The sequence below is a fragment of the Lagenorhynchus albirostris genome, chromosome 14, assembly GCF_949774975.1.
Source record: "Lagenorhynchus albirostris chromosome 14, mLagAlb1.1, whole genome shotgun sequence".
Taxonomy (NCBI): domain Eukaryota; kingdom Metazoa; phylum Chordata; class Mammalia; order Artiodactyla; family Delphinidae; genus Lagenorhynchus; species Lagenorhynchus albirostris.
The window spans coordinates 70,251,967-70,320,779 of record NC_083108.1 but is presented as its reverse complement, the minus strand read 5'-3'; the positions used below and the strand labels follow the sequence as shown (position 1 = coordinate 70,320,779).

Sequence of the window (68,813 nt, the reverse complement as noted above, 5' to 3'; positions counted from 1 at the left end):
CTCCTGGTGATGTGTGGTAGGGTTGGGGGTTGCTGAAGAGCCCTCTTTCCCATGTCCTGCGCTGCTCTGATCGCTCGACAGGCCGGGCATAATCTGGCTGAGGTCATGTCCGGGATGTGGGCAGGAGGGGCAGAACCCACACTTCCCAGGCCGTTGTGTGCTGAGCACATCATCCTTAACCTTCTGGGGTGCTCTGAGTGGTTTGGGCTCTGGGGTGAGACCACTTGGGTCAATGCCAGCTCCACGCTTTCCTGGCTGTGTGACCTTGGGTGAATCACCTCACCTCTCTGGGCCTCTGTTTCCATGTGTGTAAAGAGAGGATGATCCTACCCCACATGGCAGGGCTCTCCACCTGCACAGTGGGATTACCTGGGAGCTTTTAAAAATCCTGACTCCTGGACCCCACCCAGACCAATGAAATCATCGTGTCTGAGGGTGCGGCCAGGCAGTTGTCACAGGCAACATTCACAGTCCACGAGGAGAGGGGCCTGGGGGTCTGTCCACCGCTGTCTCCCTAGCACTCAGCACGGTGCCTGGCACATAGCAAGTGCTCCGTGTGTGTGCGCGTGTGTGTAAGGCTGAAGGAAGGCATCGTGCCCACACATCCATAACCACATTTAACCCTCCCCACACTCTACAGAGGGAGGAGCAATATCATTACCCCCATTTTACAGATGAGAAAACTGAGGCTCAGAGGATGTAGTGACTTGCCTGAGGTCACACAGCCGGGCATAGCTGGTATTTGGACCCAGGTCTGTGGCTCCTCAGCCTGGACTCTTCAGCGCTGAGGCTCCTGCCTCATTTTAGAACTTTGTGGTCCAAAAGTAGAGCCCCTCCGCTGATGGTAGGGTGGGCACGTGCGTTTTGTATCCATTGCATTTCATCTTGGGTCCCCCTTCTTTGTTCCAACCCCACCCTGCCTCCCGGGGTGATGACAGTGACTGCCCAGTGCCTGTCTCTGTTTTCATTCATAGACACTTGGAATCATCCTGTTTTCCTTCGTTGGGATTAATTAAAACTCTGGATTCCAAGGTGGCCCAGGAGCGAGTAGCAGGGTCCTAGATCTTTTGTTTTCCGACCATAATTCTTTAATGAGCACCTACTCTGTGCCAGGTATTGGGGAGAAACTGTTAACAAAACAGATCTGAGGCTATATTCTCGTGGAGGAGATGAAACTTCATAAAAGAATCATCCAGATGCAGCCACAATGATTAATAACAGGCAGAGCCTCCATTTAAAAATGGACAGTTATTCACTTCTGGCGCTTTACCCATATTACTTTTTACAGCTTTACCGAGGTATAATTGACACACAATAAATGCACCTATTCAAGTGTACAGTTTGATAATTTTGACATATGTGTATAAAGCCATCACCACAATTAAGATAATGGACATATCCGTCACCCTTTGTAATCTCTCCTTACTGTTCCTCTGCATCCCCCACCCCAGTCCCCAGGCAACTATTGATCTGCTTCCTGTCACTATGAATCATTTTTATTTTCTGGAGTTTTGTATAAATGAACCATACAGTGCAGTGTGTACTCTTTTTTTTTTTTTCTTTTCTTTTTGGTCTGGCTTCTTTAACTCAGCATAAATATTTTGAGATTCATTCATGTTGTTGTATCTATCAATAGTTCCCTCTTTTTTATTGCTGAGTAGTATTCCCTTGTGTGAATGTATGAAAACTTATCTGTTCACCAGTTGAAGGATGTTCGGGTGGTTTCCAGCTTTTGGCTATTACAAATAATGCTATGAACTACTGATATTATTTTCTCTCTTCCTCCCAACCTTCTTAATGAGATGATGGTTAGTTCTCCCCATTTTACAGATGAAAAAATGGAGACTCAGAAAGGTCAAGTAATTTATCCAAGGTCACACAGCCAGTAGTTGGAGCATAGAATCTTAAATAGTGAGAATGTTTGAGCTACATGACTTTAGGGAACCGCTAAAGTTCAGAGAGCCTCAGACCAGCCCCTCATTTTATACTCGGGCATCTGAGGCTGGGTCTCGTCCAGAGCCGGGTGAGAATTTGGGGCTCCAGTGGGCAGTCTTGTGCTGTGTCTGGCTCTGCTCTGCCTTCTCCTGGCTCTTCATCTGGTTTGGGGGAAGGATCTGTCTGGAGTGGGATAGGGATTTGACATTTTTTCAGGAGGTTTTAATTTCAGGATTCCTCCGGCTGCTCAGAAATAGCAGGAAGGATTTGGTGCTGGCCCCAGGGCCCGGGAGGTTCCCCCGCAGCTGCTCCCCCTCCCCAGGCGGGTGCAGGGTTTATGGCAGCAGCTGCAAAGTATAAAATAGTCCTGCTCGTAAATCTGCTCTTGCCAGGGTCCCTGATGCCAGAGGCCTCTGCGATGCTCAGCATGGAGTCCCACCAGCCGCTGGGGACCTGCAGGGACACTGAGGGTGCCCTGGCAGGCCGGAGGGTCCAGGTTTAGGGTGTCTACCTGCGGCCTCTCCCTTAGGGTTTGTGGAGCCCGACTCAGCTGGAGGGGCTGGAGAGGGGAAAAGACTGGGGTTGCATACGGGGGATTGGGAACAGCGACGGAAGGGGGAGGTAGTGGATACGGAAATAAGGAACCAGGAGACCCAATTAAGGGTCCTCCTAGCTGTGTGACTTGGGCATGTCACCTTTTTGAACTATGGGTTCCTCACTTGTAAAGCTGGGGCCACGGCCCTTGCCCTGTCTCCCCACAATACTGTGAGGTTAATAGATGTGAATGCACTTTACAAGGTGCAGGGCAGGGTAGCCTGGTGGTTAGGGGTTCAGATGACCCGGGATGGAATCTCAACTCTGCCACCTCCCAGCTGTGTGACCTTGGGCAAGTCACTTAACCTCTCTGGGCCTGAGTTTCCTCATCTGTGAAACGGGACCTTGGAGGGTTGGTGGGAGTTGAGTTCATTCCCTTAAAGGGCTTAGAACAGGCCCCCACGAGTGCTCAGTGAATGTGAGCTTTTGTTAGCTGTAAACTGTGAAGTGCGGTGTCCCACGAAGAGAAAAGAGGGAAACTTCTGTGTCTAAAGGTCTGGCTGTTCTGCAAGTTACCTCTTCTTTCCAGGTCTAGGTTTAGAAGCTTCAGAAGCAAGAGATCAGCGATTCTAGATGCTTGGATCTTTAGAGTCTAAACATCTATTCTTGGGGGGCAGGGCAGAGGGTCCTAGAAGGGTTGGTGAAATCTGAGCACTTCCAGCAGCCAGGGAAGTCCCGTGAACTCCACGGAGGGGATGACGGACGTGGCCAGAGACAGAGACAGGCTGCTGTGGCCCTTTGGGTGGAGAAAAGTCACCCTCACCCTGTGGGCCCCTCTGCAGGGGGTTGGCGACCAGTGGGGGCTCGAGGTCATGCTGCAGCTGTTCCCCCATCCCTCTGGGGTGCAGTGACCCCAGCCAGGGCTTGAAAGTTGTCTGGCAGGCACGGCTGGAGGCGTGGCCGGCAACACGGGCTGGGGAGCCCAGGGACTGGGGCCCATCTGGGGCAGGCACTGGGGCTATTTCTAGGTTGGAAAGGGGAGGGGGACCCAGTGGGATTAATTGCCTGATGACCTGGAACATCTCTCCTCCCCTCTCTGCTGTGTTTCCCTCTATAAAACAAACCAAATGCTTAGACTGGCCAGAAGCTCCTTCAGGCACCGTGGGGGAAGGGCAGAAGGTGTCTACATCTCCGAAAGGCTGGGGTTCGAATCCCAGCATTCATGTCCCACCTCCAGACTGCGTGACCTTGGGCAACTTCTGCCCTCTCGGAGCCTCAGTGTTTCCCTGTGAAACCACAGGTCCTGCCCTGCTGTGAGAATCAGATAAGAAAATGCTGCTTGAGCACGTGAGAGACCCCCTGAGCCCCCAAATCTCCCACCTGTGCCCTTCCTCAGGGTTTAAATCCCACCACCAGGGCCCGTTTCCATCACTGCTTCAGCATGCACTGTGTGGCAAGTGTGGCACTGAGCACTTCCTACACACTGTGTCCTCACAAAGCTGAGGGCGGTGTAGATATTATCCACCTTCTACAGAGGGAGGCACGGAAGCTCGGACAGGCCAAGTGACTCGCCCAAGGTCACGCAGCCAGAAAGACCCTGAGCCAGGCTTTGAACATCCTGCGCTTGTTGTATCCTATAGGAAGTGCTCTAACCACAGCTCCACAAGGCCTACAAGCCTATTCATGAATGAATGAGTGCATGAATGCAGAATAATGGGGTTGGAGTAGGGGGCCCAAAGCCAACGTGTCCAGACTTCCATGTGACCCCACAGCTCAGCGGGTGGCAGGGGCGTCACCACAGCTGCCGGGGGCTGCATCCACTGTGGTCTGCGAGAAGGAAAGGCAGGAAAGAGGGCTTTGACCACCGCTGGCAGCAGAGTCTGGCCCCTCTTGTTCACAAACTGCGCCTGCGCGCGCCTTGCGTGGGGCGGGCACTCCGGTGGGGGGGGAGGGTGGCACCCCAGCCCCTTGCGCCACCACCCAGCAGGCGGCCTGTCTCCCATCACTACCGAGTGTGCTGAAGGGGTCTGCGAGGCCACGTGGCCCGGGAATGACCAAGGTATTCTGTCGAACGCCAGCCAACGCTTTGCTCCCGCCCCAGACGCTGCATGGGGACGCCGCCGAGAGTCCACCGGGTCCAGGGTCAAGCTGACAGCCCTGAGCTCTCTGGAGGCGTGAACTTGGAGGTGGGGACCCAGGCAGGCACTGGCCCTGGGTCTGGAGCCCCGGGGTGGAGGTCTGGCTCTGCCCAGTCCTGGCTGTGCCGCCTGAGGAAAGTTGGTCACCCTCTCTGGACCTCAGCTGCCTCTCCCACAAAGGAAAGAAGGAGGCTTGATCTGGATTAAAGATTCCACCCAGTGGCGGGCCTCGAACTCTGTTCCCGTGTGAGCCATTATTGTCAGCAGCTGGGGGAGGGGCTGCAGGACGCCATTTTTCCGGAAGTAAAAAGAAACAATTCTTGGACGAGAAGATCTTGGAAGGACCTGGCTTTTTTACCCTCTCGAATCCATCCCCAGGGAGATCAACCTCCCCCCACGTTAAGAGACCCCTGGACGAGTTCTCCCAGTTCCTTTGACGGTCTCTCCAGCATCTGAGCAAACCCTCAGTCTCAGGAAGCCCTTTTCCATCTAAGGTAAGTTGAGCCGGTTGGGCCCGAGGGCCGATTTCCCTGCAGCCTGGCCCGTAGCACGAGCTCTGGCTGGAAGGACCGGGCCAGCCACTGGGGAGCCAGTTAGAGACACTTCTGAATTTTTCCCCTGGCCTCTCACAAGAGAAGAACACCTCATCTTTGTACGGATCTGATCTCCGCACTGTCTGGTTTTGAGTAGACTGCGGGGAGAGAGGGGGGCCTTTTGGAGGTTCGTACTGCAACGTCTACCAAGGTTGTCTGTGTCCTGGTCCTTTGCCCCAGAGATTCTCTTCTGGAATCTGCCTACAGAAATACCTGTGTGTGGGCCCTGAGATGGGATGTTGGTGCCAGTGTTGTTTAGAATAAGTGACAAAAAGGGAAACCCCTTATGTGCCCATTGCTGCGGGAGGCTTAAGGAGATGGTAGTCCTGTTGAGTGGGAGGATATTCAGAGAGGATTCGCTTCTGGGGAAAGGGTCTGGACATAAAAACTATCGTCAACATTTCCCAGTTTGCTTTTCACATAAATGATTTCATGTGAAAAATCACTACGAAGTCGGTTTGATCAGCTTCCTTGAACCAATGAGGGAGCGTCCCTGCGCAGTAAATTGTTGACGGATGCGGTACCCCAGGGGCGAAGGGACTTGTCACACGGCGGGTGAGTTGGGAGAGGGCTCAGGTCCTGGGTCTGGCCTGGCAGCTCATCCTCCTTGCGGTTCTATCTTACGTCAGGGGAAAGGGCGGCCCTGGCGTAGGGGACTCACACCTGGGAGTCACCTGTTTGAAGTGTGAGCCCAGACTTGTGCTACCCGGGCTCCAGGTATCCCTAGAACAGAGCCAGTTGAGGGTGCCTCTGGGTCAGGTGTCGGGCAGAGTGGGACCTGGGCGAGCTTGAGAACGGGAATCACAGGCGGCAGAGCTGGACAGCCCTCGAGTCATCAAGGGTTCCCAGGCCATCCTGCACGTGGGTGTCTTTGCAGACGCCAGGTGCTACTGGGGGGCTTGCCGAGGCAAAGGGTACCAGCATCGCGTTTGCAGAGTTGTTGCCAAATGACTTTTCCAAAATGCGTCACCAATTTCCATCCCTGTCTTGGTCTAAGGGTGGTTCCGTTTCCCCATACCCTTGACGACACTGTGAGTTTCCAGTCAAAGAGATGAGAAGTGGTATTCCATTGTTGTTTTCGTTACGGTTCTCTGATTACAGGTAAGAGAGGAGCTTTTAACCTCACGGAGTTCCTCTCCTATGAATTACCTGTTTCTCTCCTTAGTTTCCACGTGTATTGGTGGGGTACCCACTGATTTTCAGCTTTTTGAGCTGCAGAATCCTGTGTTTGAACAAACTCTTCCCAGGAATCCTAAGTTAAATGAAAGCAGAGCTGCATCCTGGAAGGGGGGTTGGGATACCCAGAGGGCACCTGTTTGCCCCCTTTTCCGCCTCTGCAGGGGCCCCTAGGGCTCAGTGGAGCAGAGTTTGCAAACAATTGGTATAGTCCTACCACTCCAGCTACAAATGGGGAAACAGACCCAAAGCCACCCAGAAAGGTAACGGCCGAGTCTGGTCTCCAGCGCAGATCACCTGACTCTGTCAGTGTTCATTCAAGAATGATCTCTAGGTAGATGATCCAGCCATGAGTGACAGTTTCCTCACTTCCTGTCTATGCCCTTCACTTGTTTTTTGTGTGATGCTGGTGGTAGATGTGGAGATGATGGCGGTGGGGATGGGGTGGTGGAGGTGATGGTGATAAGGTGGTCATGATGTTGGTGGGCATGGGTGGAGATGGCGGTGGTGGAGGTGGTGGAGGTGCTGGTGGAGGTGATGGCGGTGGGGATGGGGTGGTGGAGGTGATGGTGATAAGGTGGTCATGATGTTGGTGGGCATGGGTGGAGATGGCGGTGGTGGAGGTGGTGGAGGTGCTGGTGGAGGTGATGGCGGTGGGGATGGGGTGGTGGAGGTGATGGTGATAAGGTGGTCACGATGTTGGTGGGCGTGGATGGAGATGTCGGTGGTGGAGGTGGCGGAGATGCTGGTGGAGGTGATGGTGGAGGTGGCGGAGGTGATGGTGGAGGTGATGGTGGAGGTGGCGGAGGTGATGGTGGAGGTGATGGTGGTGGTGAACATCCTTGCCTTGTCCCTGTCTTCATGGGAGTGCTTCCAAAGTTTTCCCGTGAGCATGATGTTTGCTGTAGTTTTCTGGTAAATGTCCTCTTTTCAAGTTAGGGAAATTCCTTTCTATTCTTAGATTGCCAGGATTTTTGAGTTGCAGATGGGTATTGAAGTTTATCAAATGCTTTCCAGTCTCTACAAAGATGAGGCAGTTCTTTTCTCTCGCCGTGGGGCACTGGATGGAGGCACCCCTGGGACAATCTGGGTGAACTGATTTTGCCTCAAGCCCGGAACCTCGCTCTCCCTCGTCCACTTTCCCTGTCCCTTCTTTCTCTCTCCCTAAACACAGACACTTTTCCAGGCCCGAGGAGCCTGACGGTAGAGGAGGGTGAGGCATCAGAATAGAAATGATCTCCCCGTGCTGGGTCAGCGCTTTCCGCCTGCCTGACTTCTGCTGCCGTTTCCTGTGCTAATCCCAGGGGGGACCAGCCCCCCTCCCCATCTGGTTCCAGACATAGCTCGAGACATTCTGAGGGTGCATTAAAATGCTGGTGGCAGACAGACAGGGGAGGATCTTGAAGCCCCGCATTCCTCTCTGGGGTGCCGGAGGAGGGGTGGGCGCGGGGCGGGTGTGTGGTGAGGCAGGAATTTGTCTTGGTTGGGGGCGGGGTTGGTCCGGGGTGTGGGGAGAAGGGCTGGGTTGCTAGGCAAAGCGGCAGAGATGAATCATGTTCTGGCGTGAGCTGGTTATGGGCTAAAATGAGAAGTTATCCAAGGATGTGGAATCTTTTTGTTTGAGCTGGAAGGGAATATGGAGGCATTGGGTTCAGCCCCCTGGTTTTGCAGACAGAGGAACCGCAGATATAGAGAGGGAGAAAGGTTTGCCCAGAGAGTAAGGAACGGGCGTCTTGCCTCCTAGCTTTTTCCAGGGACTGTAGCCAGAATAAGGCTTTGGCACCAACTCCTGTATTGTACGCGTTACCGTTCTAGGCATCCGAGATTTCATGAATCCTCAGGCATGCTTTCCCTGAGGAAGAGAAATCCAGAGCGATACGCTCTGGGACGGCTATGAACGGTGTGATGCCAGGGTGGGTGGGGGAGGCCTGTCTGGGGAGGTGGCATTTGAAGTGAGACCTGGATGCAGGCGGCAGCCCTGGGAAGCTCTGGGAAGAGGGCTGCAGGCAGAGGGACCAGCCAGTGCAAAGGCCCTGCGGTGGGAATGAGTTTGGTGAGTTTGAGGGACAGCAGGGAGGCCAGTGGGCTGAGGGAGGCAAAAGCGGGGACAGGCAGGGCCTTGGAGGCCAAAGAGAGGCTTGATGGGAAGCTGTTGCCTGACATTAATCAGGGGGCGAGATCCCCCTCGTGGTTCCTTCTCCTGCCCTGTGTTGCCTGCTAAGGGCCTGTCCTGTGGATTAATGAGCATTTAATAAGCACCTACTGTGTGCCCGGCTGTCCTGGCACTTCGCCTGTATGGTCTCATTTCACCCTGCAACGGCCCCTCCCAGGCTGACGGTCGGAGGGGGACAAATGGGAGAGGCCCACACTTGCCCATAGCTGCTCTGCGCAGGCCTCGCGGACCCAGGCTCTGTCCCTTGAGGCCCTCTGCTCAGCCAGAAAAGGACTGGCCTGCACGAGCAGCTTGTCCTTTGGTTCAGCTTCTTAGGAAAAAGAGTGGGAAAGGTCGAGAGGAGACTCAGATCCCGGCAGCCGCCCCAGAAGACTTGCCAGGAAGCAGGGCCACGCTGGCCCGAGCCTTCGGGGTTGGAAGGGATGAGCACCCACTTGAAGGGAGATGGTCCCCAGGGGCCTGCTCTGGTGGGAAAGTGAGTGAGAATCCGGGGCTGAAGGGCAAATGAGACAGTGTGAGAAACTCCCCCAAAGCTCCTTTGCCGCCAGATGGTAAGCCCAGCAGATGCCTGGGATTCCTCCATTAATGATTTACACTAAGCCTGGCTTTTCGCTGTCTTCTTGTAAGATGCAAATCTCCTTTGGAAGAAAGAGTGAGAAGATGAAGTCTCAAACCCAATATTGTGATAAAATTCAGAGATTGTAAGTGGTAGGGGCCTGGACGACTCCGAGGGGCCATCAGATTTAGAGCTCCCCACGGGGTCAGCGGAGACTTTTGGTGGGGCTGCCCTGCTGCCCACCTTCTCTCTCTGCCCACTCCTGCTTTCCAAACCAGGCTTCCATAAGTGTTGATCCCAGGAACACTCCTGGATAAACACCCTGCACGTTAACTCCATCTAAAAGTCAACTTTCTGGGGAATCTGAAGGTGATGGTGGTGTTTATAAAGTTGATACTGATGATAATGACCGTGATAACGATGGTGTTGATGACGTGGGTGATAATGTTGATACTGATGAGGATGACGATGGTGATGATGATGGTGATGGTGGATGAATCAGCCCGCTCGGGCTGCCATAACAAGATACCACAGGTGGCGCGGCTTAAACAGTAGGAATTTCTTTTCTCACAGTTCTAGAGGCTGGAAAGTCCAAGGTCGAGGTTCTGACAGGGCTCAGTTTCTGGTGCGAGCTCTCTTCCTGGCCCGTAGATGGCCGCTTTGTCCTCACGTGGCCTCTGAGCGCGTGTGGAGAGACCTCTGCTTTTAAGGTCTCACCCTTATGACCTCATTTAACCTTAATTACCTCCTACAGACCCTGTCTTCAAATATAGTCACAGTGAGGTTTGAGCTTCAATATATGAATCTGGGGGAGGGGGGTGCAATGGAGTCCATAGAAGTGATGTTGGTGACAATGATGATGCAGTGACCGCGATGGTGACTGTTGCCGCCGCTGATGTTGGTGATGATGATGTTGCTAATTATGATGGCGATGGTGGTGGTGATGATAATGACAGTGACAACTGTGATAGTATTGAGGATGGTTATGGTGACGATGATGGGGGTGGTGTTGATGATGGGGGTGATGGTGGTGATGACGGGGACGATGATGATGGTGATGATAGCTAACATTTATTGAGTGCTTATTGCATGCCTGGCACGGTGCTTTTTTTACTTTACATGGGATCATTCTTTCAATCCTTACAACAAACCTCTGACTTAGGAGCTAGTATCCTGCTGATTTTTCAGGAAGGGAAATCAAGGCTCAAAGAGGTTAGGTACCTGCCTACAGGCCCATAGAGAGCTCATGGCAGAGCTGGGATTAGAACCCATGTCCCTAGGTCCCCATCCAAGGTTGTACCTTCATATCCTGTGGTTCGGTTCAAAGGGGCCGTGTGTGATGGGAGGTGTTTGGAGGGGTCCAGCCTGATTTCCCCACTGGGGCTCCCTCTGATCCATCAGCCTGAGGCCCTGGGGGGCAAGATGGAGGCCCCTGGAACCTCTTTTGCACCAGCAGCTCTGGGGCATTAAGGGTTGTCCTCAGCTGTGGGGCCTGGGCCTTCTGGAGTTATTCCGGGATCTGGGCTTCTCTGAGATGAGGCCAGGGGCTGGAGTGTCTAACACGACATTTCCAAAGATAGCTGGGCGGGGAGGGTGCTGGTGGTATTTGAGGCTGTGCCCTGTGTCTGACCAAGCACTGTGGAGTGAGCTTGCCCATCAAGCCACGTGTGACAGAAGTCACGTCTGTGTGTCCCCTGCACAGGGGCAGCCAGACGACGACTTTCTGTACTTTTGGAGGCCTTGCTGGGAGGGTGCGTCTCAAGGCAAAGACATCATAGATTGGAAGCCTGGAAGTTATAGTATTTTACTTTACATTTATTTTATTGTATTGTGTTAATTTCATTTAATTTTGTCATGCTGCGTGACTTGCGGAATCTCAGTTCCTGACCAGGGATTGAACCTGGGCCCCGGCAGTGAAAGTACCGAGTCCTAACCACCGAATCGCCAGGGAATTCCCAATAGTATTTTAAAAACAGTAATAGTAGCAGTAGTAGTGACAATAGTAGTAATAGTAACAGTTGCTATGAGGAATAATAAGACCAATGCTAACAATAATAACAATAACAGCAGTAGAGAGAATAGACCCGTCGCAAGCTGAGAGCTTGGGCTGGAATCCTGCTGCAGCCACTTCCTGGCTCTGTGATCTTGGACACATCGCTCTACCTTTTAGTTTCCTCATCTGTAAAATGGGATAATCATAGAATTTTAGGATTTTTGTGCAGAATAAATGAGCTAATCTATATAAAACACCCAGCAACTGTGTCTGGTATGTAGCTGGGGCTGAAGAGTCATGCGTAATCATGACAATCACAGTAACGTCTATGAACTCTGTTTTTTAAATTTGTTTATTTATTTTGTTTGTGGCTGCATTGGGTCTTTGTTGCGGTGCGCGGGCTTCTCATTGCGGTGGCTTCTCTTGTTGCGGAGCACAGGCTCTAGGCGCCTGGGCTTCAGTAGTTGCGGCACATGGGCTCAGTAGTTGTGGCTTGCGGGCTCTAGAGCGCAGGCTCGGTAGTTGTGGCACATGGGCTTAGTTGCTCCGCGGCATGTGGGATCTTGCCGGACCAGGGCTCAAACCCGTGTCCCCTGCATTGGCAGGTGGATTAACCACTGCACCACCAGGGAAGCCCTGCACTCTTATTTATTTACTTTTCAATTTTTTTTTTTTTTTTTTGCAGTACACGGGGCTTTCACTGTTGTGGCCTCTCCCGTTGTGGAGCACAGACTCCGGACGCGCAGGCTCAGCGGCCATGGCTCACGGGCCCAGCCGCTCTGGGGCATGTGGGATCCTCCCGGACCGGGGCACGAACCCGTGTCCCCTGCATCGGCAGGCGGACTCTCAACCACTGTGCCACCAGGGAAGCCCTGCACTCTTTTTTGTATGCCACATGCTTTACATGCTTCATCTCATCTAATGGTCATGTCAACCAGACCAGGTAGGTACTATTATCATCCCATTTTGCAGATGAATACACGGAGATTTGGGGTGGTTGAAGTCTCTTGTTCAAGGTCACACGGGGTAGGCGGCGTTTGAACCCACCGGCTCTGACACCAGCGCGCCGAGCTCACTCTGCTGTGCCCTGCTGCTGGGCAGAGACGGTCTTCTCTGGGGAGGTTGGCTGATATCATCTTGAGGGATGGAGGAAACAAGTGGACAGGCCCCAAAGCCACCAATGAGAGATGTGCTCCACATCCATCTTCCGGTTGGGGCTGGGGCTCATCTGCAGAGTCCCCCTAACTCTGCCAAGACTCAGTGGGACCCGAAAGTCTTCTGTCCCATCACGAGGATGGACACAGAGTCTACTCTCTTGTCTCAAGTTCAAGGGGCCTTAGTCATCAAAAGTCACCCCTCATTTGCTTGGCCTTTTAAGAAGATGCCATGATAGAGACAGCTAGTTTTGACAGGACAGTTCTTAATGGGAAGCTGTGAAAGTGCATTTTGATGTGGTCCCAAGTGGCCAGAATCCAGGAATAACATCTAGGAAAGGTTAAATTAGAGATGTGGTCATAGCCATGGTGGGGGTGGGAGGTGGGCAGAGGACCTCAGCTGGAGCTCTAACCTACCACTTCCTTGCTGTGTCATCTGAGGCAAGCCGTTTCACCTCTCTGAGCCTCTGCTTCTCCATCCAGCCGTCCTCCCACCCACTCACCCATCCATCTACCCACCCATCCATCCACTCACATACCCTCCATCCATCCATCCATCATCCATCCACTCAGTAAGCATTCATGGAGCCCCTAGTAAGTCAAGAGCTGTACCAGAAGCTGGGTCCCATAATTGAATTGCTGTCATCAGTAGAAGACTAAATTATGAACCGTCATACATGGAATGCTGGGTAGCTATTAATAAGAATGAGGCAGGTCTACAGGAACTGATATGGAGAAATACAGCTAAGAGGAAAACAGAAAGATATAGAAGTATATGTAGTGTGCTACCATTTGTGTAAAAAACAGGGTCTATTTAAACACATGTATAGTTGGATATGCCTAGAAAATTTCCAGAAGGACACCTAAGAAACAAGTACCAGAGATTGCCTCTGAGGAGGGAGATTGGGGAATTAGTAGGGGTGGCAAGGAAACTTATGTATCATCCTGTTCCCTTTCAGGCTGTTTGAATTTTTGAAAATAGTATATTATCTGTTTAAAATTGAAAAAAAATTATTAAAAAAAAAAGAGTCTCTGAGTAATGATATAGAAAGATAAGAAAAGAGCAAAGTACAAAACCCATCCATGATATTTACGGGCTCAGGGAAGGACAAGAGACTGTAGGAACAGAGAGGGCACCTAGCTCAGCCTGGGGGAATCAGGGGAGACTTCCCGGGGGAGGTGGGATCTGAGATGAGGCTCCTAGGCTGAGTGGAGGTTAAGGGAAGATGCCTGGCGAGGGCATTCGGGCGGGGGGTGCGCAGAGGGCCTGAAGGGAAGGTTCAGTGTGGCTGGAGCTAAGTGATCGATGTGGTAGGAGGTTTGGAATTTGTCGGAAGGACAACGGGCAGCCATGGACAGGTTTCAGAAAGAGGAGGGACAGGGTCAGAGTGGGGAATGGATCGCAGCAGTGAGGCTGGAGGCAGGGAGGCCAATGCGGAGGCTAGGAGAGAGACGATGGAGGCCCAGACTAAGGCAGATGTGTGGGGTAGGAGGGGCAGAGAGGGAGGTTGGAGATGGGAAGTGACACCTTCTCCCAGGACCTTGAGTCCCCACGGAAATCATTTCAGCAAACTGCTTTGCAGAGTGCAGAGCACTTCACAGTGGTTCTCACTCAAGGCTGCACCCTGGAAACTCCTGGGGAGCTTTGAAAAGATGCCAGTGCCCAAGCCCCACCCACACAGCGTCAGATTTAATCAGGCGTTGGAGTTAAACTGGGCTCCTGGATGACTGAGGCGCAGGGCCGTGGCGCGTGGGGGTGGGTTGGCCAAATGAATGGATCCGGGCTCACCCGGCGTGGGCGTTCACCTTCCCGCCAATGCTCAAGGCACAGGTGAGCCTCGGACGGTGTTGAGTTCTGCCAGAAGGAAATGAGGCAGAAGCATGGCCTTTGGGTCACCCAGCCCAAGCCCAACCTCGGGGCTTGGGAGTTGCTGACCTCCTGAACCAGTTTCCTTGTTTGAAATAATGCCCACCCCAGGGGGCCATCCCGAGAATGGACGGGATTACAAATATAAGAGTCTGGCTCAGAGCACGGGTGTGTGAGCCTGCTGTGAGTTACACGGCGGGGTCCCCCGTTGGAGAGTTTATGTGGAGGTGCTGAGGTCCACAGGATGCCAAGGTCTCTAGACCTGAGCTCACCCAGGGAAGGGGCACGGTGCCCTCGCGTGGCTGAAGCTAGCTGTGTTCTTAATGGAACTTCAAACAGAATATTCATTGCTTTTAGCTGCACGACCACGTATTTTGAGGTTTGGGCTATTCTGGTGATATTGCCGTGGCTGTTTACAGGCAGCTTCTGATGTGTAGAGTTTAGCCTCAGCTCTCAGAGGATGTAACCGGGACAAAAATGTCTCATTTAAAAAAGTCACAAAGAACAGCGGTGGGGAATTGCAGGGCGGCCACATATAATAAAGAGAGAAGCGCAGCCTTAGAGGGACTGTGAATTAAACAGTAGAACACGCCACATGGGACAATGTGACATGGCTCCACCCAGCAGCTCTAATTTGAGATTCTGATGAAGGCCCTGCTCTGTGGGCTTCCCCGCAGGCTGGGGGGTGGGGTGGGGGAAGGGCCTTTGAAGTTCAGTGTCCTTCCCCAGAACCCAGAGGAGTTTTTTTTTTCTGCTTTTTTTTTTTAAACAAAGAAGGTATATTTAAGAGAAGAGGCAGCCAGCCTATGCCTGAACATCGGGAAAAACAAAAGCATCTTACTTTTGAAGTTGGAGATTTGAGCCTTAGCTGGCATTTTGAGATCATGTTTCACTAGAAAATTGGGCCTTTAGTGGGGCTTTTAGCTGGTGCGTGACTGTGGGCGCCTCAGCATGGCACCCCCTGCCTGTCCACCCTGGGGCCAGATGGGTAGGAGGAACAGTGGTTAGAACAGCTGTTACTTGTCCCTGAGCCAGGGACGTATGTTTTTAAACTTGAGGTCACTGTACACGTAGACAGTTCACAGTGAACTATTTGTCACAGCTGTGCAGGTGTGGACAAAAGAAGGTTCTTCCCAGGGGCCTGGCTCACCCACCTCCACACAGAACCACCCAGGAGGTTCTCAAGAGTCAGGTATTGGAACTACTTGACCAGACCTGCAGCAGAGCCCTGGGCCTAGGAGTCGGCATCTAAACCTCATCCCTCAGGCCTCTGTGGATTTGGTCCACAGCTTTAGGGTAGCGTCCAAGCCATTGTTGCTCGGATTTCAGGATTTCACAAACTAGTAAAATTACAGACAGAATCTTCTGGACTGACTTTGAGTTGTCAGCCTGTTATATTGTAAAGAATGAAAAGTGATGGCCATCTCCTTTCATTTTCCGCCTTGTTTCAGAAAACATTATCGACATCTGGTTTTGTTAAAATCTCCATGCGTGGTCTTTACTGCCCAGTTTGCTGGGAAAGGTGCACGAGTCATCACCGTCCAGCATCTGTGAACAAACCCCAAGGGGCCGAGGGCAGCCCTGTGAGGTGAGTGAGGGACCCAAGAGACAAGGCTTACCAGAGGCAAACACTGCCTTATATTCCTTTATTTATTATATATATGCAAATCTGTTTTATGTACAATATTTGGTCCTACCAAATAATCTTAACCAAGGCATTCTACTGGTAATCTTCCCCAAAATAGATTCAGGTAAAATTAGATATTTGTGCAATTCACGACTACCCAAACCTACTGATTTCAGTTTGGGGGCCATATGCATAATTCAAAATAGACATATGCTAGATTAAGGCGATGAAAGTGAGCTGCAGGAAACCACAGGATTCAGAACAACTAGACTGTGTATTTTGCTTGCATTAGAGTCACAACGTGAACAGCAAATGCTGTGCGGATCTCATAGTGCTTTTATTGTAGTGCGAGGGCTTCTGAACACCTACGAGACTGCACGGCGTGGGGGGGGGGTGGTAAGCAGCCCACGTGACCTGCGAGAAGCTTCGCTGGGAGCTCATTTCTTTTCCGCCTCTCCTTTCTTGGGTTCTTGTTTCAGTTTGAAATCAGCCAGGGCGGCCTTGATGGCATCTTCGGCCAGCACTGGAAGTAAGAGAACGAAAGAGAGCCTAAGTTTCCAGAATCTGCAGGAACAGTCTTAGGAAGAGAATCTTTAAGAGCTGAGGTAGTGGTGCTGGGACAGGCTTAACAGAGTCACCTCACCAGGGTGCTGGGCGAGGAGCAGGCCTGCAGGCCGCTGGCTGTTTCCTGAGCTGGATCCCTCCTGCGGGGCGGCTCTGGGGACAGACTGTGCAGCAAATACCCGAGATTCTAGGTTAGTTCCTTAGCCTCTTGGACGATCATGTTTTCTTGCTGGGATAGGGTGAGGGCTTTATACATAAAGTGTCTGATGCACAGGAGGGACACAACAAATGTTAGTTCTCAGCTGCTCTCAGGGAAGTCAGGATAAATGCGGTGGGCGCTGGTGGCGCTGGATGGCATTACTTAGGTCGTGCCGGTTTGTGCCTGGGATGGCATTTGCCGGCACTCTCTAGCGATCCCAAGTGTGGAAACTTTTATTTTGGAGTCGATATTAAAAGGGAGGCTTTGGGGAAAATAAACATTGAGGGAGCTGGAATGACAGCAGAGAGCGTTGGCTAAAGGTTTCGGTACCCGAGAAGGCCTAATGAAAAGGCGGGGGGGTTCCTCTGAAACCATGTGAAAATGTTTACAAGCTATGGCCTTTATTCACGGGTATTTGAAATTCCAGCGCAAGTGGAAAGAACTCGGGTCTCAGCAGACCTCCATCCCTGCTGCGGCACTCAGTTCTTCTCTTGTGAGTCCTACCCTGGCAGGAGGCCTGGCCCTCTGCTGATTTTTAACTAATTTGGTCAGTAAATCTCCATCAATAAGTTTAGGCTACTGTTTCCCATAACCTCCTTCCCCTAGAAGGTTGAGATCTGAAAAGCTTTAGACTGAAATGGAAAGCCAAGTACAAGCCTTAAGGCATCTGGACTTTCTCTCAGGGAGAGTGCAGAGGGGGATATTGCACAACTGGGCTTAGTCATTGCATATACACAGATGCAGACCCCGACAGCGATGGCATCTGGAAAGGAAGTGAGGAAATGCACAACAAACAGGATTATGGTGAAAGCGGCATTTTCTCCTTTACTGGTCCCAACTTCACCACAGCCGGGTGAACAGCACAGATTCTGGAATCAAAGACTGGGGTTTAGACTCTGGCCCTGCCACTGAGGAGCTGTGCGACTGGGGGGCTTTAACCTGAGCCCTCGTTTCCTCCTCTGTGTGGGGAGAGGTAATGACACCTCTGGGGACTGGAGGACGTTCGTGAGGGTTAGAAGTGAGGCCACAACGTGCTCAGCACGATGCTTGGCCCACACCACCCCCGCAGGACTCCCCTGGAGGCCGCAGTGAGACCCTGGGCTCTAACCCTCTGGAGACTGTGAGAACGGACTCCATGAGCTGTAACCCTCGGAGGCTGTAAAGGTGGACTCCACGACCCGAAAGGACTCGCCGTTCCCCTGTCACAAATCAAGTGGATGCCATTACAAAACTGCCCTAACTGTCCAAGCCCATCGCCATCCTGGAGGGGACACTTACTGGAGCAGTGCAGTTTCACAGGCGGGAGGCACAGCTCCTTGGCGATGTCCGTGTTTTTGATGGTCAAGGCTTCCTCCACCTGAGAGGCAGATGGGACAGACGGCAAGTTTTAGTGATACTCTATCTGGTGGGACAGAAAATAAAAAGGGCCAAAGAGGCCCCCACGACAGGGTGGTGGTGGGGGACGATTTCCATTTAATAACCCCAGACAGAGGACTCCTACTTCCACGTCCAGGCTGCAGCTGGGCTCCTCAAGTACGAAGTATACGCACCTGCATTGCTCAGCTGGGGTGAGCCAGGCCCGCAGAGATGCTGCCACGAGCCAGGAGTGGACCCTGGGAGGAGTCTCTGAGGGATCTGCTTGAGGCCAGCAACTTGAGCCTTTTTTAAAAGGCAGTGATGTTCTACGCTGGTTTTGTGACTCTCAGCTTCTCTGGTGTCCTTATACTAAATGTTCAGAATAAATCCCGTCAACCCTAAGTGCTAGATGGCGTCAGGGAGGCGGGAGGGGTGGCACCCAGGCTGGCAGCACCTGGGCCAAGGGCACAGACAGCTCCTGGAAGGAGAGCTCTTGGGGCTCATCCCCTGCCCCAAGGAGAACCTTTCTCCTCTAGGCGGACTAAAAAGGATGCCTGGGGTTTGTCGAGAGCCCAGGGGCATAACAGGAGGCAGGCCTACATGGAACGGAGCCCTGCTGCCTTAAGGAAAGCGATTTCCCCCCCTGCCCCCCAATCTCCCAAGTCCACTAACTCCACTGAATTATGCTTCAACTTCTGTTGCTGGAAACTCAGATGGGAGTCTCTCAGGGTCAGAGAAAGGCCCTGTCCCCACTTTCTGATCACATTCACGGGGCCAGGCCCTGGGAGCACAGGTGCCCTGTCTCCTCATTTCCTCTTTCCCTGAGGATAGTTCTGGACAAATCACTTCACAGCCACCTCCAGCCAGAACAGGTTAGGTCTCTGCTTCCCCGGCCCTGAGCCACGGGGAGCCGGCGGCATGTGGCCTGGCACACACCTCTGTGACTCAGCTCCCAGAACCTGGGCCCTTGGGGCTGCAAAGGTGAGCACCTGCAGTTTGGTTTTTCTGAGAGGTTTTAATGGCGACAGGATTTTAGAAAGGCTAGTTTGTTATTTCATGAATCCTTGTAAGCCACCTGCACTCCCTCCTGAAGCACAATGGGAGGAAACAAACAAAACAAACCACGACGGAACTGCCCCAGAGCAGACTTAGACTTCTAAGAAATGATAACCCAAGCTAAAAAACACTTAAAATTATCCGTAATTCCCAACGTGGAGAAGAATTTAATAAAAACCTCGGTAAGCAAAATTAAAAAGAAAATTCTTAGCATATTTAGAAAAAAAAAATCTTAGGTTTTTGGTTTGTTTGTTTACACTCACTAGCCCCTTCCCTTAACTGAGAGCCAGGTTTGTGGAGAATGTGACTTAATTCTAGTTTGCAGGAACCTACCGTCTTCCCCTTTACCCATTCGGTGGCTAGCGAGCTGGAGGCGATCGCAGAACCACAGCCAAATGTTTTAAACCTGGCGTCCACGATCTTCCCCTTTTCATCCACTTGAATCTAGAAAAGAGGCAGGAGTTAGCAGAGGTTCTGGTGTGCCCCATAGAACCTGGTGCTCATGGAGGCCCACGGGGTGCTCCCTCCCTGACAGCTTTGGTCCTGCTTTCCGCACTTAAAAGTTTGGGCACTAATTACTGAGTTTCCTTTAATCCAAAGAGCTCAGTGATGAGAAGATAAAAGCAGGAACTATACAGAATTATAGAGGCCTAGCTAGTAAAGATCAACCAAAAAATATGCCTCCTGCCGCCCCCAACCCTAGCCTGATCTTTGGCTGTGAGGTTCTCCTCCCAGCTGCTGGGTCAATGAGCGTCTTTAAACACTGGGAGAGTCTGCAGTAAAGGTCTCTGGATAATGCTTTGTCCTTTGGCGCCAGACTGCATGTAGTAGTTCCCTCCTGCCTTGTTTCTGTTTTCCAAGATAGTCATGAAGCTGTCTGGCGAGCTGCCCACCACGGTGACGAAGGAGATGTGGAGAAAGCTATGGTTCACCCAGAGCGCCGGGCACTACCTGCATGTCATCTCCAACGTGGGGGAGGTTTGATTTATTGCGTTTCCTGTCTCTTTGGGGATTGCTAACTGAACAGTTGTGGTTTTCCTTTGATTGGTAAAATTCACAAAAGATTTCACTTAGCTAAATTGGAATTTAGGCTGGTACAGTGAGCACAAAGGTGAGATCAGTTCACTGTGTCAGAAAGGGTCAGCGTAGTTTACTAGTATGACTAGCATTCAGCCCCTGCTCGAGTCATTTATAACACTGACTTGTCCCATCTCACAGGAATTGAGATGGGGACCAGATGCAATGCTGTACACGTAAATGCTGTCAACTACGGAGCACTGTACAAGCAAAGGGGTCACCGTTACCACCAGTAAAGATGGGAACCAGGGGTACCTGTAATTTCATGACATCACCACACGCTGGAGCTCCCACCAGTCCGGTTCCAACATTTTTAGATGTCTTATCAAGGGACCCCACGTTTCGGGGATTTTCATAATGATCAACAACCTGAAACGAGAGGGTGAACAGAAATCACAGTCACTCTTTTTTGCTGTTGGTCTCCCCGACTTTGATGGCAAAGTCCTTGAAGTCAGCAAGCTGAACCTGGCAGGCCATCACTAAATACCAAATTTCACCTGGGAATGAATTCAGAGATTCCAGAGAGTGGCGAAAAATCAGCAAAATCCTGTCTTGATTCCGCAGGGTTTTGAACCACAAATAATTACTTGACCTTTAACCACCCAAGTCACCAGAGTTGGGCTCAAACAGCATTTTTGTAATTTCCAAAGAAAATCTGTTCTCAAAGGATAATGATTACTATTCGAAAATCCTAAAAGTAAGTATGGTCCAGAAATGGAAGGGTTTCCCAGAAGCCTCAAGGAGACTGTTACAGGAGGAACAAGGCTATGGAATACGTCCCTTTGTGTGCGAAAATAAATAATAAATATCTCATTACTGTATTTCAGGGCCCTGAAATCTCTCTGGTGCAGCAGCGCACCCTGGTGGTAGAAAGGCTTGTGTCAACAACACACATCCCTGGGGCGGGGAGGAGTGAAGTCCGTGGGGAAACGCGCGGAAGCCAGAACAGAATAAACATCTATTCAAACTGGCACACGGAAGGCTTTAAAAACCTTGAGGTTTGTTTACTAGTTAGCAGTAAGTATCCCGATCTTTCCAGTCCCCTCCCCCATCTCCACCCCAGCTATCCAACCACGGATTTTGACTCCAAGCCCAAGGACCTACAAGATAATGTCCAATCTGGACTTTCTGCCCCGGGTTGATTCACCGCATTCTTTAGTCAACCGGTTCCCGAGTGAGAGAGTCTCATGTTTAGGGACTTTCCACCGCCGGAAGGTAAAGGCTGCAAACTATGCACCTATCTCTACTCACAGCTCACCACCACTCCAAACAGAAAACAAAAATTAAAACGTTATGACTGTTCGTTACATGTCCATCTCCACTCGGAGGCTCTGAGCTCCTGCAACAGTAACATCACCCTAAGTGGCCTCCCTGTGCCAGACACCCTGCCGAGGACTCCGCAGGCATGGTCTCGAGTACGGGGGGCTGCTAAGACCCCATTTGACAAGAGGGGAAACAGGTTCAGCGCAGGGCACTGACTTGCCCAAGGTCACCTGGCCAGGGCGGTAGCCTTGGCTGAAGCCGGACCCCGCGCCGCTGTGTGTCGGGCTGGCAAGTCATCGCAGGACCCTGCTTCCTGGGCTGTTGGGGGTTTAAAGGCTGGATGCACGAGATCGCGGCCAGAGGCCGGGCCCACGGGCAGTGGCCATTAGATGTGCAGGAGCTGTCATTTTTATTTCAGGCGCGGTTAGTGCCCCTGCGCAGGAAGGTGAAGTTAGTCCAGGCGGATTCGCGCGAGGGGCGGCCTCTCTTGGGGCCCGGGGCGGCCCGTATCCTGGATCGCAGTGGGGCCTCTCGGGCCCCGCAGTTCCCAGGCCCCGCAGTCTTTCCTAGGCCGGGCCTCCGCTAGGATGCCAGCACTCTCGGTTGTCCTCGCACTCCCGGTCCCGCCCGGTCCCGCCCGCTCCTACCTTCTTGTGATAGAGCCGAGCCGGAGCTGACAGCTCCCGGACCGGCAGACGCGGGGCCCGGAGTAGCAGTGCCGAAGTCGCCCGCCTCAAACGTCCTGCTCCAGCCGCCGCCATCTTGCGGGCTTGCGCCTGCGCAGGCCGAGTGCGAGACCGAGGCGCGTGCGCGAGTCTGTTCCTAGCTTGGAGCGCGCTCCCTCTAACGTCCCGGCGACTTCGCGCCTGAGCCCTCCCGCTCCGTGCACGTGTACGCGCTTTGGTCCCGCCTTGACCACGCCCCTCCGGGGCGGGCGGGGCGCGGAGCCCAAAGGTCTGGAGTCGCACGAGAGTTTGTCCTCCGTGATGGGTTCTGGATCTGAGGGGCTTCGGGCTGGAGTTCGGGACCCAAGTTTGCGTTCACAAAGTCCACCGCCGGAATGCGCAGAGGATCAACCAGTCCACCTTTCTTAGCCCTGTTTTGCAGCTTAGGAAGTTGAGGATCAGAGCGGTGTAGTAGCTTGTCCTAGGTTGCCCGGAGAGTTAGACTCAGTTGGGATTCAAACTTGAACAATCCTGAGTTGGAATCCCGTTTCTGCACCTAACTGGCTGTGTGATCCTAGGTGAATGACAGCGTCTTTCTAAACCTCGATCTTCCCTTTTGTACGAATTCAAGGACAGTTCTTTCATCCATTGAGCAAATATGTGTTGAGTATCTACTTTTTGTCAGGGTGCTTTGGGAATCCAACGGAAAGAAAAACATATAACTTCTGACATAATGAAGCTTGCTAATGAGGGAGAAAGGCAATAAATAGACACACCAAGGCTTTCCTGCGTCAAAGTAGAAAGCTTAGCTAAACGAATACTTTGCCCTGATTTTAAAAAGTGTGTATGTTTGACTCTATTTCTCTCTATATAAAAAAGCAAACTGTCACAATTTATATGACAAGGCATGGCAATGAAGAGATTCTAAGTAAATGTTTACTAATGTAGTTTATTAATATTGGTTTGCAGAATATGATCCTATAAAACCAGAAAACGCACATGTGTTTTTAACTGCTAGGCACCAGGCATTACATAAAGGGGAGGAATCTCTTTGGGAAGTGAGTTTTTCTCATGAATGGTGCAATCGATCCTTCCCCGAGGACTTAGACTTTTCTCTGCATTTGAGGCTCAGTTACTGGGGAGACTGAACCACGCGCCAGGTCAGAATAGGCGGTAAGGCATTAATTCCAAGAATCATTTTGACCTTCTCAAGATGGCGGCAACCCCTTAATGTCAATCATCGCGCTCACTCCATGACTTCCTCTATGGCTTCCACTTCCTGTCTAAGGACCCAACTTCTGTCCGAAGTTGTGGCGAAACACATGCCCTGTTAGCGAGTTCTTTTTCCTCCAACACGAGCTATTAAAAGTAATAAAATAGCATGAGTTTCGTGTATTTCGAGGTTTCGCCGTCATCCGTGGCTCACAGTTTCTCTCTAGGTGGCAGGGGAGCGCGGTTTTGATCAGGCGCGCGCCGCGGGCAGCTTCTATTTCAGTGGGTCTTCGGCGGCAGAGTGAGCACCCGGGAGTCACTGGAAGCGCAAGATGGCGACGGCGGCAGCAGCATCGGCTTCGGAAGCGGAGGCTGAGCCCAAGGCCGGACCCAAGGCCGAGGGGGAGGAGGCTGAAGCTAAGGAGGCTAGGACGAGGAGGAAGGTGTTATCGCGGGCCGTGGCCGCCGCGACGTACAAGACCGTGGGGCCGGAGTGGGACCAGCAGGAGGAAGGCGTGAGTGAGAGCGATGGAGATGAGGAGTACGCCATGGCTTCCTCGGCCGAGAGCTCCCCGGGGGAGTACGAGTGGGAGTACGACGAAGAGGAGAAGAACCAGCTGGAGATCGAGCGGCTGGAGGAGCAGGTGAGCGCGGGGGTGGGCGGCGGGCTCCTTCCCTCAGGTTCCCAGGCTCCGGCCCGCCTCCCTTGTCCTCGGCGGTAATAAAGCCGCCAAGGCCGCCAAAGCGCAATTCATCAGCGCGTCTCCCGTCCTTCGAACGCTTACTGCTTGCCAGGTGATTTGCAACCGTTATCCCATTGAACCCTCGCAAGAACCCGCTGAAGGAAGTAGTGTATTTCCCGTTTTATGGGAGGAAACTGAGGCTCTTGGTGGAGGGAATTTTCTTGCTCAAGATTACAATTCCTGCAAATGGCGAGACAGGCTTTTGGCGAGACAGGCTTTGAACTTTGAAACGACTCCAGAACTCCTGCTTTTTGCCACACCGTTCAGCTGTCCAGCACGAGAAATAAAATTTTATTTCTAAAAGAGAGTTATTTGCCTGTAGGAATGACGACGCTGATGAACTATGGCGTGGTCGGGAAAATATTAATGGTGACGGTGATAATAGAAATGGAAAGGGAGCGATTACAGCGTCTGGAGCCTAAGGCCCCAGTTCTGGCTCTTCCACCCTTGCGTGCGCTTGGGCGAATTTCTTAATCTCTCTCAGCCTCGGCTTTCTCATTTGTAAATTGGGAGAAACGATTTCCGCACATAGGTTTGTTATAATGGTAATTAAAGCTCGGGGCCTGGCCCTAGTAGCTACGTGATTTCTAATCTGTAACCTTATGAGATACAGGTGGTGGTATCTCTTGTGTAATCTAGGATTCCAGCAAGAAGTAGGTGGCACATTCAAATTAAGAAAGTTTGAGAAAAGGTCAGTAAAGGGACTACTGTGTCTAGAGCAGGGAAATCAGGAGTAAAGGTTCGGTACCCCAGGGCTAGTAGTAGCAGGACCTTTAGGTGTCCACCTTTAGGCCTGAAGAGGTGATGGGAGGGACTGGTTTTCCAAGTAGTTGTGTGGAGACAACATCTGAGAGGAGGTGAGACGTTTGTTCCAGGGGTGCGGCCCCAGTTTCCCATCAGGGATTGGGGTGGGGAAGAAGTACCCTGACCTACTGCTCTGCCTCTCTCCAAACAGTCTGCTGGTGCTGTCTGCTGGAAGCAAGACAGCCAGAGACCTCATCAGTGTGGTCCACACAGTGGGTCACAGGACGGGGAAGAGAGAGGGTGGAGTGGATTTGGAGGCGCAAACAGATGGAGCACATTCTCATTTTACAGATGAGGAAACTGAGGCACAGAAGGAGTGATGAAATGATTTGCTTAGTCACTCGTAAGGGGCTTTGAATTTTTCAGGGTTGGTTGTTAGCCTGGGTTTCTCGCTTTGCTGGGTGTGAGATTCCTTATAACATCCTCTCTCGAGGTGATGTTTTTGTTAAGTTGTGAAACAGTTATATTATCTTTTGGTATATCTGTCCCACTTGTCATTGCATCTGAACCAGCTGGGGGTAGGCAGGTGGTTACCATTTCTGCTTTTTATAAATAAGCACGCCGAAGTCCATTCAGTCTTTTATTCATTCAGCAGTGTGATACGAGGTGCCAGGCGGACTGTGTCCCTGTCCTGGTGGAAATCTGTTCTTCTGGCCTTGGGCCTTTCAATGAGCCATTAGCTTACTCGGTAGGGGAAAGAGAATTACCTTTTTAGGGGAAGGGGAGGCTTGGAAGCAGAGCGATTAAGTCCTTGATGAGGTGAGGTACCCAGCTTACTAGAGAGGAGGGTGGGTCAGGGCAGAGGCCACCGGCCTACTGGTATTGTGCAGTTGCCAGCCCTGCCTCAGGCCACCAAAGGTGACCACACAGGATGGGATCTGGCAGGTGATGGTGAATTGAAGAGCCTCTGGCTTTATCCTCTTTTCCGGAGGGTCTAGAAATGGACTTTTCAATTTTTCCAAAACTCCCTCCCACCTCCTCCTAATCCCACAGCCTCTAGTTCCTGCTGTAATGACTCTCCTCGTGGAGCACGATGGTCGGTAACTTCCAGAGAGGTCTGTGAAATCCTCGGCCTTGTCGTATTTGCAAATTCCAGTTCTCGCCCTGAGTGTGTTTATGAAAGCTCGCAGTTAGTAGTATCTGTCCATGTAACAAAAGCGGAGATTTCCCACCATTTGTGTTTTTGGCCTGAAACTAGAAGTGGCACCTCATGGTGTCTTACAGGTCATGTCAGCGCTCTGAGCCTGCTGTGCCAGTTGGTAAAGGGAGGGTTGTAGTAGTGCCTCCCTCACAGGGCTGTTGTGGAGCTTAAGTGACAAGAGGTGTGTAAGCTCCAGGCACAGGTTGACACACGGTAGATGCAGTGATGGGACCTGCTCCCTTCTCCTCCCCCCCCTTTCCTGTGATTGCAGCTAAGTGTCCTCTCCACCAGGCCTCTCTGTCACCTCTCCGCCCCCAGTCCAGGGTCAGGTTGTGCTGTTAGGGAGTTAGGAAATTTAATTCGCAGAGCACTTGCACGTTGGCTAAGCCTTCTCTTTCTTTAAAGCATCCTTTGTCGTTAACAGTGTTCTGAGACCAGACTAGACCGGCACGTGCTCATTTGTCAGTGCTGGTTGAACACTCTGGAAGGTCTCTTAAATGCATGTCAGTGTGCATTTAATGTACGTGCTCTCACAGCACATCTCCATATATAGTATCTTCATTATTTGGGCCTAAAAATCAGAAATTTAGATCAAAAACCATCCTAGAGACAGTTCCTTTACTTCAGTGAGTTTTCTACGTTTCTCTTCTGACCTCCGTCTGGTGTTCACGGGAGGGCCGCTTGCATAGACATTACTCAGGCTGGCTAGGCAGGACTTGCCCACCCCTCTTCACGCTCAGAAAACACATTCAGACCCAGGTGAGTTGCGAGTGATGGGGTGACAGGGAGAACTGCGCCTGCTCCTTCGTGAGGAGAGTACATCTTCCATGATCTTCAGTTCTTCCACTGTGGTTACTTGAGTGACACACTTGACAGCCAATTTTGAGACATCAGTGCATCATGGCAGTCCACTTGATATGCAGAGGTGTACTCCAGTGCCTTCTGGTACAGATGGGGAAACAGAACCCGTGGACGTTAGACCACTTGTGTCCTGACCTCGTCCTGTCCTTTTACAACCTATCACATAATCATGGGGTGGGTTCAGCCTGTCAAGTTCTATAAATCATGAGCAGGAGAACATTGCTAAAAGATTTTTTTTAAATTATAGGTCATGGGCTTACCTGATATTGATTCTTCTTTATTACCTACTTGTGTGTAATTTGATCCATACAAAGCAGTTCACATCTGTAAATTGTAAAGGATGGTAATGAGATGAGCACCCTTGCTCTGCCCCTTGCTCTAAGAGTGGGGACTTCATCAGTACTGCTGCCCGTCCCCGCGGCTTCTCCCCGGTGCCAGTGCCCTGCCTTGACCTCATCCCCTCCTCAAACCCAGGTAACTGCTTTTTTGAATCTTGAGTGCTTCCTTCTCTTTTAAAACATGTATAGTTTTATCCTCTTAAATATGCATTCCTAAGCATATATTGTCACTTTTGTTTGTTTTTGAGCTTTTAAAAAAGTGTATCATGCAATGTGTAATCATCCGGGACTGCTTTCCACTCAGCAGTGTGTTTCTAAGGTTCAGCCGTGTTCTTGCAGTTGCAGGTTATCCATTTTGACTGCTGTGTGTTCAGTTACACCAGGGTGTGAGTAGCCCACAGCTTATTGGTTGTTCTGGCATTTGAATTGCTTACAGTTTTTTTTTTCGTATTACAAACAAGCTACAAGGAACACTGTTACTGTTAAACTGTGCTAGTCTCAAACCCTGTAAGAGTTTCTCTAAGTCAGTATTTTTCAAACTGGGGCCATGGTCATGGGTCATGAATTCATTTTAGTGGATACACCCAGTGTCCCTCTGTGATATACTTTCTGGTTGCGTGGGTCTGTTTCTGGGCGCTTTCTAGTGTTCTGTTGGTCAGTTTGTCTGTCCCGTGTCAATTCCGTGGTCTAACGCATTACTGCTGAGACTTGCTACCTGCTGAGACAGATCCTCCTGTGTGCAGTTTAATGCAATAACTAGGGTCTAGATTACTAAGAGTATATTGTCAAATGGCAATGTTAGTCGAATGAATTATAGGTCATCTGTCATCTCTGGAGAGGGAAATATTTATTGCTGAAATGTGGCAGACGTTGGAAGAGTAGATACTAGTCTAGTCGTGGTGTATAGACTTAATGTAACCCCATACCCCAACTTGTTTGAAAGCTTTTTTTTTTTTTAAAGATTTATTTTTGGCTGTGTTGGGTTTTCGTTGCTGCGCGCAGGCTCTCGCTAGTTGTGGCAAGAGGGGGCTACTCTTCCTTGCGGCACGCGAGCTTCTCATTGTGGTGGCTTCTCTTGTTGCAGAGCATGGGCTCCTGGCGCGTGGGCTTCAGTAGATGTGGCTCATGGGCCCTAGAGCTCAGGCTCAGTAGTTGTGGCGCATGGGCTTGGTTGCTCCGCGGCATGTGGGATCTTCCCGGACCAGGGTTCAAACCTGTGTCCCCTGCATTGGCAGACGGATTCTTAACCACTGCACCACCAGGGAAGTCCCTGAAAGCTTTTTTAAAAATTAAACTTTTCATTTTGAGGTAATTGTAGGTTTCCCTCCAGTTGCAGGAAATAATACAGAGAGATCCTGTGTACCCTTTACCCAGTTTCCCCCACTGGTGACCTTTTGTAAAACTATAGTACAGTCTCACAACCCACGTATTGACGTTGACAAAGTCAGCACACAAATTGGCTCTGTCACCTCAGGATCCCTCCTGCTGCCCTGATAGAGCCACAGTTCCTGACCTCTAGCACCCACTAATCTGATCTCCATTTCTACAATTTTATCATTTCAATAATGTTATGTAAATGGAATCATATAGTATGTAACCTTTGGGGATGACCTTTTTTCACTCAGCATAATTCCTTCAAGATTCATCTGAGTTGTGTGTTTATTTGTTCCTTTTTATGGCTGGGTAGTATTCCGCGGCGTGCGTGTTCCATGGTTTGTTTACCCATTCACCCATTGAAGGACTTCTGGGTTCTTTCCAGATTTAGCTGTTAGGAATACAGCTGTTATGCACATTCCTGTACAGATGTTTGTGTGAACATAGGTTTTATTTCTCTGGAAAAACACCCAAGGGTGCAGTTGCTGGGTGATATGGTACTTGTGTGTTGAATTCTATGGGAGACTGCCGAAAACAGTTTCCTGAGTTTCTGTACCCATTTTATATTCTCATCAGCAATGTATGAGTGATCCAGTTTTTTTGCATCTTCTCTGGCATTTGTTGGTGTCACTGTTTTTCCTTTTGGCCGTTCTGATAGGTGTGTAAGGATAGCTCATTGTGGTGTTAGTTTGTATTTCCCTGACCGTTATTCATGTGCACTCACTTGCCATCTGTGTCCCCTGGAAATATTGGGTTGGCCAAAAAGTTCATTCGAGTTTTTCTGTAACATCTTACGGAAAAACCCAAAAGACCTTTTTGGCCAACCCAGTACATGTTGGTTCATGTCTTTTGCCTACTTTTTATTTTATTTGGATTGTTTGTTTCTTACTGTTGAGTTTGGAGTTATATCTTTTAGATATTATTAGTCCTTTGTCAGATATGTGGTTTGTAAATTCTTTTTTCCAGTCTGTAGCTTGTCTTTGCATCCTCTTAACAGAGTCTTTTACAGAGCAAAAAGTTTTAATTTTGATAAAGTCCTAACTTTCTGAGTGTTTTTATCATGAATGGTTGTTGGATTTTGTCAAATGCATTTTCTGTATCAATTGATACCATGATTTTTGTTCCTTAGCTTGATATATAGTGGACTACAGTGATTGCTTTTCAAAGATTGAGCTAGCCTTGCATACTTGGAATAACTCCCACTTAGTCATGGTGTATAATTCTTTTTGTACATTGAATTTAGTTCTGTAAGTTTTCCTGTCCACTCTGCTAGCTGCAGTCCACTTATTTTAATTTGCTGTGTTTGCATTTTCATTGAGTTCTGTGTATTTTAAATTTTCTTTGAGATTTCCTCTTTGACTCATAGATTATTTAGAAGTGTATTGCTTGATTTTCAAGCATTTAGAGATATTCCTACAGTAATTGATTGTTGTTATCGGAAAACATACTCTGTATGATTTAAGTTTTTAAAAATTTGTTGAGGTTTGTTTTATGGCCCAGGATGTGGTCTCAGTGAATGTTCCTTGGGCACTTGAGAAAAATGTGTTATTCTGTTATTGTTGGGTAGAGTGTTCTATATATAGCAATTAGATCATGTTGGTTAATGGTGTTGTTGAGTTCTTTTATATTCTTGCTGATATCTGTTTGGTAATTCTTTTAGTTGCTGAAGTGGGGGATGTTGAAATCCCCAATATAATTGTGGTTGTGTCTGTTTCTTCTTTTAGCTCTATCAGTTTTTGCTTCATCTATTTTGAGGTTCTGTTGTTTGGTGCATGCACTTTTAGGATTGTTTTGTCTTCCAGGTGGGCTGATTTTTTTATCATTATGTAATGTCCCATTTTATCTCTGATAATTTTCTTTGCTGTAAAGTCTACTTGATGTGATATTAGTATAGTCACTTTTTGCTTCTTTTTGTTTAATGTTTGCATGCTGTATCTTTCCCCATCCTTTTACTTTGAACCTACCTACATCCTTGAATTTGAAGTGAGTTTCTTGTAATCAGCATAGAGGTGAGTTGTGTTTTTATCCACTCTGCCATTCTCTGTCTTTTAATTAGTATGTTTAGATCATGTACTTTGAAGGTAACTATTGATACGTTAGGTCTAAAGCCTGACATTTTTAAATTTTCTGTTTGTTTCCTGTGTTGCTTGTTCTCCTGTTTCTCTTTTCTTGCCTTCGTATGGGTTATTTGAACATTCTTTAGTATTCCAGCTTGATTTATTTATAGTGATTTTTAGAGTATTGCTTTATATAGTTTCTCAGTGGTTGCTTTGGGTATTTCAGTATATTTGACTTACATGGTATCTATGTTTTACCCCTGAGTGAAGTGTGGAAATCTTCCTATTTAGGTCCCTTTACCATTCCTCCTTTGAAATGTCATTGTTTTGGGTATCAGATAGCCTTAAAATTTTTATTTCCATTATCATACGATTTAGAAGACTCATGAAGAGAAGGATCATCTATTGTATTTAGCCATATTTCTGCTCTTTCTTCCTTCCTGATGCTCCAGGATTTCTCTTATCATTTGCTTTCTGTTTGAAGAAATTCCTTTAGCTATTCTTTAAGAGTAAGTCTGCTAGTGACAAGTTCTTTTAGTTTTCCTTTGCCTCAGATGTCTGATAGCTTTGGAAGCAGTTATCTTAATTTATTAACTTTTAACTTGAAATATAAACGTTTTTGTACCTATCACTCAGCTTCATCAGTCTGTTGCCGTTCTTGTTTCTCCCGATAGGGATTTTCATTTGTTTGTTTGTTTAGTAAAAGAAAAGAGCTCTTACTGATGTACCTGGCATGTGCTACAGCGTGATACTAAATTACCTTTCAGTGGGATAACAAGGGTAGGAGGGAGGCTCAAGAGGGAGGGGATATGGGGACATGTGTATGCATATGGCTGATTCACTTTGGTGTACAACAGAAACTAACACAGTATTGTGAAGCAATTATACTCCAATAAAGCTCTATTTAAAAAAAAAACCTCACAAGAACCTTACGAGCTAGAACCTAGTGGTGTATCCCATTTTACAGATGAGGGAATGGAGGCTTAGAAAAGTTAATAACTTGCCTCAGGTCATACTTTGTGTTTATTTATTTGCTTCATTAGAATGTTTTCTGTATTTCAGAGAGAACCCACATGTGTTCTGACAGGAATTGAGAGCGTTAAGATTATTATAAAAAGCTCTTTCTTGTGGATTTTTCTCCCTCTTCCTGAAGGTAAACGTTGCCTTGCTCTTTTCGTGGCTCTCCCACATTGCACATATTTTGTGCTTGTGGCAGACATGTGTCGTCACCAATGGTGAAAGAAGCTGAGTGTTTTTTTTTTTTTTGGCGGTATGCGGACCTCTCACTGCTGTGGCCTCTCCCATTGTGGAGCACAGGCTCCGGACGCGCAGGCTCAGTGGCCATGGCTCACGGGCCCAGCTGCTCCGCGGCATGTGGGATCCTCCCAGACCGGGGCACGAACCCGTGTCCCCTGCATTGGCAGGTGGACTCTCAACCACTGCGCCACCAGGGAAGCCCAAAGCTGAGTTATTTTGATGATGGCATTCTAAATTTCAACTTCTGTTCCTTTTTCTTCTAGCTGTCTATCAACGTCTATGACTACAACTGCCACGTGGACCTGATCCGGCTGCTTCGGTTGGAAGGGGAGCTTACCAAAGTGAGGATGGCCCGCCAGAAGATGAGCGAGATCTTTCCTTTGACCGAAGGTAAGGCTTCCACAGTTGGGCTGCTTTTATAAACACAGAGAATTGAAGAGTGTCCTTTTTTTTCAGTGCTGAAAGTGGGACATGCTCCTTATAGAAAATTTGGAACATATAAGTATAGTGGAAAGAAGAAAACCCATCATCCAAAGTCAGCGATTTTTAGTTTATCCTCTTCTAGTTTTTGCTAAACATACTTGTGGTCATGCGATACTGACTCATGTTTTGAATCCTAATTTCTTTAACCTAACTTTATCATAAAATATTTCTATGTAATTAAACTTTTCCCCCATTTCTTTTCTATTTCCTGTTCTAGTATTTGTGTATTTAATCCATTCTCAGCAACAGATAACTGTAAATGTATTATAACTAAACTTTCATAAATAATTTTTAATTTAAATGTTTCATACCTTACTTGTTCCACAGTAGTTGGGCATTTAGGTTATTTCTGCTTATTTGAAACATAATTACACTGAGCATCTTTGTAGTTAAATCTCCGTGAATATACATAATTGATCTTTTAGGGAGAAGTTGGAAAACACAGGTCCTAGATCCAGTTCTGTCCCCTTCTCCCTCCCACAAAGCATAACTGCAGAGCATAGAAGCTGAAATCAGATTGCCTGGCTATATGTCTTTCTAGCTGTGTGACCTTAAACAAATTATATAAACATTCTAAGACTCAGTTTTGGAATTCCCTGGTGGCGCAGTGGTTAGGAGTCCGCCTGCCAGTGCAGGGGATGCAGGTTCGAGCCCTGGTCCAGGAGGATCCCACATGCCACGGAGCAACTAAGCCCGTGCGCCACAGCTGCTGAGCCGGCGCTCTAGAGCCCGCGAGCCACAGCTACTGAAGCCTGCGTGCCTAGAGCCTGTGCTCCGCAATGGGAGAGGCCACCACAGTGAGGGGCCTGCTCGCTGCGGCAAAGCGTGGCCCCCGCTTGCCGCCACCAGAGAGGGCCTGCGCTCAGCACGAAGACCCAGTGCAGCCAAAAATAAATAAATGAATAAACAAATTTATTAAGACTCAGTTTTCCCAGCAGTAAAATGGGGATAACAGTAGTTTCTGCCTTGTAGTACATTGATTGGAAGAGCCATTCTGTGCACAACATTTATTAACACATGCTTGGCATGTTGTAAATGCTTAGATAGATGCCATTGTTATTAATGTCCCTGTCACCTACCTCATAGGTTTTTGACAAAGATTGAATGAGAAAATATATCAGTGCTTCGCAAAATATAAAATGCCCGGCCACTCTAGGGATATTATGACTTTAGTGATTGATCTTCTTTGGAAGCATACGCCTTCTATGTGCTTGGTGCAGGTTTTAAGAATTGAATTTCTGTGAACTGGGCCAGGTTGTATAAGGTGGATGAACCGTACTCGTGCTGATGCCTCACGGTGCAGTCCCTGCTTTCAGCCCGCTCTTTGGTGCTGGGGGTGTTAATGCAGGGGACCCTGGTGTCTTGTAGAGCTCTGGCTGGAGTGGCTGCATGACGAGATCAGCATGGCCCTGGACGGCCTGGACAGAGAGCACGTGTATGACCTCTTCGAGAAAGCGGTGAAGGATTACATCTGTAAGTTCCCTGAGGGCTCTTCTGAGGGTGTCAGGTGGGCTCATCTAGCATCACTCTCTGCCTCTGTGGATTGTACTGTGAGGTGTTGCTACCCAGTAAAGAGCATTCGTCCAGCGATTGGAAAGATTGGAGTTCATTTATTATTATCATTGTTTGTGGTTTTCAGTTGAGGCTTTAGGTTTTAAAATACAAGTAGAAGAAATATTTGAAGGAAGGAGGTGAATATACTCACCCCCACCATTTATCTGGCAGGGAGAACTTACCTGGTATTTCCAGATGACTAAGGGTTACCTTTTACACATTGATTGGATTTTTAGAAGCTTTGGACAGAAGGCTTTTTTTTTTTCTAGTACTAAAAAACTTAAACATTTAATTTTGACATTTTTATAGATTTATAGGAAATTGCAAAGATAGTACAGAGAAGTCCTATGTACTTGCTTGATCCCGTTTCCCCCAATATCTTATGACTATAGTACAAACTCAACACCGGGAAATGGACCTTGGTACAATGTGTGTGTATACACACATTGTATACACACAATGTGATATTTTATCCCACCATTGCATCGAGATGCAGAATCTTCCATTACCACGGAGATCCCTTGTCTGCTGGTCTTGACATTTTACCAGTGAAAGTGAAGGTGGATGCCTTCCCTCCCTTAAAATCCCGTTTGATGGGGGCTTCCCTGGTGGCGCAGTGGTTGAGAGTCCACCTGCCGATGCAGGGGACGCGGGTTCGTGCCCCGGTCCAGGAGGATCCCACATTGCCGCGGAGCGGCTGGGCCCATGAGCCATGGCCGCTGAGCCTGCGTGTCGGGAGCCTCTGCTCCGCAACGGGAGAGGCCACAGCAGTGAGAGGCCCACGTACCGCAAAAAAAAGAAGAAGAAAAAAAAATCCCGTTTGATGGTATAAGTCTCTAAATATTTTCTCTACATACATCGAGGACTATATCACACAATGCTATGGACAGAGTGTTCTTAAAAATTATTTTAAAATGTTTCCAATTTTTAATTAAATATCCTTTTTCCAATCTGATTTTCCTTACTCCCTCTGTGGGCATTTCCCCTAGTGAGAAGCATAGACCCTCTGTAAACTAGGCTAACCCTCACTAAGGGCTTCAGCTCCAAGAGCTAGTTCATTTCCATTTTCGTTTTGCAGCCCACATGGCAGCTCTGTACTGGTGAGCAAAAACAGAGTAGCTCACAAACCTTAGCTAGGTTTTTAGAAATGACTTATTTCATTGAGAAAGCAAGCCTAAGGAAAACACACAGTAATTCTCATGTTGGCTTTATCTTTCTAGTATTTTTATTTTACAAGGTTAGTGTATGAGCATCAAAAATTATTTTCAGATCTCTGAAAAGTGACTTGATAGGCACAATATGTGCAGTAAGAATCGATGCATTCATAAAGAGTTTAATTCATTGGTCTTAGTGCTGCAGGAGTGAGTATATAGAAAGTTTAAAAAGTGAAAGAAACAAGGTAACCAGGTCTTTTTTGTTGTGTTTTAGAGATTTAAAATCTCTAGTAACAGGATTGGTGCTTTTAATTTTGTGTTTCACTTTGATCAGAAGGCTTAAAAATGAATCAAGATTTAAAAGTTGAAAAATTCTAGGCTTTGCAGTCTTTCTGAAAAGTCACTCAGATTTGTAACTATTTTCATTTAAATCTTTACTGGATTTCTTCAATTTTAACAAATGAGCTCTATAATCAGTCGTATTACATATTACCACTTGGCATGTACTGTTTATGGAGTCAAATCTCAGTGGTTATACCTAGTAGGGCCATTAAGATAGACTTTCTTTTCGGGCTGCAGTGTTGGTACAGGGAACCTGGGATACTTGTTGGTGATGCTCTTCCCTTTCTCCATGAATGAGTACTTTTTTGGTGGGCTCATTTCTTCTGTTGTTCATCAGAACAAAAGTTTTGATGTTTGGGCATTTCGTATCCTGAACTAATAGAACACTTCTCATTTTTAGGTCCTAACATTTGGCTAGAGTACGGCCAGTACTCAGTCGGCGGCATTGGTCAGAAAGGTGGCCTTGAGAAAGTCCGCTCTGTGTTTGAAAGGGCCCTCTCGTCCGTCGGGTTACACATGACCAAGGGACTCGCCATCTGGGAGGCTTATCGGGAGTTTGAAAGTGCCATCGTGGAAGCTGCGCGGGTGAGTGACCAGTGCTTGCCTTGGCCACCCGGGGCTGTCCTCGTAAGTGGTCTTGGGGAAGCATAGTTAACAGAACGGTCTTTGCCTGTCACTTAGTGGGTGGGCAGTAAATAAAATCACGAGTCTTTGTGGAGTAGCAAGAATGTCTTCTTTGACTAAAGAACAGATGACCCTACAATTTTTTCCTGATATTTAAACATACTCCTGTTTTAGTTACTAGTTTCAGGTGAGAGTACAAGGATAACGAAGTCATTCCAAAAAAAAGATTTTATATGTGTGTGTGTATACATATGTATGTGTACATATATATGTATATATACATCATGTCCCATAGTAACTGAGAGATTTGATCCCATCATAATTGCGCTTTTTAGACTAGACTATGATTTATAGAATTTTACAGTCCCCTCCCTAGTGTCTCTTTTCCACTGTGTGTGTGACCACAAAGTTGTTGTTGGTACCGTGGAGCCCTGTCCTTAAGTTAGATCACTGTGGTTAAAGTAGCCCAGTCCCGTCTTGATTGTGTCCCTGTTGAGAAATGTGCGGTCGTGCTCTCCCCTTCCCTGGACTAAGGCGTTGGGACTGAGCCTGTGGCTGACACGTGCGGCTGTCTCGAGTGTCAGCCGTGACCCCACGTGGAGTCTGCTCCCACGCTCCCCTCGGTGTTCATGCACTTTCCAGCCACTGTACTTGTACTCTTGACCTCCCTTCATCTGGGAGTCTGTTTTCCTCTCTCGCCAGCTCCGGAGAGCCTGTAGGAGCGTCCCTGGTGCCAGCTCCTCCAGGAGCCTCTCCTTGATTCCCTCCCTTCATAATGACAAACTCAGCCCTGAAAACCAGCTTGAAGCAAGCCGCCATCCTTTGATACTTGTGACGCTTCGCTTTTGTGATGCTTATGCTGTATCTTGTTGTAGTTATTTGGGTACATTTCTTTTTTTATTTTTAACATCTTTATTGGGGTATAATTTCTTTACAATGGTGTGCTAGTTTCTGCTTTATGACAAAGTGAATCAGTTATACATATACATATGTTCCCATATCTCTTCCCTCTTGCGTTCTTGGATTCCTTCTTGCTCTCCCCTCATAAACACTTGCTAGGGAAAACATTCACTTTTGAGCCTCGTGCAGCATTTGGCACAATACCTCGTGTATGAGAGGTCCTATGAATTTTTTTAGTGTGAACTAAAGATGTGCTGAAATATTTTTTGAAGTAGGAAGAACCAGAGTTTGTCATTTACTACGAATTTGCTTCTTTAGCCCATAGCTGGCTTCCTTTCCCCTTTTGACCGGGAACAAACCTTTGATTCACAGCTGGAGAAAGTCCACAGTCTCTTCCGGCGACAGTTGGCGATCCCACTCTACGGTAAGAGAAAGTGACCCATCCACAGCCAGTCCTTCGTCGTTCTTAGAATGCTTTGGAGCATGTCACGTGATTAGGCCTTTCCCAGCATCTCGTGAGGCGAACGTGGCTGGTGTTCGTATTCTCATTGGACAGTATCACTGTGGACAGGGCCCTGGGGAAAAACATATCTTGAATTGTTCATGCTCGAGTGGGTTACGAGGGTCAGGGGCAGGACTAGAAGCAGACTTCCTGACCCCTAGTTTCCTGTATTAAGACATTGTCAGGGAGGCAGAGAGAGGGTCTCTGAAAGGAATAGGGAAACTGACTCCCTGTGTTTTCTGGGGGAACTTTATTGAGTAAGAGCTCCATTATGAGCATTTTCTCTTCAGAAGTAACCTCCATAACAGTGTGGGGCTTGTAGGTGGGCTAATATCCTCCTCCTGTGGAGGTGAACTGGTGGCCCAGGAGCGCAGTCGATTGGAAGTGTTCCTATCTGAATTTCTTGGGACTTGGGAAGGAGTCTCCTTTTGTGTGAACATATTTTGGCAAGCCAAGCCTTTGAGCTTGAACATGAGCAGCGCTGGGAGGACTTCCGAGCATGGGAAGAATTGGGTGCTGCCATCTTGTTTGTTCCCCAGGTGTGGTTATGCGTTGCACACCCTCAGAACCTCTGGCCAACTTTTTTTTTTTTTTTTTTTTTTTTTGCGGTACGCGGGCCTCTCACTGTTGTGGCCTCTCCCATTGCGGAGCACAGGCTCCAGACGTGCAGGCTCAGCGGCCATGGCTCACGGGCCCACCCGCTCTGCAGCATGTGGGATCTTCCCGGACCAGGGCATGAACCCGTGTCCCCTGCATCGGCAGGCAGACTCTCAACCACTGCGCCACCAGGGAAGCCCCCTCTGGCCAACTTTACTTGAGCCCAGGTGTTATTTCTTTTTACTTCCTGGTTTATTTGGATTGGATTTGACAAATTATGAAGTGGCTCTCCAGTTGAATCTTCAGGTGACAAGCAGAAAAGACTAGAGCTGAGCTGGCTTCTATGTTTAATCTCACATACCAGTGTGAGGCAGTACAGCTTGGTGAGCAGAGCATGAACTTGAGTCAGACTGCCTGGGTTCAAAGCCTTGTTCTCCTGTTAACTGTGGCCAGTTGATGTAACCCTCTGCTTATGTTTCCTGAACTGCAAAGTGGGAATCATGGTAGAACCTCCCTCGTAGAGTGGTGAGGATCGAATGAGGTAATGGATGTGAAGTGTTAGAACATAGGGAGCAGTAGGTAAGTGTGGTTAGAGCGTTGCTATTAGTTTCATTTACTCTGATTGATTAACTAGGTGGTAGGGCTGCCCAGGATGGTGCTTTGAGACAGAGTCTAAGACCAAGTCAGGGCTCAGCAGAAGAGCTCAGGATTCCATCAGTAAGAGCTCTGTGGCCACAGATGTGGGAGGGGCCGGTGGCACCTGAGTCTCAGGGTTTAACTCTGTTTGAGTTGATAAAACCCAATGGCAAGACCCATGGGCTGAATCCATCTCTCAATAGATATGGAGGCAACGTTTGCAGAGTATGAAGAATGGTCAGAAGACCCCATACCAGAGTCAGTAATTCAGAACTATAACAAAGCACTACAGCAGTTGGAGAAATATAAACCCTATGAAGAAACACTGGTAAGTGTTCGTCTCTTTTACGGTAAACGTCTCTCTACAAACTTTTCCCTAATTGATAGTTGCAAGTAAAACAGTATCTTTAACATTTGTTTTATTGTGAAATATACTATAGAGTGTATAAATGTGTACATTCAGTTTACATCCTAATAATAAAGTGAACATCCATGTACCCACCACCCAGGTTAAGAAATAGAGCATTGCCAGTACCTTAGAAGTCTCCTATGTGCCCCTCTCCGATAGCCTCCTCTTCCCTCTCCCGAGAGGTAATCACTTTCCTGACTTTTGTGATAATCATTCCCTTGCTTTTCTTTATAGTTTTACAACCTATGAACGTATCCTTAATTAATATATGGTTTAATTTTGCTTGTTTTTGAACTTCTATATAATGGAATCATGCTGTATATTTTCTTTCAACATGTTTTTTGGGTTTTACTCATTGATAAGTATAGTTTTAGTCCATTTGTTTACACTGCTGTAAAGTTGTCTGTGTATAAACAATTTATTTATCTGTGTTCTTAGGTGGTTGGGTTGTTTCCAGAGTTTTGCTAGGAGGAGTAGTTCTGCTCTGACTGTTCTTGGACGTATCTCTTGGTACACATGAAAAAGAGTTTCATTCCATTACGTCAGAATGGAATTGCTGGGTCCTAGGGTGATGCTGAACTGTTTTCCAGGCTATCAATTGCTACTCCCGCCTGCAGTATCTGAGAGTTCTCATTGTTCTGCCAACCTGGGGTATTGACATACTTAAATTTTAGGCAATCTGATGGATCTGAAATTATAGTTTTAATTTGCACTTCCCTCATAACTAATGACGTTGAGCATCTTTTCACACCTATTGGCCATTCAGATTTCCTTAAAAAATTTTTTTCTTTGAAGTACCTGTTAAAGTCTTTGGCTCATTTTTTTTTGGTTTGTCTTTTTTCTAATTGATTTGTAGGAGTCCTGGGTCTTAATCCGTACTTTTGGTTGTATGTATTACAGTTTTTTCCTCCCAAGTTTGTGGCTTGTCTTTTCCTTTTTTTTTTTTTTTTGCTGTACGCGGGCCTCTCACTGTTGTGGCCTCTCCCGCTGCGGAGCACAGGCTCTGGATGCGCAGGCTCAGCGGCCATGGCTCACGGGCCCAGCCGCTCCACGGCATGTGGGATCCTCCCGGGCCGGGGCACGAACCCGTGTCCCCTGTATTGGCAGGCGGACTCTCAACCACTGTGCCACCAGGGAAGCCCTGAAGACCAATTCTTAATTTTAATCTAATTGGATTTGTCATTCTTTCCCTTAGGGTTTGTGCTTAATAAATCTCTCCATACTCCGAGGTCACTAATATACTTCGTTCTGTTTTTCTTCTGAAAGTTTATATTTTGTCGTTCATCTTTAGGTTTTCTTCTGGAATGGATGTTCGGGTATGGTCTGAGGCAGGGTCCAGTTTCATTTTTCCATATGGAGAAACAATTGTTCCAGTGCTGACTTTGATAATTCCATCCAGCCTCACTCATGTGCTGCCCCACATCTGTCATGGGTTAGCTTTCCATTTCTGTGTGGGTCTATTTCTGGGCTCTCTGTTCTGCCCCACTGGTTTATATTACACTGCCATAATGACGATAGTTTTATAATTAAGTTTCGATCTTTGGTAGCATGAGTCCCATCCATGTTGTTCTCCTTCAAGAGGGTCCTGGCGTTCTTTAGCTCTTAGTACTTCCATTAAATAGAGAATCAGCTTGTCAAGTTCTACTAAAACAAACAAACAAACAAAAACTTGATTTTTTTTTTTTTTTCCTACACTGCACCACATGCAGGATCTTAGTTCCCTGACCAGGGATCGAACCCGGGCCCTTGGCAGTGAGAGCATGGAGTTCTAACCACTGGACTGCCAGGGAATTCCCTTGAATTTTTGATTGGAATTGCATTGAATCTGTAGATCAATTTGGGGAAGAATTTATATCTTTTAAATATTGAATCTTCCAATCTATGAACATGGTATAGACCTCTGCTATTTAAGTCTTGTCTATAAAGTTTTATAAATTTATCCAGTGTCTTGAACACATTTTTAGATGTATTTCTAAGTTTTTTTTGATGCTATTATAAATGGTATCTTTTTAAAGATTTCCTTTTCTAGTTGTTTGTTCCTGGTATATAAAATGCAATTTTTTAATATTAATTTTTTAATCAAACTTGCTCAATCCTTATTAATAATTTATAGATTTGGGGAGATTCTATGTGTTGACAATACACACACAATATTATTTGTAAATGGCATTTATTCCCCTTTCGTGGTCTTAGAATACTTTTAACTTCATTTACCACCCCTCAGACTTACGCTTTGTTTTCTTGTATTTCTTGTCTTTTAGTTGACCCACAGGCATCGTTATTAATGCTGCATTTTGCAGTTCCAGTTTGTTTACATTTATTGCATGCATTTCCCATTTTCTTTGCTCTTTCTTCTCACGTCATAGATCTTTCACCTGCAATCACTTTTCTTTTGCTTAAAGTCTGCCCTTTAGCATCTCCTGCACTGGATATTTGCTTGTAACAGATTTTCTCAGTTTTTGTTTGTTTTAAAAGGTCCTTACGGGGCTTCCCTGGTGGCGCAGTGGTTGAGAGTCCGCCTGCCGATGCAGAGGACACGGGTTCGTGCCCGGGTCCGGGAAGATCCCACATGCCGCGGAGCGGCTGGGCCCGTGAGCCATGGCCGCTGAGCCTGCGCGTCCGGAGCTTGTGCTCCGCAACGGGAGAGGCCACAACAGTGAGAGGCCCGTGTACAGCAAAAAAAAAAAAAAGGTCCTTACTTTGCTCTCCTTGAGAGTTAATTTCTCAGGATATAGAATTCTAGGCTGACAGTTCTCTTCTCTCGGCAGTTAAATATATCTTTTTGTCTTCCGGCTTCTGTCGTGCTGCCGAGTCAGCTGTCTGACTCTTGCTTCTTGGGAGGAAAGCCTTGTTTGTTCTGTGGCCACTTGTAAGGTCTCACTGGTTTGGTTTGCTGTCTGGCAGTTTCACTGCAGTGGGTCCAGATGTGGATTATTTTGTATTTATCCTGCTTGAGGTTTGTTGGGCTTCTTGGCTCTGTTTCTGGTATCTTTCATGGCCTGGTGAGTGAGAACACAGGCTCTGAGAGATGGGCTGCCTCAAGTCTGAATTTTATCTCTGGGCTAGTACTTAGCCTCCTTGTGACTCAGTTGCCTCGAATGTAAGATGGTTATAGAAATGATGGCTGCTTCCTACGATTGTTGTAAAGATCAAATTCTTTAATTTATTTATTTATTTATTTTATTTTTGGCTGTGTTGGGTCTTTGTTGCTGCGCACGGCCTTTCTCTAGTTGTGGCGAGCGGGGGCTACTCTTCCTTGCAGTGCGTGGGCTTCTCATTGGGGTGGCTTCTCTTGTTGCGGAGCACGGGCTCTAGGTGTGCAGGCTTCAGTAGCTGTGGCTTGCGAGCTCTAGAGCTCAGGCTCAGTAGTTGCGGTGCATGGGATTAGTTGCTCCACGGCATGTGGGATCTTCCCGGACCAGGGCTCGAACCCGTGTCCCCTGTATTGGCAGGCGGATTCTTAACCACTGTGCCACCAGGGAGGTCCCAAGATCAAATTCTTAATATTATCTCTTAAACTGGCAAAAGCTTAACCTTCCCTTAGCTTAACCACTTTCACTTAGATTTTGTTTGCAGTATTTCTTGTTTCTTGGCCAGTTTGTTGTTGATTTGCAAGAAGCTTTTTTTTAATATTTAATCTAGTATTTTCAGTGGCACAGTGTGTCTGGGTAACTGATTTTGTCATTATTAGTAGAAACTGAGTCTCTCCAATATCATCTTTCTAAGTTCAGAGCATGCGTGCTCTCTCTCTGGTCTGCATGTGCTCCCTCTCCCTTTTTCACATGTAAATGATTGGTATTTAGTTGCATTTCACAAAGCTTCATTCATGAAATCCTCAGGCAGTTGAATTTTGTTTTGACCTTCAGCAGAGCATGGCTGAGGAGAAAACAAGTTGAATAAGAGGATTTTGTTTAAAAAGAATTTTAATTGTATGCCTTTGGATCAGTAAACATTGAGCATAGCCTCCTCCATCTCCTGCATATACCTGTACTCTGGCAGGAGCTGGTATCTGGAGTGACGAACCTGAAATAGCACAGGGCACCAAGTAACTCTGGTATGGTTGCATTCACCCCACTCAGTAGGCCCAGAAAGTGGTATCTGTTTTGAAAGGATGGTTAGCAGTGGTCGTTGGCAAAGATGTTTCTCTTTCATTCAGTTCCTGATTGATGGGAGATTTAAATTCCCTGTGGTCTGGGGATGGAGTTTAAAAAGGGTTTACGGAGCCTTTGTAACTATTGCCATGAAGAGGCACTTTGGATTCACTTTCTGCTCATCAATTTATAGACCTGATATGCAGAGGTTCTGAGAGTGGGGATTGGTGATTCTTATCTTGGTGTGGCCGTTCTCACCAAAATTTACTACGGAGCTGTGTGTGCTCTCTGACAGTGTCACATAGCTCATTCCAATTTCACTGCCATTCTCCTTTGCCTCAGTTGCAAGCCGAAGCACCCAGGCTGGCTGAATATCAAGCATACATCGATTTTGAGATGAAAATTGGAGACCCCGCCCGCATTCAGCTGATCTTTGAGCGCGCTCTGGTCGAGAACTGCCTTGTCCCAGACTTATGGATTCGTTACAGTCAGTACCTAGTAAGATAACCTACCTGTTCTAATCTCACTTTATTTTTTACCAATTTAGGTTCCATTTAAAGAAAATCAGAAAGAGTGCCAGTAGTTAGCTGCATGCTGCTTCTCTCTGCTTGACTCACTAAGGAAGTCTCCTGGTGTTTTAAGTTATTTTAAACTGATAACTGTAAAAAAATTCTTGCATAGCCTTACTATTGTGGACTTTATAACATATTAATTTTTCTTTTAACTTATTATCATGGAAAAACGTAAATACATAAATGTAGACACATTAGTAAAATGAAACTGCAGTTAACCATCACCCAGCTTCAACACTTAATTAATGGCACTAGTCTAGTTTCATCTACAATCTTACTAGGTTCCTTACCTATTTTCCTCCCTTCCATGTTATTTTGAAGCAAATCCAGAAATCACATTTTGATGGTAAATATTTCACTGTGCATGTATAACAGATTTGAATCGGGATCTAAACAAGATCCATACATTAGGATTGGCTGGTGTCTCTTAAAGCTCTTTGATCTGTAGGTTCCCCTCTCCACCTCTCTCCTCTTTTCCCGCAAAACCCCTTGTGATTTTTTTGTTGAAGAAACCAGTCATATTAAGGAAATGTCTTTTGTCGGTTGTGCTGGGAATGTCTCATGGATGGTGAAGTCTTAACAATAAAATTTTCTCTCCTGACTCTGGCATTCTTTATCATAGGATCGGCAGCTGAAAGTAAAGGATTTGGTTTTATCTGTACACAGTCGCGCTGTTAGAAACTGCCCGTGGACAGTTGCCCTGTGGAGTCGGTACCTCTTGGCCATGGAAAGACATGGAGTTGATCATCGAGTGATTTCGGGTGCGGATGTTTTTGTGGGAAGACTTCTAAGCTTTTTGTCCCGAGTCAGAAACATTGAGCTGTGACAAAAGTTATTAAATCAGCGTTCCCCAGGCGGTTACTCTGGGATATTGGGTATTAGTGACAAGAAGGGCTCTAAATGGGAGATATGAAGTAGTTGTATTTTTTGACTTATTAGAACTTTTTAACGTCTTAATATTCATTGTGATCTTCCAGGGAGTCATGGTCTTTTCACCAACTCACTTGAACTGGAGCACTTTAATGCAGGGCACCTTGTGGGTTGTGCCCTTCCTAGAACACAGTTTGTACACCACTGTAGTAGCCTGTCTTTTGAACATTTCTCTCTAGCTCATTTCACTTTTGTTGCATCCCATTATTACTATTTAAGCCATATGGAATTTTATAGTCAGTAGCAGTTTTTATAATCATCTTGATAACTTCTTTTTGAATTGGCAACAAATCCTGGCTTTTTCTTCGACTCCAGTGACCTTTGAGAAAGCTCTGAGTGCTGGCTTCATCCAGGCCACTGATTACGTGGAGATTTGGCAGGCGTACCTTGATTACCTGAGGAGAAGGGTCGATTTCAAACAAGGTATTGAAGTTTATGTGTTTCCTATCAGAACTGAGTTTTTCCTTAACGTGTTTTGGGTAGGATGTCCCAGTTGCCCAGATATCTCATGGTGGGGCAAGTGATATTGGTAACTTTTTTTTTCTCAGAAATTTTAGGTATTTCAGTTTGTAACGAATCATGCTGTGTATTGTAAAGGGAGAGAGTAATGGTCCTTATGGTTTACACTGGCTCCTGCCAACTTCTTTAGTCTCATTTCTCCCTTCTCTCCCTTCTGTGTATCCTAAATAGTTCTTTACATGGGACTGCTGTGTTCCTTTTAAATCATTGAACGTCCATGGCATCCCCTGCCTTCCTCTCTCCTCCTTCAAAAAAGAAAAAAAAAAAATGAGCAACCAGAACCACACGCCCCCACCCCTAATTGGTGCTTGCTTCCTCATGCAGGGGGCTTTTAGCCATTCTGCCGACTCGGGGAGACCCCCTCTGCTGTGGTCCTGCACATGGCGCCCGTGTCACTTTTGTCCTCGTACTGTCTGTGATGTGCTGTCTTCCTGTATCTGCCTCCCCCCACTGTGTGATGAGGGCAGGGCCTGGCAGTTTTATTTCCGTGTCCCCAGCATGATGCCAGGGAGCTTCAGTGTAGGATTGAAAAGAACAAACCAGACGTGGCATGTGGCTTCCTCGAGCCGAACCTCTCTGCACTTTCTCACAGACTCCAGTAAAGAGCTGGAGGAGCTGCGGTCTGCGTTCGCCCGCGCCTTGGAGTACCTGAAGCAGGAGGTGGAGGAGCGTAAGTGGGCCTCCCGCCGCGGCCGCTCGTGCTGCCTCTTCTGCTCCGTGTACCTTTTTAGTCAGAGGCGCTTTGCCTCTCAATTACTTTCTGATTTCGTCTACTTCTGTTCTTCAAGGTTTCAGTGAGAGTGGAGATCCAAGCTGCCTGATCATGCAGAACTGGGCTCGGATTGAGGTAAGTGTTTTTGACACATTGTCAATTTCATCCCCCTTTGAGGGACCTTTGCCCGATAGTGTGACCGAAGCTGAGTCAGGATCCCAGGTGACGGTCTAGGCCCTGTAAGGATTCATGTTTATTTCCTTGCTCGACACACATTCGTTTCTATCTTAGGGAGAATCCTAGCTCCCAGATCAAAGTTGCGCAGCGGCTGTCTGAATGCCAGGCACTCACTTGTGTGTTCCCTTCCCGCGCTGTGCCCCATTGATGAGCACGTTCCCAGCGTGAGCCGCTTGCCAGGCCTGTCACTGTGTGCCGGGGGATGAGATAAACCCTGTCCCTGTGCTAGTAAGCTTTAAGCTAGTGTGGAAGACAGACAGTTTCACAAATAATCAGAGGATATAATGAGTTGAATGTTATTGCTGAACCAAGGACCCCAAGGTGAGTAAGACGTGAACCCTGCCCATAATCAGCTCGTAGGATTGTAAAATTCTAACGTTTTGTCCTCTGGGGGAGAGTCAGGTATCAGGTAGTTGGTGGGTGGGATGGTTGTGTGGAGACCATGTTAACGATGCAGCAACTGCGGCTCAGAAGTTAAGAGCCGGCATCTGCTCCTCGATCCATCTTTCTTTCTCTGCCTTGCCCTTCAAATAAAACACTTACAGTTAAGCTCGTTAAAAATAAAAAACGCCTGGCCAGTACTGTCGTGAGTGCCTGTGGGCTCCCAAGTGTGGTTCTCGAGGTGAACATGGGCAGGCAGCCTGAGGCTTGTCGCTGCAAAAAGGCTGACATGCTTGGGCTGGGCTGTTACCGTGGGGGGTGGCCCATGAATGTCCAGGGAGTTAAGTAATGCTGATAGTTTTGGGGTGGGAGGTTTTTAGCCATGTGCGTCTGAAGTGTTTTGTAACAAGTGTCACCATCATAAGGTCTGAGTCCTCTCCTAACTCAGTCTGCTAATGCGTGCAGGCTCGACTGTGCAATAACATGCAGAAAGCCCGGGAGCTCTGGGACAGCATCATGACCAAAGGGAACGCCAAGTATGCCAACATGTGGCTTGAGTATTACAACCTGGAAAGGTAACCGGCCGGGATTGGGGGCGGTGCTTGTCAGATGTGACCCCGCACGCCCCCTGCCTATGCAGCCTGGGCCTGCTTGCAGTACACTGCTTCTCTTTATCTTCCTGTCTCTCCTCCGTGGCGGGGGTTTATGGGACAGGGCTACAGAGAACCAAAGATAATATTCTGTGCCTGGGCTCTTAGAGCCATGCATTACTTTTTTTTTTTTTTAACATCTTTATTGGAGTATAATTCATTACTTTCAATTTATTTTGGTTTGTTTTGATTTTTGGACATGAATGTTTTATTTGACTTTCGGGGGAGCTGTTTATTTTTTGTATTTGCGTTGTCTATAAAAGTAGGAAATACTAAAAAGCAGAGAGGAAAAAACCCAGGTTTTTTTGCAGTGACAGGCCCACATACAACCACCATTAGTTAATGGTTTGGGTATGTTCTTTGAGACTTTCCTATGCTTAAATTTTTAAGAAATGATGATGCAGTTATAGTATACATTTTCTAAACCTCTAAAATTATTTTAAATAATGTTTATAACATGGAGAAGGTATAAAGAATATGACCAGCTTTTAAATTCAGTATATCTTGGACATTGCATGTCTATAAATACATCTTTTTTCTGTTCTGAACATTTTGTTTTTTTATCCCTGATTTAAAAAATAGTATGTGGGCTTCCCTGGTGGCGCAGTGATTGAGAGTCCACCTGCCGATGCAGGGGACACGGGTTCGTGCCCCGGTCCGGGAAGATCCCACATGCCACGGAGGGCTGGGCCCGTGAGCCATGGCCGCTGAGCCTGCACGTCCGGAGCCTGTGCTCCGCAGTGGGAGAGGCCACAGCAGTGAGAGGCCCGCGTACCGCAAAAAAAAAAAAAAAAAAAAAAGTTATGTGCTCAAGTTAAAATTGAACATTTAAAAAAATGTGAGAAAGAAAGTGAAAGTCTTAAAATCCTTCCCCAGAGAAGATCACTGTTAAAACTTCTTGAATATTCCTCTAGATCAGCGGTTCTCAAATGTTTTGGTCTCAGGACCCCCTTTACACTCTTAAAATTTGAGGACCCCCTCAAAAGCTTTTGTTTATGTGAGGTATATTTATTAATGTTTTTACCATGTTAGAAAATAAAACCGAGAAATTAAAAAATATTCATTTAAAATTCACAATAAATTCATTACATTTAACATTTTTATGAGAAAGGACTGCTTTCCAAACTCCAAAATAATGCAGTGAGAACGTGGGCTGGTTTTATACTTTTGTAAGTATCTTTAGTCTGGCTCAGTAGCAGACAGCTCGATTCTCATGTCTGCTTCTGCGTCCCCTCTGTTGTGACGTTTTCATTGAAGATGAAGGAAATTTGGCCTCACACAAATAAGAGGTTAGGAAAGAGAAGGGGATATTTTTCAGATAATTGCAGATATTCTTCTTTCACACTACAGCAAAATTTATTAACAAGTCATAGTCATTTGCATTCTGGAATCTGAAGCCATATCAATGAATTTTTCACTCTGTTGCATTAATATCCATTGGTCTGTTTTGCACTGAGCAGACCTTTTACGCACGCATGATTCTGTGACATGCGTTGTGTGTGTGGAAAATGCTGACTCATTAAGTCCTGCAGCTCTTCCAAATATTGATGCGTTTCATTATCCCATTTGTTATATCTGCACTGATCTTTGTAGAAAAGCCTTACAAGTAGGAAGCTGTCAGACTCACGGTGACAGATACAAATTTTCCAAAGCTCTACAGATACAAATTTTCCAAAGCTCTAATTTTCACTTGAAAGCTCCAGTCTTATCACCGTCAACAAAAACTCTTAAGTGGTTTTCCTTGAACTTATAGCCTCACTTCGTTAATTTTTGAAAATGTCTAGCAAATACCCAGGTCTGAATCACCATAGTTTTTGTCACTCAGCTGTTCTCTCAAGTGAAAATGATGTTCCATGAAAAAAAGTAACTAGTCCAGCTTGCAACTCAGACAGTAGCCCATTATTTCTTTGCCACAGCCACTGTACTTGGGTATAAAGAGGTGCTTTGATGTGTGCATCCCATTTGTCACACAGAATATTAACGAGGTGTGCACTGTCTTGATTTGTGCTAAGAGCCACTGTAGCTTTTGCACTCTCAGTGCAAATGTCAACACAGTGGAAAAAGTCCAATAAATGTTTTGGTATTATTATGAAAGTAGTTTTGACTTTGCAGACCTCCTGAAAGGGTCTTAGAGACCCTCAGGGGTCTGAACTGCTGCTCTAAATTTTTTCTGAGTGTCCTAATATGTATTTACAATGTTTATGTATATTTATAAAAAATTTTAAAACAGAAATGAGAACATAAGTATCTCATAACTGCTGGGATGAACAGAATGTTGTTTTAGATATACTATCCTGATGAGCAGTATATATTTCCATGTCAGTGTAGGAAGATCTGACTCTAGGCATGAAATCTGACAGTCCCCTCTGTCAGTGTCTGTCCCCTCGAGTGGGACCGTGTCCTAGAATTTCTCTAGGGACTTTATCAAGTCACCCACAGCTCTTGGATTGCCCCCATGCGTTGCACATGTGAATGCAGTAAAGGCAGAACACCTGGCTGAGGACCACTGTCCCCAGTGCGTTTTCCACTAGCACTGACTTGCTAAGGGAAAGAGTGGCTTAGAAGAAAGCCTTCATTTTTGACTAGAGGGGCTCTCTGGGAAAAGGAGAAAGCATTAAAAGTATCAGTAGCACAAAGAGCATGGCATCTCAGAAGCGGTGGGCTTTGATGCATGTTAGCTGTGTGAAGACAGCCCTCCCCCTGCGCCTTCCGCTTTGTGTGCTGGTGTCCCCAACTGTGTGTTTTCCGCCTTAGGGCCCACGGTGACACTCAGCACTGCAGGAAGGCTCTGCACCGGGCCGTCCAGTGCACCAGCGACTACCCAGAACACGTCTGTGAGGTGTTGCTCACCATGGAGAGGACAGAAGGTGGGGACCTCGGCGCGCTGCCTCTGGCTTGGGGTCTGTCCCTTTTGCCATTTGGTTTCAGGTCTGTAGGCTTAAGGACAGACTGTGTTTACGGCTTCAGCCCCTCAAGGGGCCTCTCTGATGCGACCGTCACGCGGTGCTCGCCAGTGAGAGGGGCGAGTCCTGTAGCCCTCCTCAGACTCCACGTGCCAGGGGGCCCGTGACGATGCTCTAGCGCAGGCCTCTCAAGGCTCTCTTTGGTGGGGGCTGTTGTGTGCGGCATCCCTGGCCTCCCTCTACCCACTAGGTACCAGTAGCGCTTTTCCTGCCCCCAGTCCTGACCACCAGAACCACCTGCAGGTGTTGCCAAGGGTTCCCTGGGAATCAGGAGAGACTGTGCTCCAGCACAGCGCCGAGAGGCACACGGCGAAATGCGCTCCCTGGTCACGTGTGCCTCTCTCGTGAATTTCAGAGCCTCAGTGTTGAGTTTCCATGGGTGTTAGTCTGGATTTCGGGGTATGAACCCCTCAGAACTGGAGATAGACACCCAAACAGCAACAACAGTAAGAAAACACCCCAGCATTTCTCATTTGAGGAGCTCTTAAAATCTTTCGGTCTTAGTACAGGTGTCTTGTACCTTTTGCATTAGAATGTTTTCATAATCTTTGCCACAGAGAGCCCATAATAGAACCTATTCTGGTTTTCAAGTCTCTTTTCTAAAAGAGAACGGATGTTCTAAACACACCTGGAAGGACTATTTGAATTCTGAAACTTGAAACCTATACTAATGAAATCTTCTTAAACGGGGAGCTGGTTCTCCAGTTGCTACTGTTCGATGGAAGAGCTTTCTTCTGGAGGTGCGGGACAGTGAGAAAATTTTATATTATTATTATATCCTTCAAAATCTGAAGAAGTGAAAGTTTGCTTCTCTTCCTCTCAAGGTACTTTAGAAGATTGGGATATAGCTGTTCAGAAAACCGAAACTCGACTGGCTCGCGTTAATGAGCAGAGAATTAAGGTAACGATGCTCTTTATTTCAAGTCTTTGAACCTCTGAAAACTATTTTGACTGTGTTTGGTATGAATGTTCCTTGTCAGAACCTTTGGGGTCGTCCTGAGAAATGTCTTTTACTCAGAGTATTAACTATGAAATGTTTGAATCAACATTTAAGCCTGTCTTTTTAGATCGGCTTAAAACTTTAGCCCCAACGATAGATACAAATCCAAAACAGGAATTTTGGCCCTAAAGGTTATTGGAATAGACGAAGAAGCTAAAAAAGGAGCCTGACATACTTAGCCTAGCGATTGGAGCATGAACACCCCCAAATAAATCAGGGCCTCAGTTTCATAGATTTTTTTTCCTTTCTTTTGGTGAGTCATTCATGGGGATGTTGTGAGACATACCGTAGACCTGAGATGTGGCTCCCAAGAAGCCTGAAGAGGCTGGGGAGGTTGGGAGCAGCCCTCCTCCTCGTCCTCTTCCTGGTCGCCTCCCTTCTCCCGGGTGGTGGCCATCCTCCCTGTGCTCCCACCTCTTCCATCACGAGTCAGTAGACTTCATGTAATCGCCACGTACAGTGATGCGTCATATCCCGATTTTCCAGGCTGCAGAGAAGGAAGCAGCCCTCGCCCAGCAAGAGGAAGAAAAGGTTGAACAACGGAAGAGGGCCCGGGCAGAGAAGAAAGCGTTGAAAAAGAAGAAGAAGACCAGAGGCTCGGACAAGAGCAAAGCTGATGAGGATGATGAAAAAGAGTGGGGCGACGATGAGGAAGGTGAGGCCTGGTCGGACGTCACCTGGGACATCCCGGAGCTCCAGACAGGGCGCAGAGCAGCACGGAGAACCTTCTTGCATTTGAGAATAAGTTGCTTGCAAGGTGCCCACCACCCTCCCTGTCCCTGCCTGCCCTCTACGTGGGTGCCGTCTTCCCCAGCTTGACTCCAAGGCCCTGTGCCAGACACACCCCTGCCTGCACTCCCTGGGCTTCGCTCCCTACCCTGTTGCTGACACCACCGCCCTTTTCCTGAGTGGTGCCTCCTCTCCCTCCGTGGGCTCCCACACCCCACCCTGTCCCGTCACTCCCCGAGCATGGACACTGCCTTATCCTCAGGCCCTGGCGCCCCGCACCGCCGCCGCAGCCGGGCCCTGCAGTGACACCAGCCTTACTTGTCCCCACCTGATGGTTTTGACAGGTAGAATTTTCCAGCCAGTGTTTGTCACCCCTGCCATTTCAGGCGTGGGCAGGTGTGGGTCAGATTTGTTTCAGCAAAACCAGTCAAGGTAAAGAATTGTCTCTAGACACTAAAGGACACTAAACATTTTTCTAGTTCAGAGTTGTCAACCAGAGGGAAATAGTAATGGAGTCATTGTTCAGTTGACTAAGAATTTCTCCCCGAGTCTTTTTGGGGCCTTCAGAAATGATCGTGGGTAGCTCACTGCGCTTTGGGGCTTCTGGTTTAGCAGGGGAAGGCAAACGGGACCTGTGACCGCAGTGACGTGTAATAGGGACTTGGGGAGATGTAGGTGTGAATCATGGTGGAGGCCAGGGAATACACTAGGGGCCCTGCAGGAAAGACTTTGTGGGGAAGTGACGCTGCATCTTGGCATCTGGGGGAGGAGTGTGAGAAAGAAGGGAAGGGGCTAGCCAGCCAGGGTCAGCAAAGCACAGGGCACAAAACAGCCTGGCATTTTCTCCGAGCAGCAAGTGTCTGGCTTTGGGCCCTGATGCATGGCAGAGGGCTGGGTGCTGGGGTGGGTGAGGCTGGGGCAGCAGGCAGGCCAGCAGGCCCAGTCAGAGTGCCCTGGAGTGCAGCATGCCACGGTCAGGCTCCATCGGGAAGGCAGAGGGAAACTGATGGGAAGGTCTGGAAGCAGGGGACCCTCACCAGTTGGGTTTCAGTATTGTCCCCCTGGAGGCAGTGGGAAGAGTGGGTTGGAGTGTAATGTTAAGTTCTGTTGAAGGACAGAAGACAATCGTGAACGTGGGTAGGAACTGTAGCACCACTTTGTACTGCTTCCAGGCGTGCCCCGGGGAGCGCATACTTCAGTGTCACCGGAGGTGCTTGTTTACACGCGGTCCCCAGGCTCTATCCTCCCCTTGCTGCCCTGGGCTGTCTAGGATGGGGGTCCTTGGGATTTGCCAGCCCAACTTGGAGACCCACTGACCTCTCATATGATTAAGCGTGGCCGATGAGGACTTAGGTTATCACTTGCACCTGAGTTTGTCCCCTCACACGAATGTAACTGGGGCCCAGAAGGGAGTGGGATGAGTCGGGCGGGTCAAGAGAGACCTGGCAGAGGGCGGTGGGGGGCGGGGCGTATAGGGGGAAGAGCCCTTTCCCTGCCAGCTGCTCCGCTTACACTGACAGGAAGGGGTTAGTTAACTAATAGTCACTGCTTTTCTCCCGACCTATTGTAGAGCAGCCTTCCAAGCGCAGGAGGGTGGAGAACAGCGTTCCTCCCACTGGGGAAGCTGAGCTGGGCCCAGAAGCCGACCCGGGCCTCTCTGGGAGCAGCGACCCTGCGGCCGCAGAGCCTCCCTCTGAGCAGAAGGAGCAGCGGGCGGCCGCCCGAAGGAGGGATGTGCCCAGGGTGCTGCACGACAGCAGCAAGGACGGCGTCACCGTGTTCGTCAGCAACCTGCCCTATGGCCTGCAGGAGCCTGCCGCCACGCTCCGGCCGCTCTTCGAGGCCTGCGGGGATGTGGTCGAGGTCCGCCCCATCTATAGCAACCGCGGCGACTTCCGGGGCTACTGCTACGTCGAGTTTAAAGAGGAGGCGGTGGCCCTGCGGGCCCTGGAGCTGGATCGGCAGACCGTTGAGGGGCGGCCAATGTTTGTCTCCCCCTGTGTGGACAAGAGCAAAAACCCAGACTTCAAGGTAGGTTTGTGGAATAAAGCACGCCTTTACGTAGGGTTGCGGTAGGACGGGGTAAGCGCTCTTTTCCTGCAGCAACTCATATTTAGAATACACGTGGAACATTTGTTAAGAACGAAACTTCCGCGTTAACCGGGTCAGTTCTGTTCTGGTTCACTGAGGTCTCAACTCGGGGCTGGGTCACTTCAAACCGGCATTACTTGACAGAGGACGGTCCAGTTAGGGACTGCGTGATGGCTGCTTGCCGCTGGAGGGTTAGGAGTGACGGGACTGTGCCAGGTGTTTTGTATGTCACCTCACTGGGTCGTCACCCAGGCTCTGGGAAAAGTGGCTTCACTTGCCATTTTACAGAGGAGGAAGTGGAAGCTTCGAGAAGTTGAGTGACTTGCCCAGGGCGAGTTGACAGTTCCCAGCACCCGGAGCCGGCTCTGGCTGGGCCAGACCTGTGGACGAGGCCTGACCCTGTGTCGTGGGGAGCTGGGTTGGGCCTCGGGTCATCATTTCCTCTCCCCACTCCTCCCTGTAGGTGTTCAGGTACAGCACTGCCCTGGAGAAACACAAGCTGTTCGTCTCGGGCCTGCCATTCTCTTGCACGAAAGAGGAACTAGAAGAGATCTGCAAGGCCCACGGCACTGTGAAGGACATCCGGCTGGTCACCAACCGGGCCGGCAAACCCAAGGTCAGCGTCTGAGCAGACGGCAGTCGCCTCCTGGAGTCTGGGCGAGCCTTTGTTCAGAGGTTACTTGGTTCTAGAGTGGGTTCTGATCTGTCTACTAGGAAGCAGACGAGAAGTTAACAGAAGGCTAGGTGCGCTAGGCTCTTTTTCCGTTTGGAGTCAGATGAACCTGATGTGGCTCATTGTACTTAAAAGAACAGGGTGTTTGAAGAAAAACTACCACGAATTAGCAGGGGCTCCAGTGCAGCTCCGTGGCTGTGGGGCCTTGGGGTGAGGTGCCCCCCCTTGCAGTCTCCTCCCTCCTGCCCGGACCCCACTTTTCACTAGGCCTCTGGCCATCTCCCCAGGTCCCTGCACTGGCTTCCCCCTTACCACGTCCTCCCGTTCTCCGGTCCCCTCAATCTCTTGTGAAATCCTTGACGACGTTTTGAGTAGTTGTTTAAGAAGAGTTTGGTTGACCTCTCAACCCCCGTCCCGTTTGTCCAGGTTAATCGAGAGTTGAAGAATATGAATAAGGGCGTCCCCAGGCACAGGGACATCGGGGCTCACCTGTGTCCAGGACACCTCATCCATTGCTAGATTTATGCTGGTCCCTCTCTCTCTCTCTTTTTTTGGCTGGAGCAAGCACAAGATGCACTGAACTTAAAAAGTTATCTGAAGTTAGTCAGTTGCAGAAATAGGGAGGGAGACTAGGGCTGTGAGACCTATAGACAAAGGATGGCGGTGGTGGGGAGGGAACCCAAGGGTCGGGGGCCCACCCTGAACCGGCCGGTGGACCTCAGGGAGGAGGTTGTGCCCTGCAGCACTCACCTGGCCGGGCTTTTGCAAACTTTCAGGGCCTGGCCTACGTGGAGTACGAAAACGAATCCCAGGCATCTCAGGCCGTCCTGAAGATGGATGGCATGACTATCAAAGAGAACGTCATCAAAGTGGCTATCAGCAACCCGCCTCAGAGGAAGGCTCCGGAGAAGCCAGAGGCAAGGAAAGCCCCGGGGGGCGCCATGGTGCCGCGGCAGATCTACGGAGCGTAAGTGTTGTGTGCTCTGTGTGCTCGTTGATGCAGACTTCGTCCTGCCCTGCACCACGGTGACCAAGTTTCCCCTTAGCACAGTGAGTTCAGACGGGAGGTCAGGGCCTGGCGTCCCTGGGGCGCTCATGCTCGTTCCCAGGGCAGGGTGTCTGCAGCAAGTCCACGCTGAGGGCCAGTCTGGAAGTGGGACCCTCTCTCGTGTTCGCCGGTTTACACTGGTGATTGATTTATTTAGACAGTGATTACGTTAAAGTCCCCTTTGGCAGGTGAATCCATGTGTAGGTTCCATACCTGACAGCCATGTGCTTGCCGTGCTAATCTGTATCTCCACCTGTAATCCAGATAGAAGCTCTGTTCTCACCCGACAGGGATGAGGCAGCAGGGTGCGAGGTTATTTGGTGAGGTCTGCAAGTTTACAGCCATTTTTATCCACCCTATGTGTGACGGTATTACACAGACGTGGCCCTGGCCAAAATTGTGGAAAAGGCAAAGTTGGTTAAAGTGATTTTTACCTGATAGCCGAAGTCAGGGAGAACAGGGCTCGTCTTATTACCCTTCTTGTTTTTTGTTTTTCACCTTTTACCTTGCGGTGATCTAAGAACGTCCTGGCTCATTTTCATCAATTGTCGCCTCAGAAGGTCCGTGCATTGTTTGCTCTTCCAGGCGGGGGAAGGGGAGGACCCAGCTCTCTCTGCTGCCCCGCGCCCTGCAACGCCCAAGCGCCACCGCAGCCCAGGCTGAAAACGGCCCTGCCCCACCGCCGGCGGCCACCGAGGTACCCAAGATGTCCAATGCCGACTTTGCCAAGTTGCTTCTGAGAAAGTGAGTGGGACTGTGCGAGAAGGGAAATGCCTTACTTGATGCTGGCCGGGAAGACGCCCGGTGCCCAGCTGTGCCCTGGCTGTGCAGGACCCAGTGCAGCGCCTGTGACCACACGCTTGCTCTGGTTTAGGTAGGACGGGAAAAGGGTGTCAAAGGAAAAAAGAGGCTTTAAGTGCTCCCTCATATTGAGGGCGAGAGGATGAAAATGGTCACTCCACAGGCTGGGCGCAGGGTGCAGTTTCCTAAGATGTGTCTTAAAGAGTGAGAAACAGATGTGAAACGCGAACACACCGTTTTGAGACCCCCCCTTGTCCAAATATTTTTGGCCACCTCTGGTCCCCTTTTTATAAGACACTTCTCTTACACCCTGCACAGTACATGTGCCCGTCACTCTTTTAATTTTTAAAAGACAGAAAGGCAGATGTTAGTAATTCACCAGAATGGCCTATTTTAGTAAAGGGGTGGGGGGCAAGGGGCATCACATAAAACATCTGATGGGCTTTTGTTCACGGGGGCGGTGCGTTTTTATATTACGTATTTGTAAATGACACGTCAACCCACTGTTTTGTTTCCTAAAAGCAAAATACTTGTGACATTTGTATAGGAATTCTGTGCGCCATCTGCTATGGACGTTTTTCTTTGCCTAGTGACTAGTGAACTGTGTCTTTGTCTAAATACTGAGTTTCAGCCCTATGGTTTTGTTTAAATAGCATTGTCAAGTGCAAACTTAAATTCTCCCCATTTAGCTTTGTTTATTAAACTGAAGTTCTCTTAAAAACTTCTTGTCGAAAGGTACTCAGATGTGCATTCAAATATGTATTTTGAAATGGGTGTACCTTGGTTTACCTAATGGGTGTGTAAATAGAACTTTTGTAAGTCAAATCCGCTTGGCACTTTGATTTAAACCATTTCTGCTGTGATATCTTCGGTTTTAAACTTCAGTTTACAGCAGTTTGGCACTTAACAGCTTTCAAGCTTTTTTACCCACATCTTTTATCCAGTATTTATTGCTTTGAAAGTGACACTGGCAGTTCAGTAGGGAAACTGACTTTATAAAAGGCACTCTGGGGAAAAAAACCGGAATTCTTTCCTATGTCATGAAAATCAGCTCATTTATCTGTTTCTAAAGGTTTTATGCATCATTCAGGCTTTCCTATATTTTTTAACTTAACAATTGAAACAGATAAGTAGTAAACTAAGCCCCGTGTGCCTGTCATCGAGCTTCAGCATTGCTCAGCTCATAGCCCGTCTTCATCTCCACCTCCTGCCCCTCTTGTAGCCTGTGTTCTGGAGGGATAGTCACCTAATAATACTGTAGCACGTATCTCTAAGGACTTAAAGGCCTTGGTTTTTATCATTTCTAGAAACATTAGCAGTAATACCTTAATGTTATCAACCATCCAGGCAGATCTCCAATTTCATGTTGTTTTGTAAATAAGTTTTTTAATTGATAGGTTCTCTGTACCTCATCTTTATCTTCTGCACAGAACGTTAGGTGTTTTTGAATTCAAGCAGCGGCTGTGGAGCAGTCAGAAGAACCTGTGTTCTCTGGGGTGGCCGGCCATCCACTTCCCTGCAGAGAGGCCCGTTCTGTGGGTGAGAGGATGTGGGTCAGTTGGGGACCAAGGGGCCATGGACCTTTCCTTAGTAATCCAGGTCACGTGGTGGACATCTGACCTCACCCTCTCAGATGTCCACAGGGGCTTGTTACAGAGGTGGACCTTTCAGACTCGAGCAGGACCCGATTCAGGTGCAGGGTGTTGACTGTTCTAGAAATAGATTTTCAGAAACGTAGGAGTGGGTTTATGTAGTCCTGGGGGGGGGGGGGGAAACTGATGGTAAATAGATACATGAAAAACCATTTCAGCTACTCGTGTCTTAGTGCAAGATCAGCGATACATCCCTGTCAACGTAACCAACCAGTTCTGTCTCGGTGTCTTGTTGAAATAATTACCATCTTGGATCTATTTTTCTCCCAGAACAATATAAAGAATACCGCTAAAGTTCTGAAAGAATCCCTCCTTCCCCCTTAGGATAGATGGGTGGGAACATCTCTTGAATAAGGTAGCAAAGTCTCAGGCATTTATGTAACAAAATACTTTATTAGTAATTTGTTAAAATAATACCCGTCACATAGCTAAAGTGCAAATTTCTCCCTCTGGTACAAAGCAAGCACTTCTGTCAGGCTTCCTTGGTGTGCTTATAAAGAGCAAGACGATTAGAAGAGTTAAGGTTTAAGAAATACCTTATGGCAGCATACAAATATAAAAATATTTTTTATCAAGGTTTGAATAACTATCACTTGGGGCCATTTCATACATCTTTTCACTTACTAGTCTTTCAGAAAATTACTCCGTGCTCCTTCAGACTAAGCAGCAGCCGCCGCCAACTTGGAAGCTTGGCTTTAGTTACATGTAACAGTAACAGTTTATCTTCTAACAAGTTGCTAGGAACATAAGGCCACTCCAAGGCAATCTGCTCTGCTTCCCTGAGGGGACAGTGGCTGTGGGGCAGGTGAGTGGATTAAAGGGACGCATCCTGGCTGTGGTCAAAAGTGTTTCTCACCTCCTGTGAACTGGCGCTCTGACTCCTCACAAATGCTTGTTGGGTACTGACGAGGCGTCTTGTCTTCAGATTTGCAGCAGGATTTAATTGTTAGGTGACAAACCCAGAAGAACCTTCAGACTGAAACATCTGGTCTGAATTGCTGCAGATGTGAGAAACATCAATACAAAGCACCCAGGCTAGCCACGCCCCTGTTCTTAATTAGAGAAACGGCCGACGTGGCAAAATAACAGCCTCTGGTACCGGAGTTTGCAAACTATGGCTCAAAGAACCTTCCTCGAAATAAGCGAGGTATCTAACTAGATACACTGTAAACATTCATTTCATATCTCAGAAATTTGCTCTACCGGTAAGGATTAGTTACAACACTAACCTCTTGGTAGGGGAGCCAACGCCTGTACGAAAGGAAGCTTTCAGTCACTTCTCACAACTGCGACCGGGTTCTCCTCAGCCGCGCGGACTTCTCTCAGGTAGTCACAGACCCTCGCGGCCGGTTCCAGAAAGGGCTGCAAGGGGTTACTCCTCCGGACCCCACCTCAGTGCAGATTCTGCTCCAGAACCTGTGTTCTGGTCACACAAGGAGCACTGATGCCCCCAAAGCCTGCTGGGGCCACCCCAAGGATCGGGGCCACCAGCACAGACAGCACACATTTAACCAGCTCTGAGGGAAATAAATAACTGGGCTCAATTATAAGTTATCTTAGACAAGGCTTAATAACTTAGTTTTCTTCTTTAAAGAAGCATTTGGAGGTAAAGAATGTTTAGGTTTCCTACCCATCTTCTTTTACTCTGGGAGATGACTAGGTTTCTAGAATTGCTGAGTTTCTTGGATTTATTCCCCCCCGGGACATCCTTTGCCACCAAGGGAGGATTTAGAGCATTAGGGCTTCACAGGCAGCGTCTCCTTGAACCTAGAGTGGTTGGGTCTGGCCTCTGGCAGTGCCACAGGGTACTCTGTGGTGGCAAAGAGCAGGGTGTCCAGGGTTGTCTCTGTGCACTTGGCAATGAAGCGGATGAACGGCCTCACGTCGCCCTCGTTGGCCACCTCCAGCACGTGGTAGTACTCGGACCTCTGCTCCTTGCGGATGGTGATGGGCGGGTAGCCCGCCTGCATGAGGATGAGGTTCATGAGCAGGCGCGAGGTCCTGCCGTTGCCGTCGATGAAGGGGTGGATGTAGACGAGTTTATAGTGGGCCAGGGCCGCAAACTCCACCGGGTGCAGGTTCATGGCGTCCTCCGAGTTGAGCCATTGTATGAACTCCTGCATCTGCTTCTCCACCTCCTGAGGGTGGGGCGGGACGTGGTGGCCCACCAGGACCTGGGTCGTGCGAAAGCGGCCAGCTTCCACGGGATCCACGTACCCCAGCACCCGCCGGTGGATCTCCAGCACGTCACTGATGCTGACAGAGCCGATGCGGGAGAGCAGCGTCGTGTTGACGTACTTCATGGCCGCGTGCATGCCAATGACCTCATTCTGCTCCTCCAGGCTCTTCCCCGGCACGGCGTAGCGGGTCTCCAGGATGTGCCTGATCTCTGAGAGGGTGAGAGTGTTGCCTTCGATGGCCACTGTGTGGTAGATGTGGTGGTAGTACGTCTCCTCCATGACCCGGCGCAGTGCCGAGTTGCCCTTGGGGATGGACATGACCTTCTTCACTTTGCTGTCGATGATGCTGAAGTACCGCTGGTCAATCTCCTCCACCAGCGGCAGCGTGCGGTCGCGGTTGACCAGCGCCTTCTTGTGGTGGGGCGCGATGGTCAGTGCTCTGGTGTACAGGTAGTCAGCCTGGATGATGTCCCTGTCCTCTTCTGAGAAGATGCCGAACTCATTGAGCGCGTCCACGAAGCCCGGGTCCATGTTGAGGGCGTGCAGGAAGAGCTTGTGGGCTTTCTCCCGCTTGCCCTGGCGTTTCATTTCCAGGGCTTGGTTCAAAGCTGCTTTGGCTTCTAACTTGCTGGCTAGAAAAGAGTCAAAGAGGCGTGGGTCAGGGAGGGGCAGAGGACGTTCAGGGGCGGCGTCACCCCTGACAGCTGGTCTTCTCAATGGCCTCAGGGGGCTCTATCCAGCCATGTTGTACATGCCCTTCCCATACCTGTATGTGCAGACAGGTTTGTTTCCTACAGCCCAGTGGGGCCCTGTGCTGGTCGCTGTCCACTCAGCCCCAGAGCTGTTCTCTACCGTGGGGGCAGCAGCCGGGCTCCTTGGCCCCCTCCTCTGACCTGCCGTCGTTGAGTGGCTGTGTTCTCCTACGGCCGCAGCTCCTGTCAGGCGGGCCTCCCCTACCTCTGCTCCAGCTCGCAGCCGTTCTGGTGATTTCTTCTGGAGGTGCGGGTCCCTTCTTCCCCCTGCCTCCACCCCTGCCCCTTTAGGCCCTGGTTTTCAACTGGACCCTGCGGTACCTCTGGCCCTTTTCTGCTGGCCCTCCCACCCCCAGTGCCAGCCACACCTCCTAGACTTCTTTTAGTTCCTCAAGTGCCCAGGGCTCTCCTACCTTGTGGTCTCTGCCTGGAACACTCTCCCCTCAAACCTTTTTCCCTTGGGTCTCTCCTCAGGCATCCCCTCCTCCAGGGAGCCTTCCTGTGTGCTCCTACGGCTCCCTCTGCTTCCGTATCACCACATGTATCTCAGCCACCTATCACCTTGTCTGGCTAGGAGCTCAGGGCTGACCCTGTACCCCGCACACACGACATAGCTGGCCCTCTAAATACCTATGGGATTCACGAGCGTCGAGGCGAGATGGCCAGTCTTACCTGCAGAGGCCTTGGTCTTGACCACCAGCGGTGCTGCATCCCTGGAGGTGACACTGAGCTCCGTGGATGGTCTGGTGCACTTGGTGACAGTAGGCTGGGCCCTGTCCAACTTGCTCCTGAGCAGGTAGAAGCCTTTGAGCACAGCCAGACACTGCTCCTCCATGGCCCCCAGCGGCAGCAGCAGGGCCATCAGGGAGCCCAGCGCCATGCTCAGCAGTATCACCCACAGGAAGCGGCCCCAGACTGAGACCCATTTTGGTTCAGTCACCGCCATCACTGAAGCCATCGACATGAGTGTCATCTGGACCCAGGGGTGGGCCCCTTGCACATGTCCACAGTGGCTGGATCTGCAAGGAACCAGGAGTTGCAGGAGGTGAAGCAGGGGAACCGATACCTTGATGACACATTTCTGGCTTCAGGGGAGGCTTGGAGACCCCACGGTTCTTAATCCACTGTGACCAGGGGGTGGGGGTGAGGCAAGGATTAGGTGCTGCCTCCAGGGCGGTGTGACTGAAAAACAGTGCTGCCACCCAACTGCTATTAAACACCTACTGCGCGCCAGACCCTGTGGTAAACCCTAAGGACCTCACACGTACCCTCCTGCAATCTTCAACAGGAACTGAGGCTGCCCCATTCTCCAGCGGAGACCGGCTCAGGGAGGTGAAGGCCCTCGCCCAGAGTCACCCAGTGAGCAAGTGACGGCCTTGGGTTATGGCTCAAAAGCCTCTCCACTTAAGCATAAATCTGTGGCCCCTGACCCCAAACACTGGGTGCCCTAGACACATAACACACATGTCCAGAAAAGCTAAGGTAGTTCTGAGGCTCATTCTTTGGTAAGTACAACTGTTTGAAGGCCTGATTTATTGCCACCTGGGCAGTCAGCTCTTCCTGCCCTCACCCTGGTATTAGCCACAATGCTGTTCCCCGCTCTGGCCTTCTTTTCCTGACCTGTCCAGGAGGCATCCCGCCTAGTGTTTGGGCAGTCTGAGCATCTCAAGAGGAACTCAGGTTGTGGGCCAGAGGGGGTGACCACTTGCCTTCTGTGACAATGAGCAGGTGCTTGGGGCTGGCAGTGGGAGTGGAGGGATCGGGTCTGCAAACACCATCATACTAACAATAGGCATTTATTTAAGCAACTACGGTGTGCGGGGCATTGAGCTGAGTGCTAGCAATGCTTTATCTCACTTACCCCTCACCACCTCACGGAGGAAAGCAGCCCCTAGGCTCCACTTTACAGACGAGAGAAACTGATACACAGAGAGCAAGTCAATTCCCAGACAACCTGCAGGGAATAAACAGCGGCATTCGGGAACGAATTCCCAGTGCACCTGGGTCCAGAGTACCCAGGTCTTCACCTCTTTTATCATAACCAGGGCCCAAGCACCCGATCCCGTCTGCTCCTGGTACTGGACCAAGACCCAGGACTGACTGATAAGGTTTCTGGGGGAGCCTGGCCGGTTGATACAGAACATCTGAAAAGGCGCAGTACGAGCTCTAATGGAGAGGTACGGAAGAGGGTGTGGGTCACTGCTTCGTCCAGGTGGTCGGCGCGGGCTCCTCGGCGGGGCTGGAGTTCTCCCGAGGAGGACGAGCGTTCTGGGGGCACGAATCTCTCAGCCCTCACTAGCTAGGAAGGGGGAAACAGGCTCCAAGAGGCGAGGACACTGGACTAAGGTCATTCTGAGAAACCGCCGCTTTCCGAACCCCACCCAGGGCTCGCTGCCCCGCTGCAGCCTTCCCGGTTCACCCTCTCCTCACCTCGCGCCACTACCGGGCCCTGCTCTGCTGTCGCCTTCTCAGCACTCGCAGTCTCGGCTGGCCGCCGGCTCCGGAGACCTTTGCCGTCAGCCCGTGGCTCCGCCCTCGGCGACTCGCCATTGGCCGGCCCGCCATCCTCTTCGCAGCGTATTGGCTTCCTCACTTTGTCTGCGCCTCGCATTTCCGGGTTCCCGCTCTGCCTCCGCTCTCCCGGGAAAGACGCGCCGTGGGCCACTCCCATTGGCTGACTCCTGTATTGGTCTCGTGCCCGAAAGGACCAATAAGCAATAGGAGAGGCGGGGCGTGAGCGACAAGCGGGAGCCCCAGGTGCGGAAAACCCCCGCCTATGCGGTTTTGGGGCGCTCTGGGTACGGCCTGAAAACTCGAAGTTCCAATTGTCTTTCCCTTAAGTTTCTTCCTTCCGCGGGCCCCTCTCGCAGTCCCCTGGGCCTCAGTTTCCTTAGGTGTAAAGTGAGAATGCTGATGGTTTACAGCTGTCCACCCTGTTAGTCTGACTTAACACCCCGCGTTCTCAGCCTCCTCTCTGTCCTACCAGGGTTGCCCTCTTCCCCCGTCTCTCACCTTCTTTTCCTCCTGACTTTTAAATTTACATCCTCTTGAGAAGAGCCTGGCTGGTTCTCTTGCTTCCCGGTGTGGGCAAAGAATGTTGCCTGCCATTTCGGCAAGCAAAGAACTTTGCCTGCCATTCTGGTAGACAATGGATTATGGCCATCCCTCAAGCCATCCTACGTTGCAGCTGCCCAGAGGGTTTGTGTGCCCTAGGTGGAACTCAAGATGGAAAAAAACAGGATACTGGTCCTAGATAATTAAGATGCATATCAAAGGAACAATTTCAATGAGCCTACATTCTTCCATCTTCTTATAGAAAGGCACTAAACTCATTCACTTGAGATGCTTTTTGTGATTAGCAGTAATCTTCTGAGTGTTCAACTGCACCTCCAACCCCCTCCCCCGCCCCACCCCCCCGCAAAAACTCATATCCTGGCTCCTCCCTTACCTCTTTGGAACAGTTCTTCAGAGTTGAGAGGACTCTGCAGTCGTCAGTAATGTCCCTGAACAAGAACAATTCAACTTTCAGGTTGTATGTTTTGTTTTTCAGTCGACAGTGAGAAGTTTTCTCCTTGAAGCAGAGAACTGAAAGCTCCATTTTAATTCACATTTTTTTTTTTTTTTTTTTGCGGTACCTGGGGCTCTCACTGTTGTGGCCTCTCCCATTGTGAAGCACAGGCCCTGGAAGCGCAGGCTCAGCGGCCATGGCTCACGGGCCCAGCCGCTCCGCGGCATGTGGGATCTTCCCGGACCGGGGCACGAACCCATGTCCCCTGCATCGGCAGGTGAACTCTCAACCAGTGCGCCACCAGGGAAGCCCTAATTCACAAATATTGACATTAAACATCCAGGACACGCCCAGAAATGCTACAGTACATGAGTTAAAAAAAAATATATTAGCAGTACAGATTCTGTAGTCAGGGAAACCTGGGCTTAAATTCAGACTTTGTCACCTTGGCTGTGTGTTCCCTTGAGCGGGTCACAGTTTCCCCATCTGTAAAATGGGGGCAAACAGCCTACCTCACTTTTGCCCTCAAGTTTGGGATTTGCAGAAGGCCTGACACCAAAGTAAGCTCCTCTTGTCCGATGCACAGCAAGCCAAAATGCTGAGAAACTGAGGTTTGCAACGAAGAGGACTGATTCGCAAGACAGCCAAGCAAGGAGACAGGAGAACAAATCTCTGATCTGCCTCTCCTTGAAGGCAAGGGGCTCCGGGTATTTAGGAGATGAAGAATAAAGCTGCAGGGCAGAGGCATGGGGAGCAGGGGGCAGGTGATTGGAAAAAGGTGTGATAATTATCCTGCACAGGCGTAAGCTACAGGCCTCTGCAGGTTCAAAAGGTCACCGACGGACCCCGCCCATGCCCAGGTGAACGATGGATGGACCCCTGCCCACTCCCAGGTGAATGGTGGGTGGTCCTATCCAGTCTCAACCAGCTCAGCTGAACCAGACACAGCTGACTCCAAGTTCCTAGACAACAACTTGGTCAAATACCTTATTGTTTAGCTATGGGCTGCTTGGAGGACAGGCAAGTCTTAAACAACCTTAGTGGAAACAGGTGAAATGGATTTAACTCACGGTGGCAGTTCCCCCTATTTTTGATCATTCCTTAATCTTGAGGAATAAAGGCAAAAACCATTCTGGCTACTTCCTGCTGATAAGAGGTGCGGCTTGTGGAATCAAACTGCTTAGTACTCACTCGAAAATATTCTCTTATCCCTGGATTCAAGTTAACATTTTGATTTTAATAAACAATTACTACCTACACACCAGCTGTCAAGGCACTTATAAGCCCAAGATTGGTAACTGAAACCACAGACGAAGATGTACCCTGAGGGGGGCACACAGAATGTCAGACATCTGACATTCTTAGATATTAAATATGGAAGGGACATAGCCTGGGAAAATTAAGTACAGTTTCTACAATATCCTGACAAAGTAGAACCTTGCCAGGGGTAGACACCAGCTCTTTAAAAATCCAAGGACATGAGGAGAGGACCAAATTTCAGCTTAGTCAAGAAAAAACAGGGGACAGGAAATTCTATTAGCCTAATCTGATATGTTACATCTGAAGACACAGTGAAGATAGGGAAAGTCAAAAAATTAATGACAGGCACAGTCAAGGGATCCAATACAGAATGATCCAATACAGAAAAAAGGTTTTGGATCACAAGTCCAGCAGCTACAGGGATTAGCACTTCTCAAACTTTGGCAAAAGTAGGTAATCACTGAATTGTCCTTCCAAGCCTGGGAGGTTAGAAGCCAAGAGAAGGCATAACAAAACAGAACAATCATTCTGGTAATCTAACAAGTTATTTAAATTGCCTTCTGAGAATTACCAAAGCCACCACTGCAGCAATCCCACTCACCTGGATTTCCTGCAGCTTCTTTCTGAAAAGAAACTTAAGATCCATGAAGGGGTTCACCTGCCCCCTTGGAGGAGTCACTGTTGGGGGTCTGGAACCAGCCAAGGTTTGGATGATCTTGGTTGCAGTTTTTCTTCTGCAGCAAAAGCATGGTTTCTGTTTCCCCATCATGTTCCTCATAAGGTCTGGTCCAGTGAGGATGGAGCTGGTTTTCCAGATGTTTATTCTTCCAAGATTCCAGTCTAGAGGTTCCTCGTCTCCCCTAAGAGCTTCCTAAAAGGGGTTCTGCTATGAGTCCAAAGTTGGGGATCCACATGGGGCAGAACCCGGCCACCCCCAGGAATCCCCGGGGGTCTAGAGTTTCCATTCTATCGGGGAGCAAGTCTCTCTATCCTTGTGAGAGTTCAGAACCCAAGTATTTAACAGAGGGCTGAGAACTCTGCCTTTTTTTTGGACCCATGATAGCCTCTTACAATCAAGAAGTTCAAAGTCAACACTGTATTCTGGTCCTAGGTGTCTGTCTTACTGGAAATCAAAAGACCATCCACAATACTGGAGCAGGGATCCCTTCCTTAGTGGAAGCTCCCTCAAATCTTTTGCCAGGATTTCTCCCAACATAGTGGGGGAATTTTTAAACCATCCCCCCGCCCCCCAGGAAGCAGTGTCCAGGAGTACTGTTTTTTAACTCTTGTATCTAGACCTTCCCATCTGCAAACAAACAACTCTTGGGAGTCAGAACCCAAGGGTATGCAAAAAGAAAAAAAAAAAGCCATCCTTCGACTCCAATATGGGAAACGAACAAAAGCCTCCAGACAAAGTAGTGAGCAGGGTGTACGGGTTAGGGATCACTGGGTGAATGTCTTAGGCGTAGCAGTCTCTGCTCTCTTCCCAGGACCCCCATCCCCTCTCACCTCCTGGCTCCCCTTCTGCAGTATCTCTTCCGGAATGGTCACAGGCTGTCTTTTGGGGTTGGAACACTAGAGTCTGCAGTGGGCGAGCCTGCTCAGGGGGTACATGAATGTCTATTTGCCCAGATGCAAAGGTAACCCTGGCATTTAGTGAGTCTTGTCCCAGAAGGGGAATGGGGCATTCAGGCATGCGTAGAAAGCCGCGCTTCAGACGGGTTTCCCCATCTGACGGTCTAGTGACTGGAGAAGGGGCTTTTTCAAGGTTTCTCCCATCACCCCAGTCACTAACAGTCTCAGAAGAAAGTTTGGAAGGCCAGGTGTTTAAGACAAAGTAAGTGGTCCCCGTATCAATCGGAAAATCCAAAGGCTGATTCCCCACACAGGCACAGTCATCCGGGGCTCCACATGCGAGATACTGATGGACTCGATGGGATTTAGAAGAACCTCTGTCATTCTTTTCTTTTTTTGAATTTTATTGTTTTATACAGCAGGTTCTTATTAGTTATCCATTTTATACGTATTAGTGTACATGTCAATCAACCTGTCATTCTTGATCACCTGGCACACCAACTGTTCACCTTTAAGTCTTACTGAGGATGGGACGCTTTTCCAGGGTCCCTCCTGTTTACAATATGCACGCTGGTGGGGTCCCACTATCGGATGCACCATTCAAGTGGGAGCTTGGGGCCTCTTACCTTTTGCTGAGTCCCTCGTGGGGGGTCATCCATTTGGTCCGGCTCTTCCCTGTGTCAAGGCAGTCACCAGTGGAGTGGCCAGTTTTATTCTCCGTCGTTCCCTTTTCTCCTGAACTGGTCCCTTCCATGAAAACTTCTGAAGGCAATTTCAACAAGATGAGACATAGGCATCCCTAAAGCCCCTTCCACCTCTTGTCATTTCCTCTGTATATCAGGGGTGCTCTGACCAATATGAGTTATATTAGCCATCTTTAAATTCGGTGGAGCCTCAGGGTCTATACCTGTATATTGCCTGTAGGCTTTAAAGATCCAGTCTAGAAATTCTGGAAGACCCTCATTCGGCTCCCTTTTTACCTCCTGTACTTCACTGAGGCTTCTTTGGCTTGGCGCCCCTCTTGGCAACCCTCCAAGAATGCAGTCTCCATGCCGTTCAAGTTCTAGCCCATCCCCAGCATTCACCTCCCAGCTGGGGTCTGCTGTTGGTACACTTGCCGTGGCTCATACTGGGTTACCAGCGATTTCCGTGTGCAGCTGATCTGCCTCTCCCGTGGCTTGATCCAGCACCATTCTATGTCCTTCTGAAGTGAGGAGGGTACTTCATAAACTTTGCCTGAACCTTTTATCTGGGGCGGGGGGGGGCCATGCTGCGCGGCACGTGGGGTCCTAGTTCCCCGACCAGGGATGGGACCTGTGCCCTCTGCAGTGGGAGCGCGGAGCGCCCTAACCACTGGACCTAACCACAGGGAATTTTGAACATCTGCCCAGGTTGGGTTGGGGGTTGCAAAGATCGGTGGAAGAAGATCTTCCATTCTCTTTGGGCCGTCTCTGTAAGCTGGCATATGGTTCTCCCAATTAAATAAATCTGAAGTTGAAAAGGGATAGTGGACCCATGTCCATCTCACGGGCTACCCAGTCTCAGCATCCACACCCCCAGTGGGGACTCAGCTAA

At 48.8% G+C, this 68,813-nt stretch overlaps 3 protein-coding genes and 1 long non-coding RNA gene across 13 annotated transcripts; 2 read left to right on the top strand and 2 right to left on the bottom strand.

The window, feature by feature from the left end:
* The first annotated feature begins 15,575 nt into the window (after nt 1-15,575).
* Nucleotides 15,576-20,942, top strand: LOC132504139 (uncharacterized). The gene is made up of 3 exons (XR_009534752.1): nt 15,576-15,707; nt 19,783-19,899; nt 20,826-20,942. It is a non-coding gene; the product is annotated as an uncharacterized LOC132504139 (long non-coding RNA).
* Nucleotides 15,735-22,083, bottom strand: ISCU (iron-sulfur cluster assembly enzyme). The gene is made up of 5 exons (XM_060121225.1): nt 21,909-22,083; nt 20,254-20,367; nt 19,255-19,365; nt 17,788-17,866; nt 15,735-16,269 (listed from the first exon to the last, which is right to left on the bottom strand). The coding sequence occupies exons 1-5, from the start codon at nt 22,020-22,022 to the stop codon at nt 16,184-16,186; spliced, it is 504 nt and encodes a 167-aa protein (XP_059977208.1). The 5' UTR covers nt 22,023-22,083; the 3' UTR covers nt 15,735-16,183.
* Nucleotides 22,084-23,439: 1,356 nt separating this feature from the next.
* On the top strand, nt 23,440-58,076 carry SART3 (spliceosome associated factor 3, U4/U6 recycling protein). Of its 6 annotated transcripts, none has more exons than XM_060170371.1 (20): nt 23,440-23,782; nt 31,977-32,103; nt 33,565-33,669; nt 35,647-35,831; nt 37,143-37,194; nt 38,709-38,833; nt 43,348-43,503; nt 44,200-44,338; nt 44,823-44,930; nt 45,619-45,696; nt 45,815-45,873; nt 46,822-46,931; nt 49,761-49,873; nt 50,794-50,870; nt 51,456-51,624; nt 53,269-53,729; nt 54,253-54,405; nt 55,239-55,429; nt 56,096-56,254; nt 57,709-58,076. In XM_060170371.1, the coding sequence occupies exons 1-20, from the start codon at nt 23,471-23,473 to the stop codon at nt 58,016-58,018; spliced, it is 3,189 nt and encodes a 1,062-aa protein (XP_060026354.1). In that variant the 5' UTR covers nt 23,440-23,470; the 3' UTR covers nt 58,019-58,076. The 6 variants fall into 6 exon arrangements, with proteins under 6 accessions (XP_060026354.1, XP_060026353.1, XP_060026358.1 ...); XM_060170370.1 differs by having other exon boundaries at nt 37,089-37,194; XM_060170375.1 differs by lacking the exon at nt 57,709-58,076 and having other exon boundaries at nt 56,096-57,136.
* On the bottom strand, nt 57,117-63,422 carry FICD (FIC domain protein adenylyltransferase). Of its 5 annotated transcripts, XR_009544333.1 has the most exons (7): nt 63,326-63,403; nt 62,757-62,849; nt 61,568-61,914; nt 59,594-60,775; nt 59,193-59,386; nt 57,937-58,023; nt 57,117-57,844 (listed from the first exon to the last, which is right to left on the bottom strand). XR_009544333.1 is itself a non-coding variant. In XM_060170376.1 (4 exons), exons 3-4 carry the CDS (start codon nt 61,866-61,868, stop codon nt 59,700-59,702), a joined length of 1,377 nt encoding a protein of 458 aa, XP_060026359.1. In that variant the 5' UTR covers nt 61,869-61,914; nt 62,757-62,849; nt 63,326-63,403; the 3' UTR covers nt 58,681-59,699. The 5 variants fall into 5 exon arrangements, 1 of the variants encoding a protein (XP_060026359.1); XR_009544331.1 differs by having other exon boundaries at nt 59,193-60,775; XR_009544332.1 differs by lacking the exon at nt 62,757-62,849 and having other exon boundaries at nt 59,193-60,775; nt 63,326-63,422.
* Nucleotides 63,423-68,813: the final 5,391 nt, after the last annotated feature.

Bases quoted from the DNA above. Each gene is read 5' to 3' on its own strand.
- ISCU (XM_060121225.1), bottom strand. From the start codon at position 22,022: ATGGCGGCGGCTGGAGCAGGACGTTTGAGGCGGGCGACTTCGGCACTG. The intron at 20,368-21,908 runs GTAGGAGCGGGC...CTCTCGTTTCAG, and splicing joins CTCGGCTCTATCACAAGAAG to GTTGTTGATCATTATGAAAA. The intron at 16,270-17,787 runs GTAAGTGTCCCC...TCTTACTTCCAG, and splicing joins TGTGAAACTGCACTGCTCCA to TGCTGGCCGAAGATGCCATC.
- SART3 (XM_060170370.1), top strand. From the start codon at position 23,471: ATGGCGACGGCGGCAGCAGCATCGGCTTCGGAAGCGGAGGCTGAGCCC. The intron at 23,783-31,976 runs GTGAGCGCGGGG...TTTTTCTTCTAG, and splicing joins TCGAGCGGCTGGAGGAGCAG to CTGTCTATCAACGTCTATGA. The intron at 45,697-45,814 runs GTAAGTGGGCCT...CTGTTCTTCAAG, and splicing joins GAAGCAGGAGGTGGAGGAGC to GTTTCAGTGAGAGTGGAGAT.
- FICD (XM_060170376.1), bottom strand. From the start codon at position 61,868: ATGACACTCATGTCGATGGCTTCAGTGATGGCGGTGACTGAACCAAAA. The intron at 60,776-61,567 runs GTAAGACTGGCC...ACTCTTTTCTAG, and splicing joins CAAGACCAAGGCCTCTGCAG to CCAGCAAGTTAGAAGCCAAA.